General features: G+C 37.1%; 3 protein-coding genes across 3 annotated transcripts; 2 read left to right on the forward strand and 1 right to left on the reverse strand.

The window, feature by feature from the left end:
* Positions 1-981: 981 nt before the first annotated feature.
* Positions 982-18114, reverse strand: golim4a (golgi integral membrane protein 4a). Its single transcript, XM_084124106.1, has 16 exons — positions 17551-18114; positions 13612-13686; positions 13265-13314; positions 12948-13001; positions 12671-12821; positions 12439-12521; positions 11697-11780; positions 9814-9945; positions 9465-9704; positions 7875-8119; positions 7567-7643; positions 6660-6724; positions 5650-5841; positions 5326-5394; positions 5147-5233; positions 982-2308 (listed from the first exon to the last, which is right to left on the reverse strand). The coding sequence occupies exons 1-16, from the start codon at positions 17735-17737 to the stop codon at positions 2174-2176; spliced, it is 1926 nt and encodes a 641-aa protein (XP_083980232.1). The 5' UTR covers positions 17738-18114; the 3' UTR covers positions 982-2173.
* Positions 18115-20181: 2067 nt separating this feature from the next.
* Positions 20182-34969, forward strand: LOC311089425 (uncharacterized protein). Its single transcript, XM_084124107.1, has 13 exons — positions 20182-20311; positions 21337-21527; positions 21804-21941; positions 22041-22170; positions 22249-22438; positions 23061-23202; positions 24386-24541; positions 24630-24685; positions 26800-26975; positions 27071-27471; positions 31488-31584; positions 31662-31839; positions 34377-34969. The coding sequence occupies exons 1-13, from the start codon at positions 20186-20188 to the stop codon at positions 34529-34531; spliced, it is 2136 nt and encodes a 711-aa protein (XP_083980233.1). The 5' UTR covers positions 20182-20185; the 3' UTR covers positions 34532-34969.
* A 15348-nt stretch (positions 34970-50317) lies between these two features.
* On the forward strand, positions 50318-57475 carry LOC311089260 (uncharacterized protein). The gene is made up of 9 exons (XM_084123815.1): positions 50318-51788; positions 51870-52011; positions 53142-53285; positions 53380-53435; positions 53832-54010; positions 54101-54501; positions 54613-54709; positions 55518-55704; positions 55796-57475. Exons 1-9 carry the CDS (start codon positions 50630-50632, stop codon positions 55942-55944), a joined length of 2514 nt encoding a protein of 837 aa, XP_083979941.1. The 5' UTR covers positions 50318-50629; the 3' UTR covers positions 55945-57475.
* Positions 57476-72089: the final 14614 nt, after the last annotated feature.

A 72089-nucleotide genomic window follows, 5' to 3' on the forward strand; every position in this document is an offset into this window, starting at 1 on the left:
GATTATCCCAGTCCGCTGACCTGAACCCTATAGAAAATGAGTGGGCTGAACTAAAGAGAAGAAGCGCCAACATGGATCTGGGAATCTGAAGGATCTGGAGAGATTCTGTATGGAGGAATGGTCTCTGATCTCTTGTCAGGTGTTCTCCAAACTCATCAGGCATTATAGGAGAAGACTCAAAAGCTGTTATCTATTATTATTATTATCTTTTATTTTAACAGGATAGTCCCATTGAGATATAAAATATCTTCTTGGTTATTGTGGCAAAAGCAGGTTTAAAAAAGTATTGAATAAAAGGGTGCCATTAATTGTGGCCAATGTGTTTTGAAGAAAAACATTTATTTTGAGATACACAAACACACCATTTATAGTCTAAATAATATACCGCTAAGTATCAAGAAAAATTTTGTTCCGTTTCATGAAGAATGAGAGGTAGAAAATATTTTTTGGGATGATCTCAGTCCATCTTGTTTTAGTATTTCATCCAAGGCTCTCGTTCTCTAAGACTGACTGCAGAACTGACGCCTGAATCTACACATTACCTCTGTGTCACTTCTGCTGCATCTCATCAGCCTTCCAGGAACTTCAGGATGAAAGCAGAGCACTCTGTTATTTTTGCTTTAGGTTCATTTTTACATTTATGTAATTAGACGAAGAGATATTTCCTCTACTCCAAACATCAGAACACCTGCCAGACTTTGTGCATGATTAAAAGAGGATGAGCAATTAATCCTTCACCAATTTTTATTCTGCTCACAATGCCATTATCAACAAAACGGCACAAAAATATTTCTCTGTAAATCACTTGCAGAACAGAAAAATAATCTATAAACATATATATATTTATTTTAAATATAAAGTATTAAAGCTGAACACTTAACAGGAAAGCTGGTTTCACCAATATTACATCAACTAATAAACCTAAAAATCATATGCATCCCAGAAAATAACAAAGGTGACAAAACAAGATTATTTCATTTTGTATAATATAAAAAACCAAAGTAAATACAAGACAAAATAAATACAATTTTTTCAATATTGTAGTGATTTAGCATACATTCAGAACAAATCATTTTGAGTAAGCTAATCCAAACATTTTGTTTACTTTTTGCATATTCAAATTCTACATCTGAATATTATGTCTCTTCTCATTTTCAATATGCCATTCATTTCTCTGTTGTCTAATGTCGTATGTTAAAGACTAACAGTAACAAAAAGACTTGAGGACCAGGTCGAGTAACATGTAGAACACTAGTACTAGTTTATACTAGTTGGCAGGTCGACTTGAAAAGAAAAGAGAAAAAATTCAATACAAATAGTTTTCAATAACAGAGACATTCGACAAAGAGATCAGGAACCAAATCATCCTGGAGAGATAGGCAGCATTTGAGGAAGTTTTCCCTATAATTTCTAGGAGGCACTTTGTGAAAAGCAAATAAAAATCGTGTTTAACTAAATTAATTTGGTTTATGTTTAGGCAGCAGTATGGTAAATAAGCACATACAGTACAGCATTTAAAAATGACTTTCAACAGCTACAATTATCTACTTGAATTACATGTAAACATTAATGTATGTTGACCCAAGCACCTTGCCAAACTCGCCCATGATGCAATATTTCTGCATTGCATTTTTCCTCAACAAGATGGATGAATTACCAACACAAGTTTGGGCAGGACCAGGTGAGGATTTAAGGCTGATTGGTGACTGCTGCCTGTCCATCAAGATCAGTCTTAACTTAAAATTAGAGTTTTTTAAAAGGGTTTACTTCAAAGATGGAATGTTTCTTGTATGTGGAGCCACAACTGAACAAAAATGGCAAATGTTTCAGTGCAAGAGTTTTTCTGATGGTTGAAATCTATGCTTTAGATTTTCGTACAGCCAAAGAAATCAAACGCAAGATATAACAGCATTTAAACTGAACTTGTTCACTGCTCCTTAGAAGAAATGACAGACAGGCGTACAGTAAAGGCAGACAGCAGGTGTTTGCTCTGTAAGTGGTTGGGCGTTTTGGTGCATCTCGGTTTCAGAGTTACGCAAACTGGAAGAAAATCCGATTGTCTATTCATCAGAACGACCCAACAGAGCCATCTCCCGGCACAATGTTTAAGAGGATGGTGTGGGAAACCCAATCCAAATGTGGCAGCGATTGGCTGTCCTTCCTTTCAATCGCCTCACATTTCTGCCCTGCGAATGGGGGGTTTATCCCCGTTGCCGCCTTCCTCCTCCTCTTCTTCCTCATAGTTCTCCTCATTGTGATGTTGGGCGAGTTGAATATCCTCCTTCACAACCTGACCTCTGACCTCTTCCTGTACAGATACAAAAAAAAACAAAAAACATATTTATATAAAAATGATAAAGTATGATGTTTGTTACACACACCTATACAAGGCACTGAGTCTGTTTGTTTGCTACTAACCACCTCAAATTTCTTTCACAAAAGAAATAAAGTGATGCCCTGCATCCGAATATGCCTATATAAGTAGGCAAAAAACATTATTTTAGCTGAGTAGTTTGTTCATGAAACAGTAGCTGAAAAGTACCCGGATGACCTGCTACTTCCAAGTGTGCATCCACTGGACACTTTACTATCCCACAAGGCCAAAGGAGGGGGTTTGTGAACGGCAGTGAAGCGACACAACTGACGCATTAGGTCACAAGACAGTGACAACATGGTAGATGTAGTATGTCCGAATTTCATTCATACTTCACACATTCATACTATCATACTAAGTACATTTCAAGTATGTAACCAAATGTAGTACCTACTATACAGTAAGCGATTTCGGGTTTGGACCAACATGAAGGTGAGTAAATGATTACAGACTTTTTCATTTGGAGTGAACTGTAACTTTAAAAGTGCACAGATGTGAATAAAGCATGAATAACATTTCCTAAATCTAAAGCCCCTTTCACAGAGATTCCGGAAAATACACTGATATGTGTCCCGGGATTGTTTGATTTGTTCATTCACACTACCAAGGATTTTCTGGAATCTGTGCGAGCGTTCACACACATCCCGTAAAGACGTGATGTGTAATGTATGCGTTGAAAACGCTAGTGCAACAATGGAAGTGTTTGCATTGCTTTAAACAACATGGCAGCTGATCAGGCATTAGATGTTGATGTGCAAACTTTGTTGTTTATTCACAACAACATGAACGTTCCGGGACTAATCCCAGCAATGTTAAGGTCCCCATCCCGGAATCAATCCTGGGACGTGTTTGCGTTCACACAGAAGGCCCTCTAGCAATTCTATGGCAATTTTCTGGGATCAGCGCTCTATGTGAAAGGGGCTTAAGAGATGAGGTGAAAATGGAGGATGGATGTTTAAAGTGGAGCTGGACTCATGACAGTAACTGAACACCGTGGAGGACTTTGCAATTGATCTGACTCACCCAACTGTGGCACTGCCAACAGTCTACAGTTACAGCGGCAGCTTGTACAAAAGAATAAGTGAAAACGTACACACACGTAAGCACTACATAACTCTCTGTGATACATTACAGTGACAGGGACCATAAAATTGTTGTCTTGGAACAGACAGCTTAACTAGAGATTCATGGTCCTGCCTTCGACAAGAAACTAAATTAACACTGCAATTAACAAATATATAATCCTTAACAGATACTAATGTATTTAAAGGTGCACTGTGTAATATTTAGGAGGATCTGTTGACAGAAATGCAATATCATATACATAACTATGTTTTCAGTGGTGTATAAAGACCTACTTAATGAACCGTTATGTTTTTATTACCTTAGAATGAGCCATTTCTATCTACATACACCGCGGGTCTTTTCCATTGAAATGCGCCGACATGTTTCTACGGTAGTCCTAAACGGACAAACGCATTTTGAAACTATGTTGTTCTTCGTGCAAAGAAGCTAGCTGAAGTCAGCGAATAAAAACACTGACACAATGATGAACAAGTAACAACTTAATTTTTCAGTAAAACGATGTTATTTTGAATATTATTAACCTAATTTCTTAATTTATATTTGTAAAGAAACCTCATTGCTTAACTGGCTACTCTCTGCTGTCTCAGACGACGATATATTTTCCTGTCGGCCACTGTAACTTCTGTTGGTTGCAATTCGCAACCTCACCACTAGAGTTCACCGCTAAAAATTACACAGTGCAAAAGATCTTTCTTCTGTATCGTCAAAGTGTTTACTGTCACTTTTGAAATTAGTGTTTACTATTTGATCACTTTAATGCATCCTTGCTGAATAAATTTCTTCCAAAAAAAAACAACAACAACAAAACACTTTTGAAGTATATATAGAGTGAATAGAGTGAATTGTCAAGTCACTATTATATTCTGGCTCTGGTCCATTCCTTAAAGCTAGGGTAGGCAATGTTTTTGCACTTTTTGTTATACTGGTTGAAACTCTCTTCACATCCGGATAGCAATTAATAATAGAAGAAGTGGTATAAATATTAAAAATTGCACATATATCTTTTGTGGATGTCTCAGGACCAAAAAATGTTCGTCCAATCATTGGATTCGGTCCAAATACAATAATAGGATGTCCTACCAGCCTGCCAAGGTATGTATTTGCATACCTCCACACAGCTGCTCACGCAGACATCTACACCATCAGCGGGTTCCATGAGGCTATGCAGAGTTGTAGACGGACACTGAGTGCCGCAAACAAACAGCAGCTGCCTTTTACAGTTCCTTCTAAAGTAAAACAATGAGCTCATGCTGCGTTCACGCCCTGTCGTAACTACAGTAATTAAGAGATGGCAACCCGTGACGTTCTACTTGGAGCTGAATTTCTGCCTTTCTATGGCAACAATATCAATGCCGAAAAGAATCTGCAACAGTCAGGTAGAGTTCTTTAAGTTGTTTATGTTCATTATTATTGTAATGTTATATGCTTTGAGACATGAGGTAATTTAACATTGTGATCATGTGTTTTGAAGGAGGCGTGGCTTTGGAGACGCTCTAAAGGGAGGGCGGGATCTCATGCTTTCAAAGCTAGCTTGATATTGCTAGCCTCTACAAAACCTGCACAGCCTACTTTTAATTGAATCATGTAAACCTAAAGGACTATTTTTAATTTATTTCATCATTGTCCAGGTATAAGTGTGATCAGCAAACCTCTTCTGAACAGCCTCGAATTATAAATATTTTGTACCTGTTCTCCATTCTCCTCATTATACGGGTCTCCCTCTCCTTCTCGCATCACCTCATGCTTCTGATTTTCAGCCAGCTCATCTTGAGCCTGGAGAGAGAAAGCCATCCCGGTTAGGGAACAAATAATATTTTTTTTTGTTTTTAGAACTGTGTGTTCTCTCATTGCATTTGTTATCCGACCTCATCATCGCCATCTTCCTGGTACTGCTCATCCAGAGCATCTTCCTGTTGGTCTGGGTTTCCAGCCATCTGCACAAAACACACAACACTTTCTCAGTTGCATAATATAAATATCCCCAGATGTCTGCAACAGTCAGATTCCCAAACTAAATCACTGTAAGTCTGTTTTTTGTTTTTATACAAAAAATGCTGTATAGCTCCACCAACACTGAAGACTCAATGGTCCACAATCTCGTTTCACACAACTATTAAACATCATGCTGAAAACATGTCACGTCTGCTGGTTAGGAGACTCCTTTCAGCTGCAAAGAACCGGTTCCTTACCACCAGTTGTTCTTCAGCAGGCGGCTGGTGTTGATTCTCTACGGCCAGGTGCATGTTGGGGTTGCCTACGGGTGCTGGCTCTTCCTCCTCCTCTACCTCATGGGCATGCCGCTGCTGCTCTGCCTCCTCAAACTCATCCTCACCCTGATTGTTGGGGTCATCCTCTGGATCAACATCCGCTCCTACAGGTCGCTGTAAGTTTGACGTATTTATCATCAGTACACGTTCACAAACAATGGCTTAAATTACTCACATTTGCAACTGAAAACAGCATGTGCAAAAAAATGTATGCTTTAAAAAGTCACTCATCAAGTTAAAAATGCAGTTTTATGAAATTCAAGGTCATAAAAAGTCTTAAATATCTTACATGGGATAAAAAACAAATATACATTTTAAATTTGGGGACAGAAAAAAAAATATTCAGATTATTAAATCTCAAAAGGAGATGACTGAATTAAATAAATATGAGCATTGCATGTTTAAAGTCAAATAATTGCGCTTTTGTGCATTCTACAGGTTCTTGGTTTCAGTGCAGTTCGCAATCAATGAATACTAAGGATTTATGCGAATAGATTGCTTATGATCTACTGTTGATAAATTGTGACAATGTTTACTTTATGGTTTTTATATTATTTTTGTAATTGTAACATGTTGTAGATTGTTGTATGAGTGCATATTTTATGTGCCTCATCTTTTTGAAAAAGCAGCCAGCTATAGTAAAACAAACAATTCAAAATAAGAGTCCCGGTGTATTTCGAGCTTGTTTATAATTATAATTAAAGTCCAACATTATAATATACATTTATAATTACAGAATTATTTAATTCAATTTGAAGCAGAAATATTAAAAAACCTAATGTACTTTTTGAAATATACATTATTTGATTAATGTGCTCCTACATTTTTAAACTTAGGAGCACATATGCTCCTTGGGAAAAGTAAGCATCAAGCCATGTTTATATGAATACTGGTGCTTGTATGTGTGTTTATAATATCATAAGGGAACACACCTCATCCTCATGTTGAGCATGGTCCTCTTCACCTTGCCCTGGCTCCTCATGGTGCGCGTTCTCCTCTACACATGACAGAGACATACAAAAGTATAATCTTCAGGGCCCAGTTTAATCTGGATCAAAATTATTTGGAAATCCCATGTTTTGCTATCCAGGATCAGATAATCCATTTTACTTCTTGCGAGAGAACACAAAAGCATTTTTCCTCCCATCTCCATGTCCCTTTAGGGTTTCCTTAAGTCCCTCATGTGACCCAGAACAAAAACGAACAAATATGCATGCAATAATTGTTAGAAATTACTGTTGTCTGGTTCATCTCTGATGATTGTGTCAATGTAGTTTATATAGAGTGATTAAAAAAAAACTTAAAATTAAATATATATAAAAAAAATTGTTTGATATCGACAGCTGTTTATTTTATTGCACTAAAATCTATATTTTTTACTTTACTGTACTGAAAGGCTTAATAGGTAGCCTAATGTCTACTACTTTATTACTTTACAGTTAAACTAATCAAGAACAAAATAAAAAATATCAATGTGTAAATATATATTTCTTTATACAAATGTTGTATTTTTTGACCAGTTTTAAAGTTTTATTACATTTTTGTTCCTGAAATCCACCCTTCTGCTGGGATCAGGATAATCCAGATTTTTTCGATCAAAGGTATCCCAATCTATTTTGGCATCCAAGATTGGATTTTGTGATCTAATCTGATTTTTAGAATATTTTTTCTCCCTTCGTTTCAACAACCAATTTTCAAGATTTGATCCAATCCGATAAGATTACTTTTGAACAACTGGTCCCAGATATTAAAATTGCACCAAACATTTAAGAAATCACTTTTGAGGCACCACGAGTAAAAAGTAGCACTGCTATCACGACAAACCACATAAATTGTCACCTTTCTCATCATCTATCTGTGGCTCTTCTTCTCCCTGGACAATATCAGCATCTATGTTTTCATACTGTGCCTTTTTCCTGGTAAATACAAAAAATAAAAGGATTTATAAAACAAATCATTGCAGTTTCCTGGCTTAGATCACTGTGACAAGAACAGTAAAATAACAAATAAACACGCACAAATGACCATTCTTCATTACTGCAAAAAGTATTGTTAAAAATACATGTAATTACGAATTATTATTATTTTTATATATTGTATTACATATTTATTTTTATAACTGTATAACTCGAGGGAGGGCCTCTGACCGGAGCATCTCTTGCTGGAGTTTTTGCTCTTTGAGATCGGCTTCTCTGTTCAGCTGTTCCTCTCTCGCTCTCTGCAGACGTAATCTTTCCTCTCTCTCCTTCTGCTGCTGCAGCTGCTGTTTCTGCAGGGTTTCCTGACGCAGGTGCAACTGTCTGCGCTCCTCCGCCAGCTGCGCAGCCAGACGCTGCTGCTCCTGCTGCTGTTCGTATGCAGACTTCACCCGCTCCACCTGCGCTGGCGCCACCTGGAGGCAGAACAGAAGAGTGAGGGCCTTACAATGGGAAATTAGTTCAATGTTAGAAGACAATGCAGGGAGGTGGACTGGCTAAGATAGCATCTCAATATTTATAATAATAACGAAAACATACAGAATGAAAACATACTGATGTTCAGACTGCAGGCAAATCGGATTTTTTCTCAAATCAGATCTTTTCAAGCAGACTGTCAAATTAGATTTGTGTGTCCGCTTCAGACATAACCAACCTATCTGCATGGGTTGCTTAGGTAACAACGTAAGCGTACCAACGTATGCGATGAGGCTTTCTAATGATGCAGGAAAAATTAAAAGCATCATCTCGCTCTCCAAATAAGCGCCCTATTGAGTCTCGGTGCAGAACTCTTCCGTCGCACAAGAAAAACTCAGCAACGGAGGAGACTGATATATATCTATGAATGCATGAATATTTCCGTCACTGGTTTTAACGTTATCGTTGTGTGTCACATTAAGAGTGATGCATAAGACAATTTGAAATCTGATTTGAGCAGCCAGTGTCCAGACTGAGACGCATTTGTAAAAATCTGATTGGAATCGCATTTCACACAAACGATTTAAAAAAAAAAAAAAAAAAAAAAAAAACTGATTTCATGTGTTTTTTGGGAAATGCAAAATCTGCATATGCAAAGAATTTTTGCTCGCAGTCTGAACATAGCCATAGTGTGTTTTAAATTAGATGGAACTTTTTTTCAATTAATACTTGATAAAAAAGCATTCAAAACAAAAAAATTTGTCTTTCTGACCAATTGGCTAAAAATGTCTAGGTAGGCAGCTTTCTATGCTAGACTACCGTTCAAAAGTTTTGGGTCTTTGTGTATGTTCATTTTTAAAGAAATGAATACATCTATTTAGGAAAGATGCATTAAATTGATCAAAAGTGAGAGTAAAGACATTTATAATGTTACAAAACAAATGAAGAATCCTGAAAATAAAAGCATAATTTTAAACTGCACAGCTGTTGTTAACATTGATAATAATAATAGCATATTAGAATGATTTCTGAAGGATCATGTGACACTGAAGACTGGAGTAATGTTGTGAAAATTAAGGTTTGCCATCACAGGAATAAATTACATTTTGAAATATATGTATTTACATAGAAAATAGTTATTTAAAATAGTAATATGAATGATTTACAATATTACATTTGTTACTGTATTTTTGTTACTGTATTTTTTACACCATTGGGGAGCAAAATAAAATCTTACCAACCCCAAACTTTTGAACGCTAATGTAGCCAATGGCTACTAGCCATACTAGTTTATTGGTAATTTATCTAATGTTTGCATTCGCTAGATGTCGCTAGAGTTCTGACCTCGTGAACGTGACGTTGCTCCCTTTCTAGCGCATTTTCATCTGGTTGGTTGGCCTGTGGCTCCTCCTCCTCCACTTCATTATGTGGCACATCAAACTCCTCCTCTAGTTTCTGAGGTTGCCCCGCCTGCTCCATCTCCTCCTCTGCCAGCTCTCTCCTCCTCTCCTCGGCTCCTCCCATTTCGCCAACCTCCTCCTTGTGGTGCGATTCAGGCTTCTCGTCCTCGTGGTGTTTCTCCATCTGAGGGAGATCCACATGAAACAGATCTCATTCTTCACCATTTAAACCAGTGACACGAGTGGGGGAAAACCTCAGTTTTGAATGCATGATGGATAAACGGTTTTAATACCTCTGGCTGAGCATCCTGGGGTTGATTGTTTTTTTCTGCGTTCTCGTTCTGGACGGGCCGATCAGCTGCATGTCTCAGACTGGGCATCTTACTGAGCGTCTCCTTCAGCTGTTTATATTCATCCACCTGAACCTGGAACCCATCGAGACCGACTACATCAGTACAACACCACACATCAGAGTAAAGGCTTCATATACTCTGTTGAAAGGTTACATGAGCGATGGTTTGGTGGTTAACAAACACAGCAAGCCAAAATCAAGAGCCTGACATAAGGCAGAAGAGAAAGAGATTAAAGGCCATCACGAGGGAAACACATCCAGATCAGAAAGAAAACTAGAGCAATCTATATCAATAATTGCATAATTACTTGAATAATGAATTGAGAACCTAAAGCAACATTTATTTAATTGACAAAATTCTACAAAACTACTTGGTTTTCATTTTATTTACTAATTTAATTTAATCATATTATTTTAGAACTTGAAGCAAAATGTATTTAATTGATAAAAAGAAAAAGAAATGTATGTATTTGATATTTAATTCATATTTAATAATTTAATATTTATACTTTTAAAATAAATTATTTTGTTTTAGAAAGTAAAGTTTGTTTTAAAGCAAAATGTATTTAATTGAAAGAATACTAGAGAACTACATGGTTTTAAATGTATTTATTTCTATTCAAATTATATTATATTTATTTATGTTCAAACGCATATTATTTTTGTTCTGTTTTCAAATTTGTTAATGATTGAACTTAAATGTAGGTCTTTAAAAATGTTTAATGTCATTGATACTAAACATTGCAGGTTCTTGTACATCAGCTTTGTACCTCTTGCATCTTATTTTGTTCTTGCACCTATTTAAAGAAAAGTAAATAAAGACTTCAAATTTGGGTCACACAATGCAAATGTATGACTTCAAAAGACTATTCTTTTAAATCATACTACTGTTTTATCGTCCTCAACTCATACCCAAGATCCTGCAATCCTAACCTAACCTTTCTCCTAGTCCTTCTTCTCTAGGGTGCAGTACCTGTTTTCTTTTCTGTTTGAATGCCAAGTGTTGCCAGCATATGGAAGGAAAATATCACTCTGTATCTCACACACACACTAAACCCAATGCCTCCCAGCATCCTTCTCTATCATCCTGGGAAAGCAGATAATGACAGTTCTAATTAACGAGCATCTGTACATCTGCTTTCTCTAAGCCACAGAGAAAGAGCGAGTAAACATGAAGTACAGCATGTGTGGCTTATCAGAGTCGTGCACATTTTAGCATGCTAAACAAATGCAAGAAGTTCAGAGAAACGAGAGTGAGAGCGTGTGCAAGAGATCATAATGGCCTTGTGGAATGTGACCGGACTTGAAACGCAGGCTTAGTCCAGTCTGACAAGCTTGCATAAGCAGGGCTGCAGTCTAACTGAATCAGCAGGGTCATGCTCTGCTTTCACACTGAGAGCATTTCTACTTCTAGGCAGTGCTTTGCAGAAAATATAATAAAACATATTAGCTCTGTTTCAAAACCTTGCTTCCTACATAAGCAACATCCTAACCACCATGGTTACCGTCATAGGCGACGTCATGAAGCCACATAAATAACACTCCTAAATTGCACAGGAGAAGCAACTTATTTGTCACAACTTACAATAAGCAGTTGATGTGTTTAGATAATGACACAATGCTCGAACAAGTGTGAAAATGCATGCAATAATCTAATTGTATTACACTAAACTATTTGCTTGCTGCTTACATGAGCTCTGTGAAACTTGACTTTCACAGGAAATGCTCTGCATAGCATTTGAGCTGTCAGTGGAACAGCACACACACTCCTGCACCTGCTTAAAGCGCATGCACACACACACACACACACACACACACCCTAACCTGTGCCGCAGCTAGCGCACTCTTGTGGTCCTCCAGGGTCAACACAAGCTGATCGTGGCTGGTTTTTAGGTTCTTGTGCTGTTGCTATAAGAGGAACCATCACAGGCAAAGCTCAAATACAAGCATTCAGGATAACCACACTGAATATTAGTATGGACCGTGTGATAAAGCTAAATTATAATCATCATAAATACAATTGCCTGATAACAATTTCTCCCTTTGTAATGTGATAAAATAATCACATATTATTTTAACTGATAATTATCATTTTTGAATTTTAATTATAAGCACAGTAAAACGGTAACAATTGCAATTACAATTGTAATATCTGTTGACCTGATGTCATTTAGAATATTTAAAAAAAAAAAAAAAAATTAAATATCAAATGTATTACATTATATTATATATGGTTAATAAACATTAAATTTAAATATACAGTAACAGAAATATAAATAGAATTATTTATTATTAATTATTTATTGACTTGCTTTTTTCTTTACATAAAAAAAAATGTATATCAATGGTCTTGAAATATGATTCCGTTTCTTCGTGCTAAATATATTTTCTAATTTTATTTATTTATTTGTTTGTGAATTTTTGGGCTGCCATAACCAGACATTTTCACAAGATTTACCCCTTTTAACTGTGGCAAACAGTACGCATGGCTTAATTATCCATAATAACCATAAAACATATTTTGTACTATTGCTCTAAAAAGACCCATAGGGCTTTTCGGTTTTACCCTGGTATCCTGAAGTTGCACATAGATGTCCTGATGAGCCTTTCTCAACTGCTTGTTTTCTTCACGTAGCTTAAATTCATTATCTGGGAAAGAAAGAGAATGAGAAAGGCAGCTGAAATGACTGTAGCTTTTACTTCCACCATAAAGACACCAGTACGCAACATGATGCTAGAGTCTTTGTGGTGGTTGCCAGGGTGTGATTGCTAAGAGAAAGATGGTGAGAACATGATACCTTTGAGCTTAGAAATCTCAGACTCTTTGGTCTGATGAAGCTGGCCAAGTCTCAGTTTATGTTCATCTAATGCCTTGTTGTGTTCATCTCCCTGTAGCTGATGTCGCTCTTGTAGTTCGTAATACTGCTTTTTTAGATCGTCATGCTGGTTCTGATGGTAAACACACACACATACGCACACAACAGTGAATTATCTGTGTTTGCCGTGGGAAGAAAATACATACTGCATTTTGCAGTACATCACAAAACATCATTTTTTTGAGTTTTTCCAACTGACCTTCAAAATCTGATGCTGGGAATGCAGAGAATTAAACCTGACGCTGGCATCTTGCTGTAAACAAAACAAATGCAAACAAATCTGGTCATTTTGTAAGCATGGCATCATGTCTCTCTAAATGCCATGCCAGAAAGCCACAGGCCGTGATATTCGAGAAATTTATGGTTTGCATACAAACAACCAGATGAGTATTTGACTGCAGGGCAAGTGTATGTTTTCTCTCGAAAAACTTAGCTTCCCTGCATTTCAACTAGTTTTACAACTCAAATTTTTACTGAAAACAAATTCTTCATGCCGTAGCTCTCAAAACAACATACCTTTTCTTTGTTGAGAGACTGCTGAGACTCTATTTTATACACAAGATAATCTGTGAGGAAAAGGCAAAAACAAGTATTACAGCAGAGACAAATGCAATACTTAGGCTATTATGCTAATTAATTAACTATTACATGATATTATTTTGCAAAGACATTCATACATTTTTAAGTGTGGCTTAAAAGTCCAAATACTCTTAGGATAGTATTAACTTGACACTTGGCATAACATGGCTGCTTTGGGCTGCACCGGTTTATCCATCATGCAAGCTACAGGATGTCATTACACTTCATCATTTCCTCTTCATCAATTAGTCACTGATGTTGTCATATATTATAAACAAACTTGCCTTCTTTGGCTTTTTTATGCTCAAGCCGCTCCTTCTGAAGAGACTTCTCCAACCTAGAGCGATGCTCGTACACAACTGACAGGAAGAAAGAGAGAAAAATACATTTTTGTATTGGTGCTGACCAGTGTTGGGGAAAGTTACTTTTAAAAGTAATCCGTTACAATATTGTATTCCTCCATAAAAAGTAACTAATTGCGTTAATTGGTTACTTTTTACGGAAAGCAATGCGTTGCGTTACTTTTTCTCACCTGGGCTGGGCTTGCTTGTTTGTTTTTTAATAACTAAATCTCTGCAAACATATTATGGTATTTTTATGCTTTAGTACAGTCAAAAAGTTACATACAGCACCTTTAAAATTTAAATGCATAATCCAAAGGTCAGACAGTTTTGTACAATGAAAGTTTATTTAAATTTAGCTGATATCTGATATATTCCTTGGTTATCTTTCAGCTACAGTTTGAGTTATATCTTAACTTCTGGTCTATGCAAAAATGCAAACAAATGTGCATCTCACACATATCTCCATGCCATTTTTTCACCATATGGCACAATGAAAGTTATGTCTTTGAGACAGCGTAATGCACCATGTGTGTTTTCAAACACAATAACGTGTCCTATGCTGAAATGACACTAAATTGGAGTTATACAGCTTAATTATACATGAAAATATATAGTTTTGCACAACCCAACATCGAAAAAGTGATTTTACTAAACAGACTAATCCAGAATTCTGAACTCTTGAATTCATATGGCTATAGATGCCGTGTTTTAAAAGATATAAATTTAAAGATACATTAATTTAAACAGTCAAACAAAAAAAAAGTATAGCATGCTGTTAACATGCAAACAAAGCACCAGTGCTAAAAATATATATAAAAAAAATCTAGATACCCCAACACAATCTCCTCACAACAAGCATCTTTTACAGTACCATAATCAGAAGGTAAAGTAAGCCGAGCTATTTTTAAGACTCTCCCCACTGTGTGAACCACTGACCCATTGAGTGCCACATTCAACCCTCTTAATTTCTCTCTAATGGCATCAGATTGAAAGGTTGAGCCGTCTGCTCTTTTTACACGTAACATGAGCTACACCAGCAAAATCTGAAATGCCTCAGGAAATGAGGCCTGGCAGAGGCTTTCCTCCCCATATTTGTGTTTGTCCAGCAGCGTGGGTTGTTCGTTGAACTGCATTATTACAGTGAAGTCATGGTATGCATCCTCGGACCCCTTGCCTCTTGTCTTGTATCCTCCTATTACTTTCATCATTACATAACAGACACGTCAAGTACTTATTATACTGATTAAAGAGATTGTGCAGTGATTAAGACTCAAAGAAGGCAGTAATCACAGGACCTCCTAGTGGTTACAATAACAATTAAAAGTAAAATCGTTTGTGCAATAAGCAGCACATATGCTTAGGAAATAAAATATATGTTGGCTCAAGGACCCAAGGCTATTTTTTAATAGAACAAGTATTATTAATGACTGTTATAAATTACTATGCATCATTTATCATAATTAATGATATAATAATTATAAATAATACAAATAATAAATTAAATCTTACATACATGTTTTGTATATTTTCAAATCATAATCATATTTTTCATTGTCAAGAAAAAGATCTGACGTGTATAAATATAATAAATGTAAAGCAACTTATTATAAATTTACAATTAATTGTATAACCCTAACCCAAACCCTAACAGTTATAAAATAAAAAAATCTAAATCGCTTACTGCAGGTAGTTAAATAAACACATAAATAATTTTTTACAATAAAAAAGTATGTTATATACTTTTGTATTATATTTATATAGTTTTTTTAAATAGTTCAGATCTTGACAAAAACAACGATGATGATTAATATTTTTTTAGAGAAATGTTTATATTTGTACAAATATATTTATGTATTTATTTAACTTCCTGCAGTAAGTGATTTAGAATTTTTATTGTTTTATTTTATAATTGTTAAATAATTAATTATGATTAATCAGTCATTTATAATGAATTGTTTTATATTTATTATATGTATATGTCAGATCTTTGTCTTGACAACATAAAATATTAATAATTATTTTTTTATTTAAAATATTTTTATATTTAAATTAACAAAAAACATTTATTTATTTATTTATTTTCCTACAGTAAAATATTTACTTTAGTTTATAATTATTATCCAGACGCAGTGTCTCGTTACACTTTAAAAGGGAAACTCTTTTACCCCAGGTAATTTTAAACAAATACATATTTATTTATTTTATTACAAATATAAATATGTTTCTAAAAAAACATTTTTAATCATATTTGTTGTAGTCATGGACTGCAGGCTAGCAAATGAAAAATCTATTGTTGAGCATTTAAATTAAATCTATTTTGTTGAAGTCTCATTCATTGTCATTCAATTGCAACAGGAGTACATTATTAGCTATCAACCATTGAGAATCAACCCTTGATTACATTTGAGCTTATAAGTGAATACAACCAGTAAAACTCAAACGATTCTGATATACTAAAATGTGGAGCAGATGTATATTCAGTATTACATTACATGATTGAATGCACAAACAAAACCCCCTCCAAACTCAAAACATTTGAGAAGAACGGAACCGAAAATGTGGCATGCAACTCAATATTGCAATATTGCAAAGTAACAAAACTATAGTTTCATCTGCCAACAGTTTAACATGTATTTACCAGTAATCTAAAAACAAGGGCCATTTCGTCGTACCCTTTTTGCAGCTAGCATATTGAGCTTGGACAAGCAGAAAAACTGCGAAGCCAATCTCTGTAAGTCTGGGACAATGAAAGACTGTGATTTTAGGCACAGGTTGAAACAAAATGTTCTGCATAAAAATGAGCATCTTCAACGGCAGCTGCAGGGAATCACTGCAGTATCTACAAAAACACTCAGACATTCCTAGAATTTCAATACCTTAACAACCAGTTTGACCAGTTTCAAGTTATGTGTGAACTGCAGCAAAGTTGGATTTGGAGCAAAACACTTTGTTTGAGTTCCATGAAAAAGGTTTGCAAACTGTGGTGTTTCATGTAGATGTGTCGTGTAGATGATTACATTGCTATATGGAATCATTTTATATGGTTTGATCTAACAATTAAAGTCAGCATGAAACAGAAGTTGCAATCATCTTTTTTTCCCTATATATATCCAGCTTCTTGAACAAGTAAAAATGTAGGGGTGGATTTGATTTTGTCCATGGGGAATTCATTTGGATCTTTGTGGTTTGCTTTTGCTGTGATGTCATGTTAGTGACATGTTGTCCCACCCTCGTGCCAGTTAACACTTCAGAGAAGTGATTAAAGATTAGGAGGGCACATGAATTTAAAACGATATGCACTGATAAATCATTTATAATAAATACTGCAATATTCTATTAATTCCATTATGATTTCATGGTGACTTAAATCCACACAAAAAAAGCTACCCCAATCTATCGCATTCTATTCTGTTCTATTCTCAAGATAAAGGTGTGAAATATTCAGAAACATTTGTCACCAATTCAACAGCTTGTCATTATTTTATGTCATTTGAAATTTTTCTGGAACTTTTTGGTTACCAGCCCCGATCTTTCTTAAAGTGGTAGTCATAATTTAGCCTACTCATCTTCATGTCTATCCCTTTAACCAATAGACAACGTTGCCCCATTCTATTCTATTCTATTCTATTCTATTCTATTCTATTCTATTCTATTCTCATTAAATGGTCTTGACACTAAAAAATGTCTTTGTGCTTTGAAATGTGCTTTAAAACTTTCGATTACCTCTCTAGATCTTCAACCATTAAGCAACAACACCACAAACAATAGATATCCTGCAAGATCACTCACAATAAACTACATTTTAGAGCTCGTAAGTTGCCAAAGTTTGGGAGAATGTTTCTTGCGCCGTGACGTCATCAAGACGACGTGTGTTTTTACCTTGAAGCTGAGCGGAAAGAGACTCCTGGTGCTGCTGATATTTCAGGGCCATCTCTTCTGTCCTCTTCAGCTGTTTGTGCATCTCATAAGACACCATCCCACCGTAGATCATCCCGAACACCACCGTGACCAGTAAGAGAGATTGGAAAATCTTCTTCTGCTTCCTGGAGCACACGCCGTTGCCCATGTTCCCTTCTCTCCTGGATTCCACAGAAACGTTCCTGGGAATGATTTTCTCTTCACTCTTCAGTATAGAAACAACTCTGTCCCCTCCGAGATTCTTCTTGAAACATTATATTTCTGGACTGTTGCTCAAACGAGATATATATCTGAAATGTTTCCCCAAGTTTTCCAAATACATTCAACAGTTTAAAGAAAGTAACGAATCCGGTTGTATTTGGTCCTCGTGCTTAGCCAAAGCTCTGTGAAGATGTTTACATAGTGAAAAGCAGCCTTTTTTTTAATAATTATCTGAAGTTTAGAGAGGCCTAATCGCACCTTTCGGTACGTGTCACCTAGAACTGCAGCAGCTCATCCAGCGCTGAAGGAAATCCCGCCCCTCACAAACATTCCATTGTTTTGATTGGTCATGGTCCATGTCAATCAATAGAGGTTCGCTCTAAGGGGAGGGGCGTGTCTCTGAAGGTCTCCGAAAGCAGAAAGTAAGGAAATTCGCAATTAGGAACATTTTGACACTTTTGAACCACTTTTCAGGGTCAGTATCACTATATAGGTATTTTTATTTAAGATGAAAACCAACTATCTTTTTAACGTAAGCCATCAAGTAGCCTATGGCATTACGTACACTTCAAGTTTTCTTTCTTTCTTTTTTTTTTTTTTAAAAAAAGGACGCATTAACTTAATCTAAAGTGACAGTAATGACATTTATTATGTTAAAGATATATATATATATTTCAAATAAATGCTTTTCTTTGAACTTTCTATTAATCAAATATCAAGGTTTCCACAAAAATATTAACCAGCACAGCTGTTTTCTTTTCAACATTAATAGTAATAATAATAAGAAATGCTTCTTGAGCAATAAATCATCATATTAAAAATGATTTCTGAAGGATCATGTGACACTGAAGATTGGAGTAATGATGCTGAAAATTCAGCTTTGTATCACAGGAATAAATGACACAATAAAATAGAATATATTAAAATTAGAAAACAGTCATTTTAAATTGTAATAATATTTCAGAATATTAATATTTTACTGTATTTTGATCAAATAAATGTAGCCTTGGTGAGAGTAAGAGCTTTTTTTTTTCTTTTCTTTTTTTTATGTAAAAATGTTATGGAGTCCAAACTTTTGAACGCTTTGAGTATAATACATAAAATACATTACATACAATCACATACAGTCCTGAATGAAGTCATTAATATTCAATCATGTTAGCATTCATGTATTGTCGTTGTTGTTGCTGCATAATCTGGTAAGGCCACAAGGCTACATCTTTTCAATAGGCTTTTTGATTATTATATATAAAACCTAACTTTTAAAGTCATGCACAATCACAAAAGACATTAGAACTGCCTGTAGGAGATTTATTCAAAATTAATAAAATAATACTTTGACTGTAGACAAATGCAGCAGGAGGCAAAGATGATGTGGATGTTCTACACAAAATCATTTTGTTCAGTTCCACTGTTTCTAATGAATCTTTTCTTTAGATGTCTCACTCTCTTCTTCTCTCAGCTCTACATTTGAAGGAAATGTTATGAAAGTTACCCAACTGTTTCTCTGAGTAAACAAGTCTTAAAAGCCAGGACTTAACAATAAAACATCCTTATTGAGCATTACAATAATTAGTTGTAAGCTGTCCTACTTATACCCTTTTGCTTTTTACAAACCTGTGTGACATCTTTCTTCTGTTGATCACAAAAAGGAGATGTTAGGGACTGACAGCCTCAGTGTCCATATACATTCATTGAATTTCTCCCCTTTAACATTCTTTTTATTACATACTGTAGAAGAAAGGAAGGTGACAGGTTTGGAATGACATGAGGCTGAGTAAACAATGGCCTAATTTTATATATATATATATATATATATATATATATATATCAGATAGATTTTCTAGTGTTAAAGATGCATATCATTATATTGCTTTGAAAAACATATTGACCTATCATCATACATTTAGCCACTATGGTTATCCATATAGGCTATATGGATTCCAGAGATACAACATGGTTAACAGTTAGATCATCTGAAATATTTGGTATCTTGTTTGTGGAATGTGAATTTCATCTTGATCGACTGCAAAAGTTGGTTTATAAATGAGTTTTTTAAGGTTTTTTTATTGCATATAAAACAATTTCTTAATATTTTATGGAGTTTTGACAACATTCTAATTTAGAAAAGAATATTTTTTGCAATGTATCAAGTTACCATGCATTATATTGTTATCTGTATAATCTTCATATAGCCTAATAGGAAATCAAAGTTGAGACAGTAACCAGATATAAATAATCCGTGTGTGGCTTTTTAAGGCACCTGATTCTTGTCATTCATCACATGCTTGTCATCAACTGGTGGAACAACTTAAACAATAACTTGGAAACCGAAGGCATCAACCCATTTCTCTTTGTATATAGCACTGCTCACCGAAAGTTTCCATCAGACGCAATGGCACACGGCACGATGCTGCTGCTGCTGATTAGCTTGACTCTCGCTGTGGGACCAGCCGTAGGTTTCTATGGGGGTTCCATGACGTTCACGCCTGGAAACAGATTTCCAGATGGATCCATGGAGGTAAATCCAGTTTTAACATTTTAGAACTGAATGAGTCTCACTCTGTTTTTTTTTTTATTCATTTTATTTGACCTCTATTTTAACTGTCATACAAAATATGTCAAATTAATTTTACGTAAAATTAAGTCATCTAAACCTAGATGGTAAATAGTTGCTGAAGTTTCTTCGAAAAAAAAGATGGTTGCTGTGATGCAATGCTATTTTTTTATTATTTATATATATAGTAATTATTCATTTTGAATTTGATCTTATTTATGTATTCATTTTATTAGAAATGTTGTTATGTGCTTTTGTAATTTTAGTAGTTTTTGATTTGAATATATTTAGCTTTAATTTATTTTTATTTCAGTTTCAGTTTTAGTCCTTTTAATACTTCAGCTAAACATTTATTTCAGTTAGCTGCCAAGGCAACATTTCTAATTTTCATTAAACTTTTGAAAGTTTAAGTTTTCATCTAATATTTATATTTTACTTTATTTCAGCATTATTTCATTTACTGAAAATGAGAAATTGGTCAATATAATTGATAACTGATGATTTTTATAATAGTTTTTGTTAACAATAATAAAGGGAGGTATTGCTATATCACTGCAGTTAGATACACTGTAAAAATATCAATAAGTTATGACAACATGTTTTTACATTGCTTTTATGCATATAAGTTAGGCAAATTATACAAGATTCAAAAACATTTTTTAAGTAATATAATGTAATTTAAGTTGTAATGACTTAAACATCCAAGTTCCCTATCAGTCGGTCACTCTCGGCGTACACCGTGACCGACGAATAGGATTCCTATTCATCAGTCACGACGTACGTCTTACGGGTACGGGACGTACGGGTATAACCGAGACGTTGATTATACTTCAAAATTTAAGGCAGCAACTTTTTACAGTGTTGTTTCTGATGTGGCTTTTTTATAGCCAAAACTTAAAAATAAACATTTTAAAAAGAAATCTCTCCTGAGAAAAATTCATAGAGTTAAACATGTGGTAACCCCGGTATCCTCTATATGCTTTATGCAGATGCACTTCTACTACAGAGAGTCCAGTAGGGGTCCCTGTGGTTCACAAGTCAACTGGATCTGTGAGAGTGGATCCTGTGGCGTCCTCACCAACACAGAACCTATGGAGACAGACAGCACAGCACAAAATCTGTGGTGTCAATCAGAGGTTCACATGGCCACCAATGTCACTAATGGTCCCTTCATTCTGAGGTAATTCTGATGCTACTTTTAGATTATAGAACTATTATGTTCTACCTTAAGTTATTGATAACAGTCTTACATGGTCGCAAAATATACATAATAGGTTAAATAATAAAATCCCAAAATGCACATACTATAGACCTTAAAAGTTAATAGTTTAGGTTAAAGGAATGTTATTATGCTAAGTTCTGTGGTTAATGCGTAAAGTGAACTCATGCATTTAAACACATAAAATGCATGACATTAAAAGAATGCATTATGCATTTGATCAAATATCTCTTTCAGTTCCTCTGGTTGCTGTTGGGAAGATAATGTTCAAGGTGTCGGTGGATGGACGCTTCACACTCATGTTGACACTAGCCAGCGATCTGACACTCAGTCTCCAAACAGATCCCCTGTTTCAGCAGCAATTCCAAACATAAGGTTTGTGCATTTTAATCAATTATTCACATTTGCCTTTATAACAGACACATCTACTTCCAAAAATTAATCTTGCTCCATCTTCTGTTTGATAATATTCAGGATTCCTCAGAACTGCTTCCAGAATTTTCAGTTGCTGGCACATGACCCAGATGACGATGTTGTGAGATGCAGGTTTAATGACGCCAACTGCACACTGTGCCATCAACATACAAACATACATATTCACAAGGTAATGTTTAGTGTGTGTGATCCTGTATGATACGATATTATATATATACAGTATATAATGGTTTATTCTGCTTTGTAGGAATCATGCACTTTGCACACAGGAGAATCACTGGCCCTGGGTGTGCATGTGTTTGAGCTCATCCTGGAGGATTATCCTGTTTCAAACATAACTGTGATGGACCATAATGGGGTCTTCTCTGTCAGTAATGCATTCAATGACAGCAACCCAACTGCTCTCAGTCAAGTGCCTTTGCAGTTTGGAGTTGAAAGTGAGTGAGAATCACATTTGCACACTGTAGCACATCTGCTATGGGTCAAACAGAGACTCTCCTTTATGCAAAAAAATAAATTAGGAAGGTAACTGTATAGATATAGCCTTTCAGTAAGAAATAAGAAATATTCAGAGCAATCTCTCTGATTAAAATTCCTAATACAGTAATCACAAATGACTGGAAAATGAATGCAGATAATACTAAGGTGTGAAATGTATAATCTATTGGTGAATGAAGGCATTGATAAAATATAAAGAAAGAAATTAAAGTCAAAAGTGCATTTCCGCCGATAGAGACATCAATCACCACCAGCAGAACATTTGTGTTTAATCGCCTGAACAACCAGTTTCTGTCTTTTGGCAGAATGTGTGCAAGAGCCAGAAACAATGCAATACATGACAAAAGAAAAACTGTGGAAGAACAGGCTCAGTGGTTAATTATATCACAGCATGTAATTGAAAGTAGAAGTGCACTTATGTGTTCACAGTTTGTGGATGATGAAACCCTTAGAATGTGTATTTTTGGTCTGTTGTGCTCATTAATGAAGAGTGTACCACTGAAACTGTGTATTGTGTGCATTGTTTCTGTGGATTTAAACACAATCTACGGCATCTTGCAGTTCTTCCACCAGCTCAGGGTTGTGTGCCAGGGGTGAACAAGCCAAGTTTCTTGACACCAACTCCTTTGCATGGAGATGTACATCATGCGGCTGTGGGACAGGCTCACGAGATCACCCTCCAAGCACAGATCTCAGACAACAGGTCTGAATAATGTTTGGTGTTACATATTTGTCTTCCACTCTTTGTCAGCCAATTAGTTTTCACTGTCTTTGACTTCTGTATTTAATTGCATTTCACTTTTTTGCAACATTTCTGTTGCTACCAAACTTCAACAACCCAGCTAACATGGAACGTTCCCAGAACGTGGCTAACGTTTTGGCAAGGTTCTCTCAAAGAACATTCTTCTAATAAGTTCATTATCCGTTCAGAATTATTTGATCTTTAATAATGGACTCAAAAATTAAGCACAAAAACATTACTTATACAATGTTTGTGTTTTGAACGATCAGAGAACATTCTGAAAGAACATTTCAAGAACATTGTGTAATGTTGCTGTTTGAGTATAAACAGCATCTGCAAAGTTACAATGCTCAAAGTTCAAAGCAAAGGGAGATATTTGCTTTTAAAGAAATTGCTTTTTAAGGACTACAACAAACGGCTGAGAGACTACACAATATTCCTCCCGGGTTAGTGACATCACTAACCCTTAAATTTACATAAACCCCGCCCCCGGAACACGATTTATAGATTATCAAGACAGAATATGATAATCAATGACTAGAAGATAACTACACATAAGCTACATTAATTCATCAACTAACCATTCAGAAATGTCCTGTTGCTTCTACATGTTGTCACCTCTTCTTGAGTCTCTCCATCATTGTCTGAATCCGGTTTGAACATAAAAGGCTAAAAGTTTTTGAAATTTTCAGTGCATGTCTGTGTAAGTGCAAGCTCTTGAAGCTCCGTCCTCTGTGCTGGGAGCAGCAGCTCATTTGCATTTAAAGGAACAGACACAAAACAGTGCGTTTTTGCTGACGATTTTAACATGCTATATAAAAATATCTGTGGGGTATTTTGAGCTAAAACTTCACATACACTCTGGGGACATCAGAGACTTATTTTACGTCTTGTGAAAAGGACATTATACCGCCCCTTTAAAACATTTGTGTTAGCTGGGAGAGTTGATATACAGTATCACAAAATGTAATTTCTTAGTGCAGTGACTTTTAATGCAGTGCAGTGATTAATTAAACTGATTTTATTTTATCACTAGGTCAAAGCATACCTTGATATGCTCAACTGACAATGTTTGCTAAAGCAGTTTTTCCATGTGCCAGTCACTTGAGTTGATGTTTGTGATCTTTCTGTTCCTCTTGTGTAGCATCTTTGACTTCCAGGTCAGTGGCCCCTCTAATATGTCTAAGACCCTGACAAGTTTGAGTAATGGGGTTATGATGGCAACACTGACCTGGATTCCACAGGAGACGGATCTATTTCGCCATGTACCTGTGTGTTTCACAGCAGAGACGCTTCACAGGTAAAGGGGGATCTGTTTTTAAGTTCACCAGTAATTTGTGTTCTCTGTATAATTTCTCAAGAGTTCTTTCCTCTTTTTTCTTCATCAGACAGTCAGAAATGAGGTGCATTATTGTGGTTGTGGCAAAAGCAAGGGTTTTATCAGGTAAATGCATTAGCAGAAACATTTGAATACATATGTGAATGCTTAGCAAGTACTGGTGTGTTCTGTGTTGTTTGTGAATGAATCTGTGTTTTTGAATGAATCTTTTAAGTGAATAAATAATTCTTGCGTTAATCGTTCTCAACATTTGAAGCATGTGATGTGACTGCTGAACTGCCGAACTTTCTAAAGTTTTATGGCATGTTGTTTGTACAGTTAATGTGTTAACAAAGTTAAACTCGTACATTTTTTAGGTTATAGGCTGCTTTGTTATTTGTGGAGAAAACAATGCTTTGACGCTCTTTCTAGAGTTCTTTACCTTATTTGATTTGTCGACATTCAAAAAATGTTGATGAATTGAATGATTCAATTAGCCTGACAAGCCAGACCCACATCATGGGTCTGGGAACACACCATTGGCAGAGCTCAAACTGAGGGGCGGGATAAACAGTCTTTCAAATTCCCTCTGCATGCAATAGGATAGCGCTACAACCAACCAGAGCGTTTTCCCACCAGCGGAACTAGTTGATAGATTAAACTTTTGCCGCATCCGGTTGGCAAAACTCCGAACACATCTTCCTTTTTTAAGAATGACTTCAGTGCCGTTCTTTGTTCTTTTCTCAAAGAAAAGCTTAAGTCCAAGTCTTCCAGAGTCGCGGCCAAAGTCGTTTCGAAAGACCGCTGTTTGCCAGCAGCAGCAGCAGCCATCTTCTTTGTTTTCAAGTAGCAGGGAATTCACGCGGAACCGTCGCAACTCTGCCGTCATTATGTTAAGCTCGCCCATCGACTCTATAAACAATGGGATTGGCCTGACTAGAGTTTGTTTTTTCCAGCTCGCAAGCCAACGGATAGTTGCTAGACGACCCTGGCTGCAAATTACATTTGCTGCCGCTAGATTTCTAGGCTATGATTCAATAACATAAAGCACAAATATATTCACTTATTGACACCTATTGGCGCAAAGAGCCACTGAACGAATCAGTGAACAAATCTTTTCGGTGAATCACTGAGGAGCAACCAAAATCCTCTTCTAGCAAGCACGTATTAAACTGGTTGAACAAAATTAACAGTACATTGTACTGACATTGTTGTCAGTTGGAGTTGTGATTGATGATTGGAGTTGTGATTGATGATCAGCTGAGCTTCACAGACCATATTATTACAATTTGCTTTATACAACATCAGGAAGATCAGACCCTTCCTATCAGAGCATGCTACACAACTCCTTGTCCAAGCTCTTGTTCCATCCATACTGGACTTTTGTAATGATCTCTTAGCGGGCCTTCCGGCATGTGCTATCAAGCCTTTGCAACTGATCCAGAATGCAGCAGCGAGGGTGGTCTTCAGCGAGCCGAAAAAAGCCCACGTCACACCTCTCTTCATCAGTTTGCAATGGCTGCCAATAGCCGCTCGCATCAAATTCAAGGCACTGTTTGCCTACAAGACAACCACTGGGTCTGCACCAATATACCTAAACTCATAGTTCAGACTTATGCGCCCTCCAGAAGCTTGCGTTCTGCAAGTGAATGACGCCTCGTGGTCCCATCCCAAAGAGGCACAAAATCACTCTCACAGATCTTTTCCTGGACTGTTCCCTGCTGTTGGAATGACCTGCCAATCTCAATTTGTGCAGCTGAACATTTTCAAAAAATGTCTAAAGACGCATCTTTTTCGCCAGCACCTGACCAATTAATACTAGCACTTGCCTATTCTATTCTATTCTATTCTATTCTATTCTATTCTATTCTATTCTATTCTATTCTATTCTATTCTATTCTATTTGTTTTTCTGATTTAAAAAAAAAAATCAGAAAAACTGGTCTGATTGCTTCTATTGTTCTCCTCAGTTGTAAGTCGCTTTGGATAAAAGCGTCTGCTAAATGATTAAATGTAAATGTAAAATTGTGTTGCTGGGCGGTAACAAACCTTAGTACTCAAGGGAGTTACCTTCAAATGTATTTGGAATAGATTAATCGCTAATGTCCACTGAGAATGTTGTGAGTTATGAATTGTGTTTGTGCTCATCGTGCAAATTGTGTTGGTTTTTTTCATGATTTAAATGCAGGTTACATACAAATACACTAATTGTGACTTAATAAATGCATCCTATCTTTTAAGGTGAAGCAAAGGTCATCTGTGACGATAACAGTATCAGCATTGTAGTCAGTAAAGCCTCCATGGATGGCATTGACCAGGACTGGCTCCAACTGCGAGACCCTACCTGCTCTCTTACTTCCAATCAAACCCACATCATGGGCACAATGTCCCTCAACACCTGTGGCACTACGATGGATGTAAGGAAACTGTGTTTTATATTCTTCTAAATTCTTTTTGGAATATTTGAGTGTTTACATTCTGATAATTTTATTCTTCATTTAACACCAACCAGGACTCTGGAGATTTCTTTGTCTTCAAAAACGAGATCAACTCCTTTGAGAACCCGAATGCTGTTATCACCAGACGCAATCAAGTTAAATTTGGCTTCTCCTGCCAGTATCCCAAAATAGCCAGTGTGTCCAACCGCTATGTCAACCACAAATCTGACTACATCTTCACTGAATCCAGCTTTGGCACATTTAGTTACTCATTTGAAGTTTTCACAGACCAAACCTTTAACAGTCAGGTAGATCCTAGCCAGTATCCAGTGCAGGTTCAGCTGATGGACAAGATCTACATGGGCATTGAAGCCCGTACTGCTCTCCCAGAGGTCACACTCTTCGTTGAGTCCTGCAGGGCCACTCCTGAAGACAATCCGTTCAGTTCTGTCTTTTATGACATCATCAAAGACGGGTAAGATTTTATCATGAACTAGATTTTGACATTTTCAGAATGAGCAATGACATGGACAGAGTAAGTTTATTCATTATACTCCAAGTTTGTCATTGGTAATGTTTAAAACACTGCAGGATTGTTGCAAAATTAAAGGCTCACTGGATTAAGCTTTTGGTCAACTAACACAAATGGTTTCAGGTTCAAGCCCATGTAGAAAGTTGGTGTTCTCCTTCAAATACATGGTCGGCCTTCAAGGCTTTGTTGAAAACCTCACAATGGCTTTCCTCAAATAAGGAACATTTTATTTATTACTTACTGTGGCTGCAATGTGAAAACAAGTGTGAAGCTAAAGATGTTGTGCACCTGAACCCTTATTCAGTGCTAAACACACTTGTTTGAACTGTATTAGTGAAAGAAAAATTATTTGTCATTTAATTAAGGTCAAGTTGCTCAAAGCACTTAATGTCCCCATGAAATCAAGTTTTTCGGCTTTTAGTATGAGCCTTACTGTATTCTATAAGCTAGCGGACCCCCAAACAATGACAAAATTCATATTTAGAAGAGATAAGCATTCAAAACTTACAGTCTCCCACTTCCGCCAATATGAATCAATAATTTTGATGGCATCACACTGCACTTCAGCTTCTAATCAGATTTTCTGTCCAATCAAATGCTCTCTAGAATCTAAAGCATCCCGCCCCCAACATTATAAATAAACACTGAATCTGTGTCTAAAATCGGTCACTTGTTCACACATTTACTATTTTCTATATGGTGAATAGCACATAGTACACTATAGGGAATAGGGAATGATCCAGACAGTGTAAATATGCTTTCCACTGGGGTGAATGAAGTCTGGTTTCACATTAGTGTCACACGAACCGCCGCAGCGCACAGTCTTCTCCAGTCCAGAGACACATTAGCACAGATCATCTGCGGATCATCTGCGCGAGTCTGTGCATACCAGAAAACGTATTGGACCTATTTGAATTCTGCACAGAATGCTATATTTTAAAGCGATATGGAGGAGATTAGGAGGAAACTGCGGCTTTACCGAGCTCAATGGCTCTGGCCGAGCTGTGATATAAATTAAATGCTACTGGCTATTTTTAAAAAGGGGAGGTGCTGTTTTATATGTCCCGCCCTGTCTTCCTGTTTCAGTGGAAATTACGTCAACACATTGAATAATGCTGCAAACATTTGATCTGCTACTGAGAGATCTTTAGAAGCAATTTCTGTGATCTTACACAATGGAGTTTAATAGTAAATAAATTAATAATATAATCAATTAAGACATACATTACCATTAATCCAGCAAGGACACATTGAATTGATCAAAAGTGGCAGTAAAGACATTTATAATGTTACAAATTATTTCTATTTAAAATAAATGCTGTTCCTTTGAACTTTCTATTAATCAAAGAATCCTAAAGAAATTGTAAATTGTAAGAAATGTTTCTTGAGCAATCAGCATCTTAGAATGATTTCTGAAGGGTCATGTGACATTGAAGACTGGAGTAATGATGCTGGAAATTCAGCTTTGACACCACAGGAATAAATAACATTTTAAAGTATATTAAAACAGAAAACTTTCTGGTTACGGACATAACCTTGGTTCCCTGAGATTACAGGAACGAGCATTGCGTCAGACTTTTCTGACGCTGTGGGGAAACTGAAGCCTGATTGGTTCACATCTGTGCACGTCTGTGCATTTGCAGACAAATGTCTTTTCAGCCATTTTCGACAGAGTAGCAGCAGCCTCGACTCGTGCAAATGCGCAGTAGCATGGGAAGCTACGCAATGCTTGTTCCCGTTATCTCAGGGAACCAAGGTTACTGTACATCAGTAACTGGAATGTTCCCTTTCAACACGGTTCACTCGCATTGGGTCAATCTTTTCTGACACTACGGGGAACGCACTGCAAAACGCAGTGCTATTAGCGCAGAACGGAAGCCATCCTGCGAGGGCCCCAGGGCAGGTTACCAGAGATAGGGACCTAGAATATGTCCTATAAGGGATAGGCTTGGGTTTGGGACCGGAACCTGTGGGTATGATATCTCCTAGAAAAACCTCTGAGGGTGGAGACTGACTAGGCAGACCGAATCACTCATAATTTATATAGGCTACCACTGTCATGCTGTCCTACCAGACCAGGACAAGGTGCCCTCTGAGTTCTTGCTGGAAATCCTTGAAGGCCAGAAGTACTACCATCATTTCCAGGCAGTTGATGTGCCAGCTCAACATTGGCTCCATCCAGGAGCCAGGGGACCAGGGCTCTGGTGCAGCCGTGGGTCACCCTGAGAATAATGCGACCCTCGCGCCACGCTCGAGTGGGATGCGGGCCTTCAACCAGCGTTGTAGTGGCTGCATATATGTAACAGGCTCAAGGAAACTACTAAGGAGGCTGCTGCCATGAGGCCCAGTAGCTTCTGAAACATTTTCAGGAGGAGGTTGCTCCCAGCTGTGAATGCCACCACTAACAGATTTTTCAGTGAGCGTTCCGGTGAAATCCAGGCCTGCATTTGGGACGAATTGAATACTGCCCCCAGGAATGCGATGCGTTGGCTGGGGGACAGCGAGCTCTTGCTCAAGTTGATCCTGAACCCCAGACTTTCCAGATGGCTAAGGAACAGAGATCTGTGCATACATAGTTCCTCCTTTGATTGGGCTAAGGGCAACCAATCGTCGAGGTAATTCAAGACGCAAACTACCTTTCGTCTCAGGGGGGAGAGAGATGCATCCATACATTTCGTAAAAGTGCGTGGATCTATGGACAGTTCAAATGGTAGGACTGTATATTGGTAAGCCACCCCATTGAACACAAATCTCAAGAACGGTCTGTAATGGGGAGCTATCTGGATACGAAAGTTTAGTATATCCTTTTTCCTCAACGTCGTCAACTGTGGTGAGGGCCGCTGAAGAGTCTCAGTGAGTCCAGCATTCTCCGAGTCATTCTTATACGAGGGAAGCATTGGAACTGAAGGGTTACAAATTTAAGAATCTATTTCAAATATGCTTCTGTACATAACATCATGGTAAAGAATCTTTTAAGATTAAGATCTCAGCAAAGTTGCAATTTCTGTTCTCTCCTTATTGTCAGACTGATGGGATTAGCACACGAATGATTCACTGAGAATCTCACCTTTTGTTCTGCAAATGGCTTTCGGACCCAAATGGCTCTTGGAGCCTTATGCTGATTGAATTAGGATGGGCCAGACCCTCAGTCTAGGGTGTTACCTTAACCTGTATATTTAATTTGCATGCTTTGTTCAGAATCTCCACCTCTATGTAATCCCCCCCCCCCTGGAATGTATATAACTACAATGCATACTGTATTAGAGTTAGATCATGTTGGAAGTACTACAGCAACGTACAGCGGAGTTCTCAATAAAGAATAACTTCCGTTGAACGCGATCCCAACTGTCTCCTGGTCTCTGCTTCGATGAAAGAAAACTTTACAACAGAACCCTGCATGAGCCACACCCGTGGTGTGACATTTTGCAACAAACGTCGCGTAATTTGCTCTTTTAGAATAGAAATTTGGTCTTTCGGCTTTCGACGGATAACATTTGCTCTTTTGCTTTCGCCGGAAAGGCAAAATTGATCCGCTGCAGGTGGCTTGCTTCGACGGCGAGTACAGAGGCTTCTGTCTTGTCGTCTTCAGAATCAGCTAGGAGATGATCTTCGCATTGAAATCGTTCCTGGTTTCTGCAGGCTGAAAAACTTGTCATCAGGCTTCAGTATTCAGAGAAAACTGAGTTTCCCCATAGTGTCAGAAAAAACTGACACAATGCAAGTGAACCGTATCAAAAGGGAACTGTAATTTTTAACTGCAATATTACTGTTTCTGATCAAATAATTGCAGCCTTGGTGAGCATACTTAAACAAATCTCATTAAGGCATGATGAATGTTTTTTGTTGCATTTTCTCTCTAACTTGAAAAATAATACGTATTATAATACGTAATAATACGTTGTTGTTTTTTTTAAGTATATGTTCAGAAGTCATTCAGTTATTTGATTGTGTTATTTCAGGTGTGTTATGGATGAAACAGTCATGCCTCACCCAAGTGACTCCACAAAATATGACTTTGAGATCCAAGCTTTCAAGTTCACAGGAGGCTTCGATGAGGTGTGAGACATTTCCATAACAATAATGTGTAAATTGTGTTGAGCAGGAACCTTTCAATATAATAATCGTGTTGACAGGTGTACATTAGCTGCTCCGTGATCCTGTGTGCAAAAGACAGCTCTAACTCCAGATGTGCCCAAGGCTGCCTCAGTCAAGCCGCTCGCAGACGTAGGCGAGACGTGAGCCAAGAAACAGCCAGGCACTACATCACGCAGGGTCCCCTGCGTGTGGCGAGACAGACTCATAATTCTGCAGGTATATGAATATGGTTTAAAGGGGTCCTATTATGCTTTTTTACATTTACAACATTCTTTAGTGTGAAATGTTGCTGTTTGAGCATGAAAAAGGTCTGCAACGTTACAAAGCACAAAGTCACTCCAAAGGGAGTTATTGTCTATATCAGTAAGCACTGTTTCTGAACTCCCTGAAATGCCTCGATTGTACTCTTGAGTTTCTTCCATGAACGTACTTTTAATTTCACAATATTTCTCATTTAAATAATTCCCACCCATGGCATACAGGGAAAAAAGGGGAAAAAAACTCACATTAGGGAAAGGGGCGTGACATTTACAAAACATGCTTGAAGCACTTGCCCAGTCAAAACACACTGATCCAGCCAGTTCACAAGGAGGGGCTTCATAGAGACAGGAACTAAATAAACAGTGTGTTACTGACAGACTGGAAAGAGATGTGCTGCAACTGTGAAATATGTTAATAATAATGTATTTTTTGAACATTAAAGGGCACCTATTATGCAAAATTCACTTTTACATGGTGTTTGAACATAAATGTGTGTTGGCAGTGTGTGTACACAACCACCCTATAATGATAAAAATCCACCCAGTGCTTTTTTTATAATCCCCATAAATCATAAGCACTGTCTCAGAACAAGCTGTTCTCAGATTCGGGGCAATGTGACGTCACTTTGCACAGGCCCCTCCCACGACTGTTGATTGACACTGCAGTTTGAGCATAGACCCACCCTGAGTGAGCTGGACAGAGTCCGCCATTGTTTCGACGCTTGAGCAGCTGTAGACAAGAATGTCTCCTAAGCGATTGAGGTGTTTTGCTGTTGGATGTAAGAATGAACATAGCAGTCTTCATTTACTCTCGTTGTTACTCGAGAATGGATCTGTACTGTTTGTGATCCAGCTTACGGTCTTTAGAGCGACAGGACTAACGTTACTGACCACGGCAGAAATGAAAGTGAGAGCGCACTCTTTATGACAGCTCATCGAGTCATTTTACGGATATAAGGTTTACTAGTTTATTAAGCACCTACTGAAAAGGTGTGTATATTTGTTTACTGTTAGTTTTAACGAGTGTTTTGTGTACTTCGCTGTGTATGTTCCATGCTAATGAAAGGGAGAGAGAGAGAGAGTTTATGGATAAGACTTTAATGCTCACTTCTTATACTGTGTTTATTCAGCTCTTACTGTGATTCTCTGGAGTAAAACTAACGCTTCATCTTTTGTGTGATGTACAATAAACTTCATTGAACTCATCAGTATATTTTGGTCATCATTCGGACAGGGTCTGCTACAGCAGGCTTGTATTAATAGTGGATAAAAGCAGATGACAAATAAGTTATAACCATAATTAAACTAAACTATACCTGTTCTATCTCCATACAGCATATATTCTCTGGCTCTGTAGGCATTATTGTCCGACTCCAAGTCAAAATGAACACCGCAACTGAGAGTTTCTGTTCTGATATAGAGAGCCCTCCCCTTCCGGTTGACCACCATGGGACCTTAATTCGGAAAAATATTGTATGGTAGTCAATGGCGAGAGACAACAAATATTTTGATCTCGTTTGAATTGTGCCCTGAATTACACATATGATGTTTGTCAATTTAAAAGATACATTTTAAAGTCAAGAAAGTCGCAGTTTGATGTAAAACTGTTGAGGTATAAGACTGTGAAAACGTGTAATTACAAAGACTACAAACTCAAAAGGCGCACATGTGACGTCATACCTTTTCTCTCAATGAATGAAGCTAACTTTACTGAAGCTATAACATCTGTAATTTTTTCTATAATCTTACGTTATAATCGTAGCGTTACGCCGTCATGCCTGAGTGTTTTGTACCAGACTGAACACATACGAGCAACGGATGGTGACGTACATATAGTGCGAGACGAGAGATTTTCACATAAAACTAAATGTTACTCTTCTGTTTTATGACAAACTGCGACTTTCTTGACTTTCATAATTATCTTTTAAATTGACAAACATCATATGTGTAATTCAGGGCACAGTTCAGACGGAATAAAAAGATAAGTTGTCTCTCGCCATTGACTACTATACATATTTTTTCCGACATAAGGTCCCATGAGCCGGAAGCGGAGGGGAGGGACTTAGGCTCTCTATTATCAGATGAGATTGTCCTGGCTCTGAGGCGCGAGCTCGTGAGGCTCCGCCCCCTGTGCCGTGCAGCAGCAGCTTATTTGCATTTAAAGGGCACACACTAAAACAGCGCGTTTTTCTGAGCCCCAAAAAATGACAATTTAAACATGCTGTAAAAAATGATCTGTTGGGTATTTTGAGCTAAAACTTCACATACACACTCTGGGGACATCAGAGACTTATTTTACATCTTGTGAAAAGAGTCATAATAGATGAAAACCTATTCTAGTGGATCCAAAAAACTAAATCAGACTTTGAAAAAGAGCATAATAGGTCTTTAAAACAACAGTTTTAATTTGTGGCTTAATTATTCCTTTAACAGTGACTGTAATATGATTTCTGTCATTATTTTCTATTTAACTCTTGTTCTTTCATTTTGTAGCCTCAAATGATGGTGGATTTCTACACATGAGCACAAGCACTGGGGTCTTTGCAGGACTCTTTGTTGTCTCCATTGCTGTGGTGGCAGGGATGTTGGTATATAATGCCAAAAGAACAAGATCAGTTGATCGCATGCATCTACTGTCCACTTTCTGAGATCCTTTAAGTGGCCAGTTTTAGTAGACACACAAAGAACACAATGAATTGCAATTAAAGTCTTTTCATTTTGAAAACATATCTTATGCAAGAGCAGTAAATGAACAGTTTTTGAGGGTAAATGCTATAATCACACAACAATGACCTTTGGTATGGCTGGTATTGTCCCAATTCTTTCAGCATATTGTCTTTTTTCCCCACTTATTTCCTTTTTCACTTTCACTCAACATGCTTCAACATAATACGCTTACCGAGATATACAATTGTTGGAAAAAAACATGAACTTTCACTTGAATATTATGAATGATCTGGCATTTTTTGGGATGAAATGTTGATTAAATAAAATAAATGTTTAAAAATGAATGTTTGTGTTTTGGGGCAGTGATAAACAATATGCATGTTTCTGTATTCTTGAAATAAAATGTCCACTTAAGTATTTATTGTGTTGATGTGTTGGTCCATGTGTGCAGAAAGTGTTTATCCAGTCATTTTTGCATGGAAAACCTCTTAACTTTTCTTCATTATAAGAAAAAAAGAACTGGATTTTAATGGAGAAGCTACTCACATGTAGGGCAAACAGAAACAAATGCTGAAAGAATTAAGTATAAGTGGTTTTATAGAATTTTTTATGCATACTTCCCCTAATGAGATAAAAAAATATAAATGCCACTCAAAAGAAGCTATTAATATCTTTAACGTTAAAAAGCTATATTTTATGGGACTTGCTTTAGGAAAGTCTTACACACTCATCAACCCAAACCTGTTTTATTCTCACACTCTCTTACCGATGCTTACAGCATGCACAACTTTTATCTTGCTTTTACTGATTTATATATATTATATAATTGCAATAAATCAATTCCAACTGCAATCTTTCAGATTACAAGAAAACAACATTTAACCTAAGAATTTTATTTTTCTTTATCTTTTTATTTAATTATTTTCATCCCTAGTGAAAAATAAGTATACCAAAATGCATTTGAAATACATTTATTTTATGCTAAGTGTATTACAAATGGAATTACATATTTATTTATTTACTTACTATAAATACACCATGCAACTGTACTTTTGGTATACTAAATTGTTATACTTAAAGATGCTAAATTGGAACAACTAATGTTGTACATAATGCGCTTTCAATATCTGGAAGTATTGCTGAGGTCCAACTAAAGATATACTTAATTTGATTGTGCTAAAACTGAACTATATTGCAAGTATACTTTAGGTATAATCTTGCATTTTAAGACACAGTGATCATACTATAGATGTTAAAACACATTTTAGGCTTAATAATGTGCATTGTGCAATAAATAAGTATACTCCAAAATAAAGTTTAATTATAATATTTATATCAGTAAGTCTCAAGTAAGTTAACATAATTTGTACTATACTGAAATAAGATTTTTCCACTAGGAATAGGTCCAAGATAAATAAGGAAAAGGGCACATTTTAATAAAAATATTCCCATTTATTTTGATTAACAATAACAATATCTTTTCAAATTAATCAAATTAATCTAAAAATGACCATCACTCAAATATCCAAACTATTGCAGTGTTTCCTTTCAGTCTTTATGTCAGGGGTGTTTCCTCTGCTGTGCATTCTTTATGTAGAAGGTTAAGAAACATAAAGGTAATAACACCCAACATACATATCCACAGCAACAAACCTGCTTATTAGATTTGTGTTGAAATGCTCTAACAAAAGAAAGTAATCCTGGAATCATGTCACCTATACCTCAGATGACTTACTGGAAAGCACAACTTCCTTATGGTAGTGAAGAAAAAAAAAGATGTATGTGAGAAAAATGCTGCAGGACAGGATATAAGAGTGTTCAGAGAAAGTAGGCTACATGTCCTGAAATGACATCGAGTTTCTATCACTTGTTTCAATGGACACTGTCACATCCACACGTTGATCTCCACCAGAGGGCACTCCTTCCTAGTCCATTGCCACCACTTCATGAACTACATTTCCCATAACGGGTAACTCCGCATGCATTCATTCACAACACACAGACATACTAATACAGAGTCATTTTTTCATCTTTATCAACACTTTACAATACAGATGCACTGATATGCATTAAATCATGTTTAACTAATGTATGATTAATAAAGAATTAAATTATTCATTAAAACCGAAGGCTGGAAGTTGAACTTCGACACATTGTGGTAATTAACACATAAATTTACACTATTAGTTAATACTAGATGTCGATAGGGTATTATTCTATGATTACACATTTCATCAATAGCAATATATTACTTAATCTATTAATCAGATAGACTCTTTATTAGTTGCTGATGCGGCACACATTAAGCATTAACTTAATTAATCATAAATTAATGCATATTAGTGCACATATATTGTAAAGTGATACCCAAAAATGCATTTGATTAAAAAAAATGTATGACCTTCCCTAACATCACACTATCATGAACCATGTTCCATTGTTCCAACCACATTCCACTGACACTTGCCGGCTGTCATATGTTAATATACAGCATTCTAAAATATATTATCAGTTTCATTTCTTGAGAAAGGACTGTCATTTATCTTTATTTTTAGTCAGGTGTTTTGAGATGATTACTTAATTAAACCAGTGCACTTCAGCAATACTGGAAAATGCAACCATACAGAAGTGATGCTGTCATTAAATGCCACCCACAGCTACATAGCCTACCCATCATTCACCATTTACAGTGCAAAGATTTAATTTTAGATTAGACATTGAATGGAATGGGGTAGGGTGGAGTGCCCTTACGAAAATGAAGTAGCCTATTTCAAGTTCATTTTATGAAGTATACTTAAGTAATGTTCAAGTATATAAGTATACTAATATCAATGTGTAGGCTACTTGTAGTAAACTTGTAAGTGTACTATTTCAAAACTGTACACTTACAAGACTAAATTGGCCCACTTTTAGTATATAAAAGTATACGTTTAAGTGTACAAGTAGTAAACTTTAAGTACATAACTAGGTTTCTTATTTGTAATGCATCTGTACTACAAGTGAACTTATAAGTATACTAGTAGTTTACTATTTTAATACAAGTAGTACATTTTTTAGTTTATGAAAGTACACACTGAAGTGTAGGCCTACTCTCAGTAAACTATAGTTTAGTAGTTTATACTGCAAGTATACTTGTAAGTTTTCTCTTCGTGGGTTATGCTTCATTTCATTTGGTAATATTAAGCAGTTTTGATTTACATGCTGTTTAATGTTTGATGATCACGTTATTTTACATTTGAGTGAGCAATCTTCTATCACTTGTTTCAGCTTCTTCTTCTCCTGTGTTTTGACGGAGATTCTGTACTAGAAGATGTGTCATATAGCGCCCCCTACCGTATAACAGTGAAAACATGGATAGCTGGAAAATTCAGTCAATGTGGGGAAAAGTAGAATTAAAGTAAATTCCTATACTGCCAGTGGACTAGCCTACACAAAAATTCAGATACGCAGAATTAGAAACATACCTGTTTTATATCAATATTCTAATCAATATTTTCAAACAATGTAAGTTTCATAAGACTGTATATGAAGACTTCAGATGCAAAAACCTGTAACTGTTAAGTCCGTCTAAAGTTTTTGTTTAATATTAACATTTTCATCAGGCTCCTATGTATAGGTTTCTACCCAAGTATGCCGAGTTTCTTCCCAAGTAAGCCGAATTTCGACCCCCTGCCAAATTATTACCCCCCTCGTTGAAGTCAGTACCTGATTGCCTAATCTTAACTCCCCCACAACTAATCCTAAACCTAGGGGGGTAATCATTTGGCGGGGGTCGAAATTCGGCACAACATCTGCATTTCTGAATGGGCTGAGGCTGGGATTTAGTGAGTTTGAAGTGAAAGTATTTGATGAACGTATACTAATGTGCGGAGAGCATTCACTCAATATTATTATCTCATTTTTGACAGAGGTGGCTTTTAGAGGCTTTTGCATCAGAGGTCTTCATATGAAAACTATGTAAAAAAAAGTATATTTAATAGACTACTCGATCAAAACAAGCCAAGTATACTTTATACTTAATTATATTTTTAAGTATATCTCGATGAAAAGATTGAGTACAAGCAAATATAGGCTACTTGGAATTTTCCAAAAGAAAACACAGTAGAACAAATTCATTAGTGAGGAGTGATCTGTCATTAATCATCAAGAATTTAATAAACCCTGTCATGAGTAAAACAAAAAAAGGCGCACATTGCCTTCATGTGAACTGCAATCACTGGCTAAGTAACAATATGCTGTCTCACTTTGCATAGTGAGAAAATCCACAAACAATTAAAAATGTTTAAATTATGTCAGAATTGGTGGGAATTTTCAGTTGTGGGTAAACTCTATACCATTAAACAAACATTCAGCGTTGGGGAAGCTATACTCTGAAACTGTAGTTTGACAAATTACAAGCTACAAGCTACTCATAAGTTATAATATACAGTCAAGCTACCCTTTTGAGCTACACTGAAGTTTCTATCCAACAGTAGCTGGCTATATAGCTAGCTGATTTTTATTCATTTATTTATTTGTTTTGTAACAATGACATTATATATATTACAAATAACTGAATAATTGTTAATGAAAAATGTTATAAGTAAAATATACAAATATACAATAAATGTAGCTCAAACAGTTGAGCGTTGGCGCTTGCAACACCAAGATCATGGGTTCGATTCCCAGAAAAAGCAAGAACTGATAAGAATGTAAATGTGTACCTTGAAATGCAATGTAAGTCGCTTTGGATAAATGTAAATACAATTAGCTATGATTTCAAAGAGTAGCCTATATTTTTAGTTAGTAAACTATCCAAAGATACACACAATACTCAAAAATATATAAAAATATAGTCTACTGACTCTCAAAGTGCAAAATTGCTACAAATATAAAATCAACGCTAACAAAACTGGATACACAGGACTAGTCACAAATGCACATTAAACTCACAGCACATGCAGTGATGGAGCTCGCAGCATATACTGTGAACAGAGATGTGAATCATGACTCATGAGCTGCTTGCGTGAACAATGCGCTTCGCTCTAAAACCAGCCTCAAACTATTTAATTAGATTACAGCCTTTGCAGTGTGATAAGCAAACTAAGCTATTTCGCGATTTTCTTTTCTTTTCTTTTCGATTGACAAATGCTTTGCCAAAGCAATGGAGCAAAAAACAATGTTATTAATCTTTCAGGTTCATTATAAAACTGTGGTGGGATAGATTAAACTATGACAGGTCATTGTAATTAAATCAGAAATAGACATTGAGTGCAATAAAGCAGGATAATTAAGTCAATTTAAAAGGCTTTTATTCACCTACATGTGTTTAGGTCTTCGCCGCAGAACGTGTTTTAAACTTTGGTTTGCATCAATTTGTTACAAAGTGCTTTAACTCTATATATAGCTATAACTCGTATAGCTATAACTAGGATCCACAGGCAGCTTTTATTGAGAAATCCAGGATCATAATCCATGTAACAAGCAATTGGTCAAAACACTGTGCAGATAATCCTGACAATAAACACCAGGGCAGAAAACACTGGCAAACAGGGAAATCCAGGACAACAGGAAGAAGATCAAAACTAAGATGCGGGAAACCAGGACTATGAATGAGTGAAAACACTGGGCTTATATAGGCATTATACAAAAATATTTGACAGATATTTGCGGCAACTAACCAATCAGAATATCAGAATCAAGTATTTTAGAGTATAAATTGTGAAATATTTGTGTGGAAATGTAACTTTAACTATTTCAGTCAGAGGTAATTTCCTGATTTCCTCTTTGATATTGCCTTTATCTGATTTCTAAAGGCAAACTGCTTCCAAACTAGCCTGGAAATCCAGGCCCAAATCCGAAAGATTTAGGGTCTGGGATTGAGTAATGAAAATCGCCCAACTCGCCGGGCGGCACCAAACATGCATTTGAAAATCTCACTGCACGCAATTGGATAACATTACGACCAATCAAAACAATACACGGGGTGACGTATTCAGAGCGGAGCTAACTGGTAGATTAGACTCTTGCCGTATCCGGTCGGCGAAACAGCAAAAACGTCCTTCTCAAATCAAATCAAATCACTTTATTATCACACAACCATATACACAAGTGCAACAGTGGGTGAAAGTCTTAGGTGCAGTTCCGAGCAACATAGCAGTCATAGCAGTTCTTGCAAAGGAACGATTCAAGCGCCGTCTTCTGTTCCTCTTTTAGATAAAAAGCCAAGTCTAACTCGTTCATTGTAGCGGCCAAAGCCGTTTCAAACAACTGGTGTTCATCCAGAGCCATCTTGCAATGTTTACTAATGACTTCGACGTCGCAGCGCTGTCGTCATCTGTTTAGCTCGCCTCTGGCCCGCCTATATCAGATAACCCAATGTGATTGGTGCAGCTCGGCTACAAGGGCATAGTTAATGAGCATCATTACTCAATGCCAGAGTGGAAATCTTAAAAACGCTCCACCGTCGCGTTTCCGTCTAAACTGGTAAAAAAAAAAAAAAATCTGCTAGACAGTGAAGGCACCGATCAGTGCTTCACATTGCCACCTAGCCGCCTGGAGTGCATACTACATTGAATTTCACACACTTTTGCGTCACCGTATGCACGCAGATTTCCCCCCCATAACGCTCGTCTAAACGCAGAATAAAAAGTGATCACTTTTGCGTTTTCTCTTCAGATCGTTTCTGTGTAAACGTAGCCTTAGTTTATGAGCACAAGATCTTGCAGGCACGTATCTGTGCAAAACACTACTGGGTGTTTCCCAATCAGTGCGGCGTTTCAGTTCATGATGGGCACTTTCAATGGTGTTACCTCATTTGCTCTAATACACTGGGGGTTTGGTTTAGGGGTGGGCCCTCATGATTTTAGCAAGTCTTTTGAAAATTGGTTGAAAAACACCAATTGTAGTTTGAAAATTGGCACTAATTGGTATACGCCCATTTTGGTTTTGCATGTGGGCTTTCCAGTAGTTAATTGATGCTTCCTTATTAGAGAGAAAACACAAGGTGCGTCCTATTCGTAAGTCTTGTGTGTTTGACACTCTCTGAGTTTCAAACAATGGTGCATATAATGTATTTCTGTTTTTAGCATGCTTTTTACTTGCATTTTATTTATTGTTACTAAATCTACTAACATACACTAATTTTCAAAGTAAGTAAAGTGCTGAAATAAATCGCACAGATAGCATGGGGACATTGATACAATGTTGAGTTTTGGTAATTTTCAACCATAATTTTGGTTGAGACTGACATTTCAGTGTTTAAAATGTGTTGGATCAGCATTGAAATTTTGATGAAAGCCAACAGCACACATGGGTGGAGACAGTGACATTGAACTAACAGTGATTTGTAGTTTATGAGCACAAGATCATTCAGGCATGTATCTCTGCAGAACACTAGTAGGTGTTTCTCTATCAGTGGGGCGTTTTCAAACCACAATGGCCATTTTCAGCCGCTTTACCTGATTTGCTCTAATCCACTGGGGGCTTGGTTTAGGGTGGTTTAGCAAGTCTGTTGAAAAATGGTTGAAAAACATTTATTGTAGTTTGAAATTGGCCACTGATTGGTAAACGCCCATTTTGGTTTTGCATGCGCACTTCTCAGTAGTCTAATGCTTCCTCATTAGAGAGAAAACATAGATGCATCCTATAGAGAAGTCTTGTTTGTTGAAGCACCTGACATACTTACATGACTTTAGCACAGTTTCAAACAATGGTGCATCTACATTCTTAAAAAATGCACATTGCTTTAGTAAAGTTTATTACGAATTTCCTGAATAAAGTTATAACGTCATTTAACACATTTCTTGAAGTGCAGGACACATGAACATGAGCAAGAAAGTTACACTGCAAACATAGCCCATGTCTTGCATCCGTCAGTGCTTGCATGCAGAGCACATTGCTCCTTTAGTAGGAATGAAGGCCGACGAAGATGGACAATTAAAAAAAAATGAAGCACCCTCCTGATAATGCTGACATTGATTATACACCGAGTTGTTGTCGACAGCATAATCACCTGACCTGGGATGTGATAATATCCTGTGCCTTATCACTGCTTAATCAGGTAATCATTCATATTCCTGAATCTGTATTAAATTTGAGAAATATAACTGATTTCCATTCAGTTTAGCTTGTTTCCACTGAAACACAATAACAAAAAACATCTTGTGTTTATTAAGAAAGTGACTGACATGGCTATTTTGTGATATTTAAAGAGATTAAGGTCTACAAAAGGTGAATCTGCAGCTTCAGCCCGAAATGAAAATTCTGTCATCATTTATCCACCCTGCTGCACACAAAAGAAGATATTTTAAAGAATGTTGGCATCCAGACAGTTGATGGTAGCAACTGACTTCCATGGTATCTACTATGGAAATCAATGGTCACCATCAACTTTCTGGTTACCAATATTCTTTAAAATATCTTCTTTTGTGTGCAGCAGAAGAAAGAAACTCATACAGGTTTGAAACAACTTGAGGGTGAATAAATGATGACAGAATTTTCATTTCGGGCTGAACCAACATGAACCGTTGGGCCACCTGTAGTTATGACATCAGACTTCTGAAGCCAATTTTATTTTTAAAGGTTGAAATGCTTTTGTCCTATTTCTCCCCCTTTCTTTTTTAAAGAATGATCTTTTAATTTATTTTTGTCATTGATTGATTGAATAAAATAAATTGACTCAACTGCTGGAAAGGTGTCATTTATATTTTAAAAGGTTTTTGCCAAATTTTTAAATGGTCAGGAATTTGTTGACGCATCATTGAAGTATAGTTGAAATATTAATGTTGTTTCAACATGTTTGACATTCCTTTTCAGTGTTTCAACAAAATGTATTTAGAATCAACATCACATTGTAACATTGATCAAACCATATTACCAAAGATTATTTCTGTTCATTTCAGTGTTGATTCAACAATATTACCATCGATTTATTTTAGTTAATTTCAGAGTTGATTCAACAGCAGTGATGTAGATTCAACATCATAGTGTAACATTGATTCAACAATATTACCATTGATTATTTTTGTTAATTTCAGTATTGATTCAGCATCGGTGATGTAGAATCAATCATAGTGTAATGTTGATTCAGTAGCATTACTATTGATTTTTTGTTCAACAGTTTCAACATTAACTGAGGGTGCAAAAGTGATGTTGATAAAATATCACTTTGTAATGTTGAATCAATACTATTACCCGTTGATTTTTGGTTGAAATCTCAACATTGCTTCACCATTAACTGAGGGTGCAAGAGTGATGCAAAAACAACATCACTTTGTAATGTTGAAGCAATATTAACACCATTGATTTGTGGTTGAAATCTGAACATTATTTCAGTATTAACCAGTATTTTTCAGTACAATAAACATTCAGATTTTAGTTTTTCAAAGAAAGTGTTTGGCCTATCTTTTTAGATTTACTAGTATCGCTGTCAGACAGGTTTGTTAAGTAGTTTGCCAGGTCTTTTTAGGTAAATGGAAAACCCACTTGTTCCACAATCCCCATTATTAAGCAAGTCACAGTTCTCATGCAACATGGGGAGGAAGAAAGATCTTTCTGGAGATAAAAAAGCATAAAATGGTGCAATGTCTTGCATGAAAACTCATGAACACAACTAATATTGTGTGAAAAGTGAATGGAAATTATCGAACTATCAAAAGCTTTGGTTAGAGGTGGCTGAAATGCAACTTTACACACAACTGCCAGACTGGATGGAGAGGTTCTTGAGACTCCAGAGACACCAGCAGTTTCAAATACCTGTTTGCTGCTCAGTGGCTTTTTTATAGCTGCTCTTTTAATACAATTAATTTGTTTTACACAAACTTTCCTTAAAAAGCCTTTATCTGACCAAGTTCTTCTATGCTCTTAATCACTCACAAATCTTTTGATAGTTCGATAATCTCCATTTAGTTTTCACATATATTTTAATATGGCAACATTAAACGCAATATGTTTTCATGACTTTTGCAAGACATTGAACCATTTCATGCTTTTCATCTCCAGAAAGATCTTTCTTCCTCCCCATGTTGCATGAGAACTTTGACTTGCTTAACAACGTGGATTGTGGAACAACATCTTTAAGTTTCTCAGGTAAGAAACCTGGCAAACTACTTAATAAACCTGTCTGAGATTGATACCAGGTATCTAAAACGATAGGCTTATGAGAAATAAAACAAACAAACAAACCCTTTCTTTGAAAAACTAAAATCGAAATGTTTATTTTACTGAAATCCTACGTCCCTTGCATGATAATTTGGAACACAGTGTAGATATGTTGATTAATTAATCAGAACTGGAAATACTGTATTCACTCCGACGTGAAGCTGATGATTGACATTTTAATCACAGTTCAAATTCCAAAAAACATGAGCTGCAGATCCATTAAAGGGAAGTGACTAGTTGTACGTAATTTTAATTTGCATATCTAGCTTAACTGGTTCATTTTCTTTTCAGGGTGTCAGTATGCCTTGTTTCAAACTCAAGAATACCCTCAAAAAATAAAATAAGCCTTTTTTATGATTTACGAATTTCAATTGTACAGTACAATTCCACCAAATTGAATTAATTGAATTCATATTATGAATTAAGAATTAAAAAAAAAACGAGCTTATTAAAACATTTTGTATAATTCTTAATGGAACAAGGGAATAATATGTAAGGATTATTCAATCAAATTTGATGGAATTTTACTACACAACTGAAATTCGTAAATCTTAAGAAGAAAAAAGCTTAAAAAAAGTTTGTGTACATGAGCAACAAAAGCTTTGATATTCTGACAACAGAAAAAAGTATTTAATTTAAAACAGACATCTCTCATTACAAGAGTCAGATGTCAGTTTGTGGTTGCATCCTTTTGTAAATGCCTTTGAAATGTTGTGTCCACAGTACCGCTGTATGTTCAACGGCAAATGGAAATTAATTTAAATTCCAATCATTCTTTAGCAGTAACTAAGACTATCATATGTCTTTCCCTTTTCTGGTATCTTGACAGATCATAGATTTCATTTCCTCCATCACGTAGGCCTACGTATAGAACAAAAAGCCGACCTCAGATGATGAGACCTCAGTTCTGATCAACATGTCTTTCACTGCGCTGCTCTTGGCCGAGCTTCTGCTGGTCACTATAGTAACAGCCTCACACTTCTATGGAGGCTCAATGACTTTTAACTCAAGAAAGAACTCTGATGGATCGTACAAGGTGAGAACTCATTGAATATACTTTAACTATATAAAAAGCAGCCATATTCTTTCACTGTAAAAAATGATTTTTTGGTGAAGTAAATACTACTGAAAAAAAACAATGTAATTTACATGAAAAAGTTAGTTCAGGCAAGAATTAAAAAAACGAAGTAAATTCCATATCAGTACTTAATTCAAGCGAGTAGAAATGAAAGCGTAAATATCAACTCAATAAAATTAAGTAAAAATTACTCAGCGTTTCTGATGCTGGGGTTCCCATCATGCACTGGACCTTGAATAATTAATGAGGTTCATTTTTCACTGGTTTCCAGCTGTATTTACACTGTTTTATCATTGCTTTTGTTGTCAGGATTAGTAACTTGCCATTTTGTGACATTTCGAGTAAATTTTCTGCTCAAAATGACACATTCAAACACAAAAACGATCCATCAAATGTTACCGTCATTGTGTATTGTCTACCAAGTATTGAGGTCTTTGCATTCACTTGATGCTTAACATCTGCCATGCTGTAGTACAAATTACTTAGTAAAGCACATACTATAAATGACTGGTATAATTCAATATTATTGTTTGAGTGAAATGTAATGCAAAGGAAATTTCAACTAAAATGATATTAATCAACCTTTTACTAGGCAAGTTAAAATTACTTATTTTCTGTGTTACTTTCACTTAACTAGGTTAAGTAAAGTTTACTTAATTCCATATTCCAAGTAAATTTAACTTAAAGATTTCTAATTAAAGCTACTGATGAATATATTTAGGTTTTTACTTGGCAATCTTTGTAAATTTACTAGCATTTTCTGAGTGAAAAATGTTGCCTAGCTTTTTTCAAGTAAATCCTACTCCAAATTTTTATCAGTGTTGTTGGGTGAATTAATACACTGTAAAAGAAGTTGTTTACATTTTTGCATTTGTGCATTTATTTGCATTTTGCATTTATATGTGAAGAAAACACTTTCTGTATATCTTTATATTGTTAAAAGTTAAAGGTGAGTGAACTACGACTTTAAGAAATGAAAACATGCATGTGTTCCAACAAGTTTTGTTACTCAATACGCTTTGCAGTTTTTTTTTCTTTGTTTTTTTTTCTTGTTGTATGTTGAGTCATCATTGCATTGTTTGTTGCTTGATAAACATTAATTTCTACTAAAGCCAACTGTCAACCTCTCAAGTACTAGCTATTTGGATTAAACTTGAACATGACTGACAGTTAGTTAAATGCAATCAACAAAACTGAAGAACATTCACTAAAAGGAATACTAATCACCCTAACAGTGATTTTAAACAAAACTTTTTGAAACAATAAATCTCATATGTCCCCATGCTTTGACCAAATACACATAATTAAATCATGTGCTAGGTATTTTTAATAAAAATTCATTGCAAAATAAATGTCAATAAATACTGTCAATATAGCAATTGCATGAATTACATCCTAAAGTAAATATTAAAATAAAATAAAATAAAATAAAATAAGCACACCAGTTCCATCTCCACCACCAAACTTGACAGTTCTCACTATTTAAAATGGGATTTTTTTACAGTTTAGTTTTTTAGAGTATAATTCAAAGATGTTTGTAGCTCAATTTGACAGCAGCCTCACACATTTAAAAACTTACTGTCATTTTATAAATGCCACAGCCATAGCACCCTGTAGCCCAAGACTGGTTGCCCACTGAAGCTAAGCAGGGTTGAGCCTGGTCAATACCTGGAAGGGAGATCTCCTGGGAAAAACAGGTTGCTGCTGGAGGAGGTGTTAGTGAGGCCAGTAGGGGATGCTCACCCTATGATCTGTGTGGGTTCTTGCGACCCAGTATAGTGATGGGGAAAGCATACTGTAAATAAGCACTGTTGGATGAGGTCCTGACTAGGACCAAATTCCCTCCATGGGCCCTTATCAATCATGGCCTCCTAATAATCCCCAACTTTAGAATTGGCTCTATCACTCTCTCTCGTCTCGTCTGGTGTGTGGTGAAGACACTGGCACCGTTGCACGGTGGCTGCCGTCACATCATCCAAGTGGATGCTGCACACTGGTGGTGGTTGAGGAATGACCTTTGAGTGTACAGTAGCAAAGCGCTGTATAATGCCTCATTCATTCATTCATAAACCATTGATTATTTCAGGTGGAACTTCGCTTCAAGTCGACCTACAATTCCTGTAACACTTATGATTACTGGCCATGCAAATCTGGAGATTGTGGAAATGATGTCAGTACTGTGATTGGTCAAGTAGATTCGAGTCCCAATGGCAACAGCTGGTGTCAGTCTGAAGGTGTCATAACAAAGATGGTTTCCACCAACAGCCCGTTTGAGCTCCTGTAAGTAATTTTATTTTATTTAGAAGAACAGATTCATTCACTAAATTCATTCACAAAATATAGACACTGTATGAACAAAATGTATATATGACATGTCAGCATATTTCAACAGCAAAAGTAGTTGCTGCTGGATCAACAACACAATCACAAATTCTGGAGACTGGAGTCTTCTCACTTACATTGACCTCGGAGTGAGATCAGACACCTCAGTGCCCAACAGATCTCCAATCACCACCACCCTACCCTTTATTAGGTAAAACAGCTTTTTAACAGAATTAATGGAAGCTTATAGTGTCTGTTTTGATATTTTTTAATCATGATGTGAATTCAACAAAATAAAATACAATTCTGATGTTGCTGTATTGTTTTGTGTTACAGAGTTCCTAAGAACTGTCCCAGGAGGTACAATCTTTTAGCCTTTGATCCTGATGGTGACCAGGTCAGATGCAGATATGGACTTAAACAAAACAATGAATGTGGAATCTGCAACCAACCTGATGGTTTTACATTGGATCAGGTGAAGAATATAAGATATTTTATATTTATTAGTATATAAGTATTTTTTTTTTTTAATAGTTATAGCACATTCAGAACAGAGAGTAGCCTAATTTTCAGCTGCAAAACTATTAAATCTTACACCAATAGATCAAATAATAACTTGAACAGGTTTAGGATTCTGTTCAAAAACCCTGAAGAGCAAACCTCTTTTTAAACTTATTGTTACAAAAAAAATGGTCTGCACTCTAAAGAATGTCCTTCAGCAAATGTTTTAAGAAATCACAACAGGGGAAAAATAATAATAACGTTTCAGCTAACAGTCTTCTTCAGTGTACCCATTTTTTATACACAACAGTATCAGATGTTCATAATCATCCGACCATTTTTTTTTTTTTTGCTCAAGTATTAGACACTAAAAGTGTACGAACACTGAGCAACTATTTCTTCTCTTAAGAGCACGACCAGTGGTGTCTAACGTCTGAATTTACATATAAATACATAAACATTTGACCAATGAAATGCACAGTTCTATGCCCAACTGAAGTTATTACATTCTAAAACATTCTAGTATATGTTGTAAGCAAATAGTATGCCACTGGTCAGTTTTTTACTTTAATCAGTATTTCAGTTAATTCTCACCATTTTTATTTTCTTTAAAATGCAGCATAACTGCTCTCTGTCATATTGGGACACATGGAAGCTTGGAGTTTATTCATTTGAGCTGGTGCTGGAGGATTTCCCCATTCACAAGATTACTCTGTCCTACACCAACCAATCTTCAGAGTATAGATCTCCAATCACTGTCTTCAGAAAGCGACGCGCTGGTAATGGTAATGGTCAGGGAACTTTTCCTCTACCACCCAACCTTTCTACAGCAAGAACAACACCTAGTACAACCATAACAACTACAACTACCACAACAACACGTATGACAACCAGAACAACGACACCGACAACTACCACAACAACGCCGACAACTACCACAACGACACCGACAACTACCACAACAACACCTACGACCACCACTGTGTCACCGACAAGTACCACAACTACACCGACAACAACCACAACAACGCCGACAACTACCACAACGACACCGACAACTACCACAACAATGCCGACAACTACCACAACGACACCGACAACTACCACAACAACACCTACGACCACCACTGTGTCACCGACAACCACAATGACACCTACAGCAACCATGACAACACCAGAAACTACAACAACAACAGTGGAAACAACCACAACAGCGCCGGAAACAACCACAACAACAGTGGAAACAACCACAACAACATCAGAAATTACCACAACAACACTGGAAACAACCACAACAACACCAACAACAACCACGACAACACCAACAACAACCACGACAACACCGGAAACATCCACAACAACACCGGAAACAACCACAACAACACCAGAAACTACCACAACAACAGTGGAAACAACAACACCACCAGAAACTACCACAACAACACCAGAAACAACCACAACAACACTGGAAACAACCACAACAACACTGGAAACAACCACGACAACACCAGAAACTACCACAACAACAGTGGAAACAACAACACCACCAGAAACTACCACAACAACACCAGAAACAACCACAACAACACTGGAAACAACCACAACAACACTGGAAACAACCACGACAACACCAGAAACTACCACAACAACAGTGGAAACAACAACAACACCAGAAACTACCACAACAACACTGGAAACAACCACAACAACACCAGAAACTATCACAACAACACTGGAAACAACCATAAAAACACCGGAAACAACCACAACAACACCAGAAACAACCACAACAACACTGGAAACAACCACAACGACACTGGAAACAACCACAGCAACACTGGAAACAACCACAACGACACTGGAAACAACCACAGCAACACCGGAAACAACTACAATAACACCGGAAACAACTACAACAACACCGGAAACAACCACAACAACACTGGAAACAACCACAACGACACCGGAAACAACCACAACGACACCGGAAACAACCACAACAACACCGGAAACAACCACAACAACACCTGAAACAACCATGACACCGGAAACAACCACGACACCGGAAACGACTACAACAACACCGGAAACAACCATGACACTGGAAACAACCACAACGACACCGGAAACAACTACAACGACACCGGAAACAACCACGACACCGGAAACAACCACGACACCGGAAACAACCATGACACCGGAAACAACCACAACGACACCGGAAACAACCACAACACCAGAAACAACCATGACACCGGAAACAACTATGACACCGGAAACAACCACAACGACACCGGAAACAACGACACTGGAAACAACCATGACTCCAGAAACCACAACGACACCGGAAACAACCACAACACCAGAAACAACCACGACACCGGAAACAACCACGACACTGGAAACAACCACGGCACCGGAAACAACCACAACACCGGAAACAACCATGACACCGGAAACAACCACAACGACACCGGAAACAACCACAACACCAGAAACAACCATGACACCGGAAACAACTATGACACTGGAAACAACCACAACGACACCGGAAACAGCGACACCGGAAACAACCATGACTCCGGAAACCACAACGACACCAGAAACAACCACAACACCAGAAACAACCACGACACCGGAAACAACCACGACACTGGAAACAACCACGACACTGGAAACAACCACAACGACACCGGAAACAACCACAACGTCACCGGAAACAACAACGACACCGGAAACAACAACACCGGAAACAACCATGACACCAGAAACAACCACGACAACACCGAAAACAACCATGACACTGGAAACCACAATGACACCAGAAACAACCACGACACCTGAAACAACCACAACACCAGAAACAACCACGACACCGGAAACAACCACAACGACACCGGAAACAACAACGCCGGAAACAACCATGACACCAGAAACCACAATGACACCGGAAACAACCACGACGACACTGGAAACAACCATGACACCGGAAACCACAATGACACCAGAAACAACAACGACACCGGAAACAACCACAACGACATCTATGACAACCATGACGACACCTACAACAACCACTACTACAACCACAATAACCACTACTTCAAAAACAACAATGACATCTGCAATAACAACCACTACACCACATACAACCACTTTACCACTGAGCAAAATACCTCTTCAGTTTTCTCTTCAAGGTATGTTTTGAATTTTTGTAAAGTATGCTTCAAAACTATTCTGTTATGTTTGATTAAATGAATACTGTACATACATTTCAGTTGATAGTCCAGCACCATCTTGCATTGAGGGTGAATATCTACCACGGTTCCTCCACCCAACGCCTCATCATGGAGAACACCTGCAGGCTCATGTAAATCATGAGCTTGAGATCAGAGTGAAAGCTTTTGCCTATTTTTCAAGGTATTAAGAATTTTTTATTTAAATATTCTTACTTTATTTTTATTTTTTTACTTAACTGAATTTGGAATAGCATTTAAGCATACTATCCCTACATATTTCTGCCATACTTATACTATTTCTGCTGTAGGCTAGTATATCAAATTCAGCCATGGGCATACCATCACATACTCTATTGAGTAGGTACTTATTTAAGTAACTTAAGTAACTACTTCACGACTACTAAAAAGTACGTTCTAGATAGTATGAATGTGTGTACTAAAATTAATGTAATTCAGACATACTACATCTGCCATGCTGTCATAATCATGTGACCTACCAGTGTCAGTAAAGTCGCTTCACTGCCATTACCAAATCCTATCCCATGGCCTTATGGGATAGTGTCCATCATATGCATGCTTCAGAATTTCGCCGGAAGTAGTAGGTCATCCGGCTACTCTTTTATGAGTGCTGTGAATTCTGACATACTTTTTTTTTTGCTACATAATCTTTTTCGCCTACTATTATTATTGATAGTAGGGAACAGCTGTAGTTCCTGGTAGTAAATTTTGCACTCTAACGATGATTGACAGAATTTGGTACACATGACAAACGCATTGAATGCCATCTTAGAATCGCCTTAATGTATTTATTGCCTCCGAATGTTGTTTCAAAATGTTGCAAGTTTTGGAATTCCAGTGAGGAAAACAAAGTCATGTCCTCAGAACAAACAAAACAAACACAACAGAATTACTGTAGGCCTATATAAAGGCTATTCACATGAGCATGTTTAAACTAAAGGATTTATACTTTCATTATTCTTCTCATTTCTTATTTGTGCATCCTCATTTCCTTTCCTCGCTTCCTTTCCTCGCGTCTTACCTCCGTGATGATGTTTAATGTCCCCGACTGCCTCTTTTTTTTTTACCAGATATATAAGTCCTGGAGGGCAGACAAGGGGCACACCAACAGTCTGTTGTAGCCATCTCTTGTTCAAATTGGTAGTATTAGAGGTAGAGGTAGTTTTAGATGTACACGGACAAACTCTATGATGATTAGTCAGTGTAGAATTGTGAAGAAATTCTGAAATACGGTTGTGTGCTTCTAAAGTTGTTCGTCTTGCAATGTTTTTTTTTGTGTTTTCTGCTATCCAGAATCACTGATGTCATCATTAGTGGACCTCTGAACAGCACAAAGTATGAAACTACAACTGGGGAATATGTGATTAACTGGACACCAACTGCAGAGAACTATGGGCAACACTTTCCATTTTGCTTCATTGCAGAAGGACAAAATGGGTATGTTTTATTGAGCAAAAGTACTTTTTATTTTTTAACCGCATTTTAACATAATGTTGTGATTGTTGATCAAAAAAAAAATCTTTGTTTTAAGGTCTGATATTTACCACTCTGAGATGAGGTGCGTTGTTGCAAAGGTGGATTCTGAAGGTATAAAGCAGACCCAAATGATAATTCCGCAAGATGAATGACTGAAATAAGTGAACTATTTTATGAATAAAAATGTAGTTCGTTTTGATTTCAGTAAAATTATTTCATTCATTGCATTTTGGGGCTTTTAGTCCATGTTTATTGGCTTTAAAGCATCTATATGCTGGTGTGCTCTTAAAGGTGGACTAAATTAACCTTAAGCAGATTTACTGTATATTATATTGTACATTTAAAATGTACATTATTTATCTGGAAAAGCAGAACACTAGTATTTATAACTCATCTTGCACTACATATTTGTCCCCACCCACTTCAAAAAGTTGTTAATTTTCCATAGAAATTTCCTTTTCTGAAGAAATGTTTATGCATGCGTATGATTATTAATGTTATTTTTAGGACCCGTGGCAAATGTAACCTGCACACAAAACTCAATGTCAGTGACAATTGAGAAATCCTCCATCGAAAGACTCAATGTTGGCCATTTGAGACTGATAGATCCATCTTGTCATGTTTACTCCAATGGTTCTTACGTTTTCGCCAGCACACTCCTAAATGAATGTGGCACACAGATTGAGGTGAGACGCCCTAGCAAATCAACATTTACAATCAGATCTTATGAATTCCAGAGCTAAACTATTTCAAAATGTCTGGGTTTTTTTTTGAAGGAGAACAATAATGAACTCATCTTCAAGAATAAAATCCGTACATTCGATGATCCCGGGAAACTTATAACCAGGAAGAATCAGCTAGAAATTGAAATCATGTGCAAGTACCAGAAAAGGACAAACCTTACAAAAGAGTTTGATACTCACAGATCGTCACTCATCTTCACAGAAAAGGGTTTTGGCACATTCAACTATCAGTTTGAGTTTTATGCTTCAGGAAATTTCAGCATCAAAAGGGATCCAAAATTCTACCCGCTTGAGTACAGTGTGGGAGATAAGTTATACATGCAGATTGAACCTGTCACTCCAGTCCAAAACACTGAGATCTTCCTCAAGTCGTGTGTGGCTACACCTTACGATAATAACAATTACCCCATCTCTTATCCCATCATCACCAATGGGTGAGATTCTACAAACTCCTGAACATTTACACATTCTATCCATATGTTACACAATATGCTTCTCTTTTCAGTTTGTCACACAAATTAATTAAGTGCTTTTTATTATTTCAGATGCATCGTAGATGAAACGGTCCAGATTATCTCAAGCCACAAACCATATGTCCAGTTTGAAATGGAGGCGTTCAAATTCATCGGGCTCCATGACCAGGTTAGAGTGGCATTTAGTCCAGAATATGTATGTGAGCGAAATGAATGAAATTTAAGTTGAAATGACTTAAATATACAAGTTGATTTTTGTGCAATTTAAGTGGAATTTAAGGCAGCAACTTTTTTTTACTTCTATAGTCAGTTTAATGCAATTTAAGTTGAAATTACTTAAATATCCAAGTAGATCCAACTTTTTTTTTTACAGTATTTATATATATATATATATATATATATATATATATATATATATATATATATATTTTTTTTTTTTTTTTACATTATAAATGTCTTTATACTGTCACTTTTTATCAATTTAATGCATCCTTGCTGAATAAAAGTATTTCTTAAAAATATATATATTGCTGACCCCAAATTTTTTCAATTGTAGATTCATTCATTCATTAACATCTGGGCACAATATGTTCCATACAATTGCAAGGGCGATTAGTAACTTTTAGAAATTTTGAATAGAGGGAGAGATTTTAGTTTTATAGGTGAATGGAATATACCTTTTAACCCTCAAGCTTGCATTCATTGTCGTTCATTTTCAAAGAAACATTTTTTTATTGATTTTTTTTTTTTGTGACAGTTAATGATCTAGTAACACGGTGTTTAACGTGGTGAATTCTTGAAGTCATGCAGTTGCATTATGGGTCCTTTACATGTTTTTTAAGCGATTTTGGAGCAAGAGAAAATGGACTCATATGGACAAGTGACATAAAATAGAAATATTTATGTTTAACTCTTTTTTTCTGTCTCTGTCACTGTCTCTTGCCTTTTTGTCTTCCTCTTTTCTTGCTCTTCTCTAGGTGTACATCACCTGCTCAATCATCATATGCGAGGTGAACAATCCCTGGACCCGCTGCTCTCAGGGTTGCGTCAACAGCACAGTCGCTCCACCTTCCCACCACCCATACAAAAGAGAGGCTCCCATTCAGACCGACAGCTACTTCATTTCCCAGGGGCCCCTGCGGCTGAAGAGGAGCAGTGCATCACGTAAGCAGTGCATCTACATGCAGCTTGTGCATCAGATGATTGTATACTAAAGAAATGGTGTTAATTGTTACAACCTTTACTCACATTTCAGAGGTCACCGTGAGCCAAGGTCTGAATCTAAACCTTGTTATTGTCGCTAGCTGTCTCTTGGCAGCAGTTGCCATGGTGTGTGGATTGATTGCCTACAGATTCAGGTTGGCAAGCAGCAGATGCCAACCCGTGTCATCACATGAGTTTTGAGCTTGTCCGCTGTTTTTAGTTTTTTTTTTTTTTTTAAGCATGATGCTCTAGTTTTCATGTGAAAACTGAGATTGTTGGTGCACTAACAAAAATCTGTGATGAAAATGTTTGGTAAAAGGGCTTTTCTTTCATTTCTATTAATTTTTAGTAATGTGAAAGTAATGTGACTTTAACCCCTTAACGCCCACTGTCGCGAATTTGCAACAAACCCCTTCCATTCAGACTGCAGGCGAGATAGCGTGTGTTTTCCCCCAATGCCTGTTTGTGCACATTCGATACATACCTTGTATACATACATACATTTACAAAAAATAGCATGTTAGGATATAACACTATAAGAATATATAATGTATGCACTGGAAAAACAAGGAAAGAGTTAAACAGAGTGTAACATGGAATGTATAAAAACTACTGTCAATGTTAGGGAGTAGGAGAGTGTTTTGTTTCTTGCTGTTGTCAAGATTCATTAATTTGTCAATTAAAGTGTATAAGTTCTAACAACTTTGTGCCATGAATAAAATCTACATACCTGAGATGGGAAAATGTGTTTTATTAATTTTACCATTTTGTAAAAAAATTACCCTAAATGCTTGTTGTCGCAAATTTGCAACATACCAAAATTTCTATTTATTTGTTGTGCAAAAGTGAAATTGATAATCTCAACATTATTTACCATCTACTTAAAGGCAAAAACACACATTATTTTTTTTATATATATACAGCTATATAAATTCAGGCGTTAAGGGGTTAAATCAGATTGGGAATACATCAGCTTGAACCAAATGTTGTTCACTGGTTTATATAATCATATATTGCAGAAGGAGCAAAGCAAATGTGTAAACAGAACTAGAGTTGTGGTGGTTTCTATGTCACTATATGGTTGCCAGGGTTTTTTCAGTGGTATTCTGTGGTGGTTTAAAACATTTTTTAGCATTTACTCATGTCATTTCATATCCGTATCACTTTTTTTCTTCTTCTTTTTATATACAAGATGAAAGTCAGTCCAGTTTGGAATGACATGAGGGTGAGAAAATTATGACAGAATTACATTTACAATTACATTGTGAAATATCCCTTTAAGTTGGTTGCTTACTGGCCAATCAAGTACTGGCATATTAGCTTAGTAAGATTCTTTTCTGTGATTTAGTCCCAGCTGTCTAATTCTCAACCAATCCATTACTAAAAGTGCTCACAGAATTATATAAGGGTTTACTGTATACGGGACTGTAGCAAGTGGAGTTTTTGGCTAAAAAGTTAAAAATTGTCAATTATGTTACCATCAAACTCTGTTACCATGGTAGTGTAACAATGTTGACAGTATGTAACAAAATAACAATACTAACAATTCTATAAAGAAACCTGTTTTTGTTAAAAGTAATAAAAAAGGAAGTAACGAGTTTAGCAAGCACTGAATTATTAAAATTGAATGTTTTCAATAAGATACTGGAAAGAGTTATCCACCATCAAAAAGTTTTATCTGCCATTTATTCACCTGCATTGTTCCCATCTGCAATAAACTCTTTGTATCCGTTAATCTGTCTTCAAGTCTGGTTTATCCTGACAGCAATAAAGGTCTTCGGATGCACATACACTATATTTAAAAAAATATTTGTTACTCTACATTGCATGTAATTTAAAAATTACAAAAACTGTCAAAATCATTCATTGTGCTGAATAAATCTGACACGTACAGTAGCAGGTATCAACAACATACTGTATTTGTTGAATTACAGTGGTTTGCTGTGAAATTTCCCCGGAATCTTAATTTTGAGTTCCACTAGAGAGAACACATCATAAAGTGGTGTTTTATGCTAGTTTTATGCATTGGTATTTAAGTAACAATTTACAATAAGGTTGAATTTCTTAACAGTAGTTAATGCATTTAGGTATCATAAGTGACAATGAGCTACAATTTTGCAGCATTTATTATCTTGGTTAATATTAATTTCTGCCTTTACAGTTTGAAACATTTCAAGTTAAACAAATGTATATACAGTATCATAGCATTATGATTGAAAGGTCAATAGAATAACAATAGAATCTTTAAAGTATAAATTATGATGTGAGAAAAAAGTGTGGCTAGTCTCAAAATAAAACATACAAAAATAATAACTTGAATATTGTAATAATATTGTTCTAAATATGGATAAGTTTATGCGTGACTTTGTGGAGTGAAGAATTTACTAATTAACTGGGTTGTTTCCTTGTGCAGTTCTTCAGGATTATTCACACACCACCAGCAATCTAGTTTAACTAGGCGTTATTCACCCAGAAGCATGCCTTTTTTATTGAATTACATTTTTGGCATTCTTTTCAGCGTAAACACACCTGCTTTCTGTGTAAAACTGGCATATTATAGACTGTCTAATGATTTGATGCTGCTAACCTGACAAATACAGTTCTTCATCAAAGGCACATTGTTGCAGCCTTTTAGACATTTTACACATCAGGGGTAGTGAATGGATTGTGGCAGTCTATGAGCACATGACATCTGAGGCTTTAACCCTGAGAACAGAGAAAATAACCACACAAGTGCTATGTGCAACTGACGCGTAATGTATACCCATACCCAAATATTCTGATCGAGAGACTTGTGAGATAAGTGTTACAGGCATGTCCAGGTTAAGGAGTCTAATGAGCGAAGAAGCTCCTAATAAGCCTCCCAGTTTTTGTCCTCAGACTACGGAAGCGCTTACCAGGCATCAGGCTAAACAGACAGTTATCAGGGTTGTTGGAGTCCTTGATTTTAAAGCTCTATTTCTGCATCGTCTCAGATGGTTGTCATGCAGAGAGGGGAGAGCAGACCCTGTGATGTACTCCGCTAAACGCACTACTCTCTGCAGAGCTTTACAGTCCTTATTAGTGCAGTTCCCATACCACACCGAAATACATTAAGTTCGCTTTGTCTCTGTTCTACTAGTATGTAGCACACCCACCAACCATTCTCCCAACTAAGTAATTTTGCAACTACATGTCAACTAACACTCATTAGAGTATTAGTACACTGTTAGGTTAGGCTTCGGGTTAGGAGAATAAGTTTACATGTACTTGCCAAGTTACTTATAGTCAGTAGAATGTCTGCTGGGGAGCATCAAATTAAAGTGTTAGCATATTAAGCAGACAGTCTACTAATACTCTAAGTGTTAGTTGACATGTAGTTGCAAAGTTACTTATAGTTGGTAGAATGTAAAGTGGCCTATTGAAATAAAGTGTGGCTCCACTTTATGATTTAGTCTCTAGACGTTTCCGGAGACATTTCTTGGCACCCACTGTAATTCAACAAATATGTTTGTCGATACATGCTACGTGTCAGATTTCTTCAGAGCAATTAAATGCTAACAGTTTGGTGGGTGTGCTACATACTATACTAGTAGAACAGCAACAATAGAAAGCGAACTAACTCAATCTATTTCGGTGCGGTATGGGAACTGCACTAATAAGGACTGTAAAGCTCTGCAGAGAGTAGTGCGTTTAGCGGAATACATCACAGGGTCTGCTCTGAATGTCTAAAGTGGACTATCAAAATAAATTGTAACCAAAAATCAATGAATAATGTGAGTGACAAAGTAATAATGACTGAAAATTAAGCAGAATAAACTGTTCTGCATATCAATAAAGTTTACACATGACTTGGTGCCTCAGGCAAGCGTGGAGGAGTTTACGAAATAGCCTAACTGAACCATTTCTGATTGCATTATCTCTGAATTAGTCACTCACCACCAATTATCTAGGCATCATTCACTGGTATCGCCCTGCAGCATGCCTTTTTTAATTAAATTATTGTCATTTCTTTCCGCATATAAACCTGCTTTCTATGTATTTAAAACATGCAGGCATATTATTGACTGTACAAGTAATTATCTGAATGTGCTCCGTTTAATTAGGTTTAATTATCTGAACGTGCTCCTCCCGAACTTTGTTAATAAAACATCATTTAAGTAGTCTAGTTTATTTTATTTTTTAGAAATAGTATTTTTTTTGAGTATTTTAAAAATGGTGTAATTTTACTTGATTATATTTTAATGATGTATCGGTACTTTTACTCCGCTATTTTCCTTCCATTTGTGATCATTAATCGTTACATAATTGTTTTAAAATTTTATTTTTTATCCATCAACGTGATTGGATCGAGTAATCGGTCTCGTGACGGTCTCAAATCAAATTCTGCATAGAAAACTTTAACTGCTAGCCCATCTGTACTCGTGGCTGCTGTGGAAGTGCATTCTTCAAGCATCAATTCAATCGAGATATCAGCGTCTTCTTGAAATATGCTAAGGTACATTTCTGCTTACTATGATATTTATGTAGGCTGGCCTATCTACAAGGCCTGACATTTGGTGTGAGGTTGGGGGTATTGCGTACAGCGTAAACTCTCTCTAGTGCTATGTTCATAATATGCGCGTAAATGCGGTGAATTCGCGCTCCCATTTACTTCATTTAGAGACACGCGTCGCGATCTGCGCACTGCTGCGTCTGTCCCTCGCGCTCTACATGCAGCATCACTTGAAGAAGTCAGCAGCTCTTTGAGTCTTTAAGAGTTTAGTATGAGCACGCAATGCGCGCTGTGTTGGGGACAGTCGAAAACTGTGGAAAAACACCTTCTGTACTAAAATTGGAGGACCAACGTTACCCATGGCGTTAACTTGAACTGCGTTTCTGTCAGTGCGTGACTACTGCTCGTTAATAAACAACGTTTTTTGATTGATCCATTTAATACAATCCGCCTTCATTTAGCAAGTGCACCAAAACATTTTTCAAGTTCAACATGTCCGATAAAACAGCTTTGCAAGACTACAAAGAGACATGCATTTGTTTATGTGTGTGTGTTTCTTTTGTAAAAGTTTCCCCGGATATACTTCCCAATTTAATGCACAATTTTTGTGTAATTCAATAACGCGTAAACACACCTGCTTTCTATGTAAAACTGGCATATTATAGACTGTCTAATGATTTGATGCTGCTAACCTGACAAATGCAGTTCTTCATCAAAGGCACATTGTGGCAGTCTATGAGCACATGACATCTGAGGCTTTAACCTTGAGAACAGAGAAAATAACAACACAAGTGCTATGTGCAACTGATGCGAAATATACTGATCCTTACAAATTATATTATCAGCATAAATGGCATGGAATTACAGTGTAATTAGTGTTAGTTCAATGTCTTAGCTTTTTTTCAGTCCAGGTAAACTGATAATATTAGTGCTTCTCATTTCTTTATCAAACCACTAAAACTGGTACCATTTTGGAGAGAAATTGGGTATTTTTTCATCTCTATTTAACATGGTGTGTGATGCTGAACTATCGTGTGAGTTTCTAAAGGTTTTTGAATTCTTTGCACAGTTATGAACATTGATATTTTATGTGCAACAATAGCATGCTCAGGCTCAGTGGCCTTACACCTCATTTTAAATATATATATATTTTTTTCATACAATATGATTTAAATGGTGATGAGTGTACTGTTTTGCTGCATTTTAAAAAGATGGATGATAGATTTTCTTCAATATTTCTGATGAAGAACAAAAGATAATGTGAATTACAGTATGTACAATGTTTTTTATTTATTTAATAATTGTAGTGCATATTAGTGTTTATTTTAAGGGGTAGAATATTCAAGTAGTTTTTTGGACAAGTACTTTTTACTCTACTCACACTACATTTTTTGGAATATGATGGTACTTTTACTTGAGTATGTTTTTTCAGTACTCTTTCCACCACTGCTTGCAACATTGTTTGCCTGACGAAGACCTTGTGGTCGAAATGTTGCAAGTTAATGGCAATGGCAATTTTATTTATATAGCACCATTAAATACATCCCAAGTTGACCAATGTCAAGTCAAGTCAGTCACCTTCATTTATATAGCACTTTTAACAATATGAATTGTTTCAAAGCAGCTTTACAGTGATAATAGGAAATGACAGTAACAGAGATTGTTTTGGTTTTACAGCAGCTCTAGAATAAAGTTATTGTCCAGCTAAAGTTATGCGAAGATCATTAGTTATTAACTTAGGGGCCGCTAACACGACACCGTTCTAATAGAAAACCCTCAACGCGCTCCGGCCGCCCATCCGCACAAAAGAAATCTCTGCACAAACACAGACATCGCGCACATGCGCATCACGTGTTCTGTCCATAGATATGCGCGTTTGAATATGTGCGCACTGCGCAGGCGTGTAGTCATTTACAAATCAACCCTTAACAAACTACTTGTCTGGCCTTAAAATTTTATAATACAGAATTATTTATTGCGTCCACGTAGCCACGAGTTGACTCTACAAATAAAACGTTGTCGTTTTATCTGTACAGAGGTAAAGGGAAGGGAAGGAGGCCTTCACAGGGGAGAACCTAGTTGACACTTTAGGACTGCGTTTTTGTCATGTCCACAGTGTTGCCAGATGTACGATAATTATCGTATTTGTACGATAATTTTGACCTCTGTACGATGTACGATCAATAATGGAAAAAATCTTATAATGTACGATAATTTCAGAACTGTGTGACACTTCAAATGATGGTCGTTGTAATCATAGGGCTTCTCATTGATCTAGCTGTGGATTCTACATCTACCGGCCGGAAGAACGTGTAGAGAGAGGGAGTGAGCGAGAGACCTTGCATGTGTGTGTGTGCTAGTGTGCCTCACGAAGCGCATACAAGGACCCAACCAATCAATTGTAAGTGCGGGAGGGCTTTTATCTATACTCCCGAACCGAATTCATCAGAACCAACTATGCAGCCTAACACTGAATTATAGAAGTCTATAATGTGTTGTGTATAGGCCAAAGATATGTGTTTTTAGTCTAGAAGATTTGAACTGACAGGGTGTGTCTGCTTCCCGGACAATGTTAGGATGACTGTTCCAAAGTTTTGGCGCTAAGTAGGAAAAGGATCTACCGCCAGCAGTCGATTTTGCTATTCTAGGTATTATCAACCGGAATTTTGAGATCGCAATAGACGTGAAGGACTATAACGCGTTAAGAGCTCGCTCAAGTACTGGGGAGCTAAACCATTTAGTGCTTTGTAAGTAATCAGTAATATTTTAAAATCTATACGATGTTTAATAGGGAGCCAATGCAGTGTTGACAGAATCGGGCTAATATGGTCATATTGGTTCTGGTAAAAACTCGAGCTGCTGCATTTTGGACCAGCTGTAGTTTAAGCGTGCAGGGCAACCACCCATAATAGCATTACAATAATCTAGCCTTGATGTCATGAACGCATGAACTAATTGTTCCGCATTTGTCATTGAGAGCATATGATGTAATTTAGATATATTTTTAAGATGGAAAAATGCGGTTTTATAGATACTAGAGTAGACACGTGACTTTCAAATGATTGGTATCAAAGAGCACACCCAGGTTCCTAACCGACGACAAAGACTTGACAGAGCAACCATCAAGTGTTAGACAGTATTCTAGGTTATTACGTGAGGTAGTTTTTTGTCCAATAATTAGAATCTGTTTTTTTCAGAATTAAGTTGTAGGAAATTACTAGTCCAGTTTTTTTTTTTATATCAGCTATGCATTCCGTTAATTTTGTGAATTGGTAAGTTTCGTCGGGGATATAGAGCTGAGTATCATCAGCATAACAGTGAAAACTAATGTCATGCTTCCTATTGATATCTCCTAAGGGTAGCATGTATAGAGTGAACAGCAACGGTCCTAGTACTGAGCCTTGTGGTACGCCATACTGAACTTTTGATCGATAAGACATCTCTTCATTTACTGCTACAAACTAATAACGGTTAGATAAGTATGATTTAAGCCATGCTAATGCAATTCCATTAATGCCAACATCATTTTCGAGTCTATTTAAAAGAATGTTGTGGTCGATAGTATCGAAAGCAGCACTAAGAGCAATTTAGATGATTTAACGAGTTTAGTAAAGTCTTCCCCTCCTATGGCAATAAATGAATAAAAAATTTCTTCAAGGAGACTACAATGCACTGCCTGATGCAATATTGTAGTAGACGGTTGCATAGTTATAATTTTCTCCCTGATATTATCAATCTTGTAAGTAAAGAAGTTCATAAAGTCATTACTGTGTGTGCTGTTTGGAAACATCTTGGGTTGAAGCTTTATTTTTTGTTAGTTTAGCCACTGTTTCAAATAAATACCTAGGGTTTTGTTTATGCAAAATATCTCTAGTTTTGTTTTCTTCCAGTTGCACTCCATTTTTCTGGCTGCTCTCTTAAGGGCCTGAGTGTGCTCTTTGTACCACGGCGTTGGACTATTTCCTTTAATCTTCTTTAAGCGCAAAGGAGCAAATGTGTCTAAAGTGCTGGAAAAGAGAGTTAAAAGTTTGTCGCAATATTGAGTTCTTCAAGGCTATCTGGGATGCTTAGATGATGAAACTGATCAGGAAGATTATTAATAAAGCAATCTTTAGTGGCAGAAGTGATAGGTCTAACATATTTGTAACACAGAGTCGGCTTTGCAGCCTTGGCTAAATTAAATATACACGAGACTAGATAATGATCTGAGATGTCTTCGCTCTACTGCAGAATTTCAATGGCATCAACATTGATTCCATGTGATCATATTAGATCTAGAGTATGATTAGAATAGAATAGAATAGAATCGGGCATTTATATAGCGCTTTCATATGTACTACTGTACACCCAAAGCGCTTTACAATCATGTCAGGGGATCTCTCCTCAACCACCACCAGTGTGCAGCATCCACTTGGATGATGCGACGGCAGCCACAGTACAACGGCGCCAGTGCGCTCACCACACACCGGATATAGGTGGAGAGAGGAAAGAGAGTGATAGAGCCAATTCAATGTAACGACAATGAGTAGGTCCTGACATGTGTTGTCTAACTCCAATAGAGTTCAGAATGTCTTTAAATGCCAATTCTAATGCATCTTTTTCGTTATCTACATGTATATTATAATCATCAACAATTAGGACTTTATCTGCAGCCAGTACTAACTCTGATAGAAAGTCAGCAAATTCTTTGATAAAGTCTGTATGGTGCCCTGGTGGCCTGTATACAGTAGCCAGCACAAATCTCAAATGTGATTTATCATTTGCACTAGGTAGTGTTACATTAAGCACCAACACTTCAAAAGAATTATATTTGAAACTAGACTTCTTAGTAATTCTGAAGATATTACTATAAATTACAGCAACACCTCCCCCTTTGCCTTTCAGACGAGGTTCATTTTTATACCAGTAATCTTGGGGGGTGAACTCATTTAAAGTAATGTAATCGTTTGGTTTTAGCCAGGTTTCTGTGAAACACAGCATATCTAGGTTATAATCTGTAATCATATCATTAACAATAAATGCTTTTGAAGTTAGGGATTGAATATTCAGCAACCCGAGCTTTATCATTTGTTCATCTATATTATATCTGTTTTTTATTTGTTGAACATCAATTAAATTATTACCCTTAAATGGGTTTGGGAGTTTTTTGTATGTCCTAATTTGGGGAACAGACACAGTCTCTATATGATGATATCTAGGTGAAAGAGTCTCTATGTGATGGGATTTATCTGACCTCAGTGACGTGAGGCAGCTGGCAGACGGTCGGTTTAGCCAGTCTGTCTGCTTTCTGACCTGAGCCACAATTCATGTTTGAGCTCTAAGACTATGTTTCATATTACTAGAGAGAAGAGCAGTGAATCGCCAGGAGGGATGAATACCATTCGGCGAAGTCGAACATAATTAGTGCTGACGTGAATAATCTTAGAGAATTTACGATTAGCATTAGCCAGCACTCTTAAGTTTGCTTTGATGTCAGGCGCTCTGGCTCCCGGCAAACATGTGACTATGGTGGCTTGTGTCTCTATTTTCACGTTCCGTGTAATAGAATTGCCAATAACTAGGGCACATTCAACAGGATTCACAGTGGGTGTTTCAGTGGGGAGTGGGGAGAATCTATTTGTTATGGTAATCGGAACGGAAGAGCTGTGTTTTGTCCCGCGACTACAGCGTCTCACGGTCACCCAGTTGCCCTGCTGCACGGGCTCTACAGCCGGAACCGAACAATGTAGAGAGTTCACCAAGCTAGCATCCAAAGCAGTATCTAAAGCCCTTGCACTCTTACTATCCTCAGTTAAAGTTTAGATGCATGTCTCTAGTTCTGAAATCTTCTCCGTCAGCCTGACTATCTCCCTGCATTTATCACATGAAAAGCCCTCAGGGGCTGATAGAGAAGGCTATACTATACATGTGACACGAAGTGCAAGTGACAATAAGAAGACATGACTCACCGTGTTTGTTGACTGATCCTACTCACCATAGTTGTTTGGACTCGTAAAAGGCGCGAGAGAAAAAATAAATAAAGACGGCAGGCACGGTTAACAGGCTAGTGAATTACTAGCGTGTTGTGCTAGCGATGTCAGGTTAATGTGTGGTGTTGTCAGGTTAATGTGTGGTGATGAGTGAGTTATATTTAACAATGTAAACAAGGAATGATAGTAAATAAAGATTCATAAAAGAAAGCTATACGAAGCATACAGATGCAAACCACTCCGCAGCAAGGCAGACAGGAGCAATCCCAATGTGCTTTGATAAATAGAAACAAACACATTACTAAATAAATTAAAACAATAAAACAGTTCCTGACTCTGTTGCTTTCGGTTGCAAATTGCTGTTCACAGGCCTGCAATACTTTTGGCCGTATTTGTGCGCAAAAACCGTGCCAAAAGTGTAAGCGTGGAAATATGGAAGTCAGAAGAATACAGATCACATTTATTATGCATAAGCATGAAGCTGCAGTTTCACAATACATGCATTACACTTACGAATAACTGTAAAATGCTGCAAATATTTTTTTTTCTTACACTTGAAAGGTGATTTGCACCTTTACAAATCTTCTCTTGCGCATGCAAATTTTATTTACGGTTGCAATCTTATGTACACTTTCACAAACCTTACCCTGCGCATGCAATTCTTTATAACATTATTTTGCCTTCATAGTTGTGTGTTTTCAACAGTTTCAATATGAAAAATAACTTTTATATTGATTCAATGGATTAATTGCATTTTGAAAAAAAAGTCAAATGGGTTGAGTAAAATCTTTAAAAACGTTTTAAACAATGAATAAAAATCACATTCATTTTTAACACACTGTTATTTACACACTGTATTTGTTGTCTTGTGCATACTATAAATCCATTACATTAAAGCTACTGTGTAAGATTTTCTCCCATCTAGCGGTGAAATTGTATATGACTACCAACTGAATATTACTTTCTAGCCCCTCCCATTCCGAGGACGTTTTAACTGCTATGGTGGCCGTATTATTCCAGTCGCGAGTAATCTCCCCCTTGCATTCGTCACGGTGCCACTGAGTGTAAAAGCGCGAAAGGCGAAGCTTGAATTTCCAGGTATGTCCCTCTTTGGCTAATGTATTTTCAAGATGGAGGCGCAACATGGCTTCCTCCATTTGAGCGACTCGCTCGTATGTATTCTGAATGGCAGATTCTATGCTTATGAGAATACTTGATTAGTTGGTGGAAGTAATTACACATGAATGAGCACATATTATTTTGAAAGTGTTTTTTGCTAAGAATCAAATAAAAAAAATTACACAGTGTAGCTTTAATATAATATCTGTGTAAAACTGTTCAAAATAGAAGTGTAAAGAAGATTGAAAACTGATTTGCTCATGACACCTCTTGTATTAGTGTAAGCCCGTTTATCGGTCCAAATGGGGGTTTCCGGTAAGACAGGTGAAGGCATTACTGTCTTTCTGCGTGGCAGAGTAATTTAATTCCATTTAAGCTTTTATCTGACTCCATTTTATATCTGACTCCATTTTATTACAACCTCGAATTCAAGTAAAGCCTGGTTCACACGGCAGGATAATTAGGCTGATTTTAGCCCCGATTCACCCCTTCCGACAATCTTAAGGATGCTCCAATTATCGTAAAATAATCTGATCAGATATTCCTGCCGTGCGTGGTGTGTTAAGACTGCTCTCGTCTGCTCAGAAGGACATCGGGACCGCTCCGATCTCAAATCGGGGATATCCAACATGTTGAATCTTTTTTGGCCCGATTTCTCCTCGTGTGTGTGGTGTCCCCCGGGGACAAACGAGCACGCAGCCTGTGGGCTGTGGCGTGTAGCCAATCAGAAAGCGAGGTGACGAGGCGGCGAGGAAGCACCGGGAAACAAAATCAAAACAGCCGGCGGCATGGCGCACCAGAAAGTCCGGTGGACGTCGGAGATGGAGGACCAACTCGTCGACCAGTGGCAACACCGTGAATGTTTGTACAACGTTTCGTGTAAAGAATATCATAACCGAAATGACAAGGAGAGGAATTGGGCAGAAATTGCTGCTGCACTTGAGATACCAGGTAATGTTTATCTACACTACCCATCGCTAGCATGACGATAACATTCATTCTTATAAATGTCTCGTGTTTTTTCATGTCAGTGGAAGAAGCGAAGACGCGGGCCACAACTTTAAGAACCCAGTTCAGCAAGCTTCTGAAAACTAAACCAAGTGGGACTTTTGAAAAGCCACTAACAAGCAAACAACGATGGCTTATGAAGACACTGATAAGGTCTTCTGAGGAAGCATGTCACCTGGAGATTTGTTGGAGACTATGAAGTCCAATATCCAATGCAGCATTCACCTGTGACTGAAGGTTTACCACAACAAAGTGCAAGGGCATACCAGTCTGAGATATTACCTCCTGACTCTCCACTTTCAAGTTCACATGATTACAGCACTGGAGCAACAGCTGGAGCCACGATTACTCCCAGAATGACTGCTAGCAGACAACCTGACAGACGGTGGCCAACCGCACCACAATTTGAAAGTGATGAAGAGGAGGAGCAGGAGGATGAGGCTTCAATCACAGCTGTTAGACACAGGTTTGAGGTTCAAGACTTAAAACAAGAGAACAGACAACTGCGTAAAGCTCAGCTGGTCCTTAAAGAGGAAATTCTGCAGTTACAAAATCTTTACAAAGGTATGCAAGATTTAATTATACAGCAGCAGTCAGCTTCATTAACTCCACAACCACCACAGCATACAAACCAGACTCCAGTACCATTACCCAGAACCATACATAGACCACCTCAGATAGCAGCACCGAGTCCAGCTCCCCGCACTCCACAACCCACTCCACGCAGAGTTCAAGTACAACCCAGAGGGAGTCCCTTTAAGCCTGGTGCTGACATTTACACCTATAAATCAAGTCCACAGCCTGCCACTGTTCATAATCTGCCATATTCTTCTCCCACGGGGCGGCCTCATTGCACTATATGTCCAGAGACATCCTACAAGGGCCCACAACCGACGATTCCATGTTTCACACGTCGTGACCCTAGCGAGTTCGCTCGTTTAAAACTAGCCCTTGACAATCTACTTCCCTATGATGTGACTGAGCTCTTTAAGTATCAAGTCCTTCTAGATCACTTGAAGTTTGAAGAAGCACGCCTAATTGCTGACTCATTCCTCAATTCCCCTTGGCCATACACAGACACTATGACTGCACTTACTGACAGATTTGGAAGACCTCACCAACTGGCCCTAACTAAAATAGCAGCAGTCATGGATGCCCCTGATGTTCAGCCTGGAGATTTGGCCAGTTTTGATAGGTTTGCCCTTCAAATCCAAGCTCTTGTGGGTCTCCTGAGGACATTGGGTCCTGAAGGTAATGAGGAGTTACAGTGTGGGTCACATGTAGTCCGTCTGCTCACTAAACTCCCTCCAGATTTACGTGCATCATTCAGACGACACATGCCTTATCAATCTGGTGTAGTTTACACTTTACTGGACCTGGCTGAGTGGCTCAAGTTTGAATCCTGGTGCCAAGACTGTGATGATTTAAATTCAAGAAAGGAGCAAAGACGTAAAACAACGCAGCAAAGATCAGGCTCTGTAGTTAAGTCCAGATTTGCCTCTGTTCTTCATGGAGCTGATCAAACCCCTAACACAGCTACACAGGTACTGTCATTCATGTCAGTGGAAGAAGCGAAGACGCGGGCCACAACTTTAAGAACCCAGTTCAGCAAGCTTCTGAAAACTAAACCAAGTGGGACTTTTGAAAAGCCACTAACAAGCAAACAACGATGGCTTATGAAGACACTGATAAGGTCTTCTGAGGAAGCATGTCACCCAACGTGCCATTGAAAGCAGCGTATGTAGCCTAATTGTTGACTGTTCATCAATATTTAAGTTTTATGTCTAAAAATCCATTCATATATTTTTATATAGCTGCCTCAATCAATTAAAGATGGCCTGGCTGCAGAGAGGAACCCCTTGAATGATCCAGATGACGACGTCTCTCTGATGTCTGACGAAACATCTGCTGAGGAACCATCTATTCTGCAGAATGATGACGACCTTTCCCCTCCTGTACCTCGTACACCTACTGCGAAGAGCCTAAAGAAAAGCCAATCTGCTGATGCCATTGAAATGGAAAAATTGAAAATTTTACAGCAGATGTCAACTGCTTTTAAGGCTGGTAGAAGCAAACCTATTGCTGATAGTGACAGCAACTTTGGAGCACAAGTAGCTGAGGAGTTGAGGTCAATCAAAAACACTGTGGTAAAGACAAGACTAAAGAGAAAAATAATGAATGATTTATATGAGGCTCAGGAGAATGATGCACAGGCATCTAACTCATACCAGCTGCTGTACCCTCCTCTGTACATATGCCCAACACACAACCAACCCCTCTACACACATACAACTCCACAAGAACCACCTCACCACATGCCTCTACCCATAGGTACACAACTGCTACCGAATCAGTACCAGCTTCAAAATAATGAGATGCATAGCTACAGGAGAATGCTAGAAGTCGATGAGTGAATGCAGATTTAAGGGTAGATTGTCAGTCATGGTTCTCAAGGTTTACTACAACTACCTCTGTTTTTTGTGGTTAATCAGAAAAACAATGCATGTGTGTGTTTTCAAATGCATCTTCAGTTATAATTGTGTACATCCTTTATTGATGTCTTTGTTTTATTTATATATCGGCCTTTTTGTTATATCAAGGCCTTAAGTTGTATTTTACCACAGTTGTGGGAGTCTCCGCTATGGTTTCAAATGCTTAACCATTTCACCGTAAGTGACATGAACAAATGTTCTATTGGATTGCTTATATCCTGAAGTGAATAATAAACAGTTATTTATTTTTCCAAGCAGACTGTTTGTTTTTTGTTTTCAATTTTGACCTCTACCCAATTGTTGTGAATTAACTTCAAGATTGAATTCTGTAATTTCATAGTAATACTACAAGTACAAAAAGTAACAAAATTATTTCATTAAATATGACGATGCTAAACCATTTGGTTATGCAGGCAGTTTAATTTGTTGCTCAGGGAATTTCAGGTGGCACTAAATATCAAAATATTAATGTTGAATACAAACAAAGTTGTGAATATACAATTTTGTAAACCTTAAAATATTGCAAAGTTAAGGCAGTTCAGTGTCAATTTCTTATTCATGTTCCATTTCCAGACACTTACAATTTGTAACTCATACTGAAGAAACAAGTAAAAAATGCTGTATTTGTAGAACTATACATTTGTCAATGCAAAAAAGGGAAAAAGAATTACTGAATATGACATGTTTGAGCCTAAATGTAGTTGTCCTGCCAGGAAACCTTGCCTGCAGATGAAACGAAGTAGCTCTTCAGCTTGTCTCGTATTTGTTTGGCAGCCATGGAGCTGTTGCAGGGTTTTCCAGGTTGAAGAGGGAGCATGGCTCCCAGACCATCTTGTCTCCAGGTACCCTTCACAAATCTGTGGTCACCGTCTTCTGAGTCAATCAGGGCTGGAGGTGCATATGTGTCAGACCGAATTCCACACAAATAATTGTGGAGACACACACAAGCTAAGGCCACCTTCTGTACCTTGTCTGCGTTGAGCATTATGGTGGTGTGGAGTACTCTCCACCTGTTTGCAAGTATTCTGAATCCATTTTCCACAACTCTGCGTCCTCGAGAAAGCCTGTAGTTAAAAACTCTCTGCTGATAGTCCATCTGACGAAATGAGTATGGCTTCATGAGGTCTGTGTGCAAAGGATAAGCATCATCGCCCAGGAACACAAAGGGTGCTTGTATGTCTGATTGTGGAAGTGGTTTTGCTGCAGGGATATTAAGAAGGCCCTGGTCCAGTGCTTTCTTGAAATCTGACTCATTAAACACTGCATCTGATGCTCTTCCCTGTG

Source organism: Abramis brama (assembly GCF_963993115.1).
Source record: "Abramis brama genome assembly, chromosome: 9".
NCBI lineage: Eukaryota > Metazoa > Chordata > Actinopteri > Cypriniformes > Leuciscidae > Abramis > Abramis brama.

Coding starts and splice junctions, on each gene's coding strand:
- LOC311089260 (XM_084123815.1), top strand. CDS start 50,630: ATGACACCGGAAACAACCACGACACCGGAAACGACTACAACAACACCG. Junction 53,436..53,831: donor TGCAAAGGTGGATTCTGAAG/GTATAAAGCAGA, acceptor TGTTATTTTTAG/GACCCGTGGCAAATGTAACC. Junction 54,710..55,517: donor TCATCGGGCTCCATGACCAG/GTTAGAGTGGCA, acceptor GCTCTTCTCTAG/GTGTACATCACCTGCTCAAT.
- golim4a (XM_084124106.1), bottom strand. CDS start 17,737: ATGGGCAACGGCGTGTGCTCCAGGAAGCAGAAGAAGATTTTCCAATCT. Junction 13,687..17,550: donor TCTTTCCGCTCAGCTTCAAG/GTAAAAACACAC, acceptor TCTTCCTGTCAG/TTGTGTACGAGCATCGCTCT. Junction 5,234..5,325: donor AGGAAGATGGCGATGATGAG/GTCGGATAACAA, acceptor TTCTCTCTCCAG/GCTCAAGATGAGCTGGCTGA.
- LOC311089425 (XM_084124107.1), top strand. CDS start 20,186: ATGGCACACGGCACGATGCTGCTGCTGCTGATTAGCTTGACTCTCGCT. Junction 21,942..22,040: donor GCAGCAATTCCAAACATAAG/GTTTGTGCATTT, acceptor GATAATATTCAG/GATTCCTCAGAACTGCTTCC. Junction 27,472..31,487: donor TATGACATCATCAAAGACGG/GTAAGATTTTAT, acceptor GTGTTATTTCAG/GTGTGTTATGGATGAAACAG.